This window comes from Salvelinus fontinalis, unplaced genomic scaffold (genome assembly GCF_029448725.1).
Source record: "Salvelinus fontinalis isolate EN_2023a unplaced genomic scaffold, ASM2944872v1 scaffold_0481, whole genome shotgun sequence".
NCBI lineage: Eukaryota > Metazoa > Chordata > Actinopteri > Salmoniformes > Salmonidae > Salvelinus > Salvelinus fontinalis.
The window spans coordinates 55,220-127,308 of NW_026600690.1; the positions used below are offsets into that span (position 1 = coordinate 55,220).

The following is a 72,089-nucleotide window of genomic DNA, read 5'->3' on the forward strand; positions in this document are numbered from 1 at the left end:
GGGTATTGCTGTCATCACCACAGCAGCTAGATAACTGTGTTCTACATCCTGGGTATTGCTGTCATCACCACAGCATATAGATAACTGTGTTTTACATCCTGGGTATTGCTGTCATCACCACAGCAGCTAGATAACTGTGTTCTACATCCTGGGTAATGCTGTCATCACCACAGCAGCTAGACAACTGTGTTCTACATCCTGGGGTTTACCCAGCACCTCCTCCAGTATTACTGTCATCACCACAGCAGCTAGATAACTGTGTTCTACATCCTGGGGTTTACCCAGCACCTCCTCCAGTATTACTGTCATCACCACAGCAGATAGATAACTGTGTTCTACATCCTGGGGTTTACCCAGCACCTCCTCCAGTATTACTGTCATCACCAAAGCAGCTAGATAACTGTGTTCTACATCCTGGGTATTACTGTCATCACCACAGCAGCTAGATAACTGTGTTCTACATCCTGGGTATTACTGTCATCACCACAGCAGATAGATAACTGTGTTCTACATCCTGGGGTTTACCCAGCATCTCCTCCAGTATTACTTTCATCACCACAGTAGATAGATAACTGTGTTCTACATCCTGGGGTTTACCCAGCGCCTCCTCCAGTATTACTGTCATCACCACAGCAGATAGATAACTGTGTTCTACATCCTGGGGTTTACCCAGCACCACCTCCAGTATTACTGTCATCACCACAGCAGATAGATAACTGTGTTCTACATCCTGGGTATTACTGTCATCACCTCAGCAGATAGATAACTGTGTTCTACATCCTGGGGTTTACCCAGCACCTCCTCCAGTATTACTGTCATCACCACAGCAGCTAGATAACTGTGTTCTACATCCTGGGGTTTACCCAGCACCTCCTCCAGTATTACTGTCATCACCACAGCAGATAGATAACTGTGTTCTACATCCTGGGGTTTAACCAGCACCACCTCCAGTATTACTGTCATCACCACAGCAGATAGATAACTGTGTTCTACATCCTGGGGTTTACCCAGCACCTCCTCCAGTATTACTGTCATCACCACAGCAGCTAGATAAATGTGTTCTACATCCTGGGTATTACTGTCATCACCACAGCAGCTAGATAACTGTGTTCTACATCCTGGGGTTTACCCAGCACCTCCTCCAGTATTGCTGTAATCACCACAGCAGCTAGATAACTGTGTTCTACATCCTGGAGTTTACCCAGCACCTCCTCCAGTATTACTGTCATCACCACAGCAGCTAGATAACTGTGTTCTACATCCTGGGGTTTACCCAGCACCTCCTCCAGTATTACTGTCATCATCACAGCAGATAGATAACTGTGTTCTACATCCTGGGGTTTACCCAGCACCTCCTCCAGTATTACTGTCATCACCACAGCAGATAGATAACTGTGTTCTACATCCTGGGTATCACTGTCATCACCTCAGCAGATAGATAACTGTGTTCTACATCCTGGGGTTTACCCAGCACCTCCTCCAGTATTACTGTCATCACCACAGCAGATAGATAACTGTGTTCTACATCCTGGGGTTTACCCAGTACCTCCTCCAGTATTACTGTCATCACCTCAGCAGATAGATAACTGTGTTCTACATCCTGGGTATTACTGTCATCACCACAGCAGATAGATAACTGTGTTCTACATCCTGGGTATTGCTGTCATCACCACAGCAGCTAGATAACTGTGTTCTACATCCTGGGGTTTACCCAGCACCTCCTCCAGTATTACTGTCATCACCACAGCAGCTAGATAACTGTGTTCTACATCCTGGGGTTTACCCAGCACCTCCTCCAGTATTACTGTCATCACCTCAGCAGATAGATAACTGTGTTCTACATCCTGGGTATTGCTGTCATCACCACAGCAGCTAGATAACTGTGTTCTACATCCTGGGGTTTACCCAGCACCTCGTCCAGTATTACTGTCATCACCACAGCAGATAGATAACTGTGTTCTACATCCTGGGGTTTAACCAGCACCACCTCCAGTATTACTGTCATCACCACAGCAGATAGATAACTGTGTTCTACATCCTGGGGTTTACCCAGCACCTCCTCCAGTATTACTGTCATCACCACAGCAGCTAGATAAATGTGTTCTACATCCTGGGTATTACTGTCATCACCACAGCAGCTAGATAACTGTGTTCTACATCCTGGGGTTTACCCAGCACCTCCTCCAGTATTGCTGTAATCACCACAGCAGCTAGATAACTGTGTTCTACATCCTGGAGTTTACCCAGCACCTCCTCCAGTATTACTGTCATCACCACAGCAGCTAGATAACTGTGTTCTACATCCTGGGGTTTACCCAGCACCTCCTCCAGTATTACTGTCATCATCACAGCAGATAGATAACTGTGTTCTACATCCTGGGGTTTACCCAGCACCTCCTCCAGTATTACTGTCATCACCACAGCAGATAGATAACTGTGTTCTACATCCTGGGTATCACTGTCATCACCTCAGCAGATAGATAACTGTGTTCTACATCCTGGGGTTTACCCAGCACCTCCTCCAGTATTACTGTCATCACCACAGCAGATAGATAACTGTGTTCTACATCCTGGGGTTTACCCAGTACCTCCTCCAGTATTACTGTCATCACCTCAGCAGATAGATAACTGTGTTCTACATCCTGGGTATTACTGTCATCACCACAGCAGATAGATAACTGTGTTCTACATCCTGGGTATTGCTGTCATCACCACAGCAGCTAGATAACTGTGTTCTACATCCTGGGGTTTACCCAGCACCTCCTCCAGTATTACTGTCATCACCACAGCAGCTAGATAACTGTGTTCTACATCCTGGGGTTTACCCAGCACCTCCTCCAGTATTACTGTCATCACCTCAGCAGATAGATAACTGTGTTCTACATCCTGGGTATTACTGTCATCACCACAGCAGATAGATAACTGTGTTTTACATCCTGGGTATTGCTGTCATCACCACAGCAGCTAGATAACTGTGTTCTACATCCTGGGGTTTACCCAGCACCTCCTCCAGTATTGCTGACATCACCACAGCAGCTAGATAACTGTGTTCTATATCCTGGGTATTGCTGGCATCACCACAGCAGCTAGATAACTGTGTTCTACATCCTGGGTATTGCTGTCATCACCTTAGCAGCTAGATAACTGTGTTCTACATCCTGGGTAATGCTGTCATCACCACAGCAGCTAGACAACTGTGTTCTACATCCTGGGGTTTACCCAGCACCTCCTCCAGTATTACTGTCATCACCACAGCAGCTAGATAACTGTGTTCTACATCCTGGGTATTGCTGTCATCACCACAGCACCTAGACAACTGTGTTCTACTTCCTGGGGTTTACCCTGCACCTCCTCCAGTATTACTGTCATCACCACAGCAGCTAGATAACTGTGTTCTACATCCTGGGGATTGCTGTCATCACCACAGCAGTTAGATAACTGTGTTCTACATCCTGGGGTTTACCCAGCACCTCCTCCAGTATTACTGTCATCACTACAGTAGATAGATCACTGTGTTCTACATCCTTGGGTTTACCCAGCACCTCCTCCAGTATTACTGTCATCACCACAGCAGATAGATAACTGTGTTCTACATCCTGGGGTTTACCCAGCACCTCCTCCAGTATTACTGTCATCACCACAGCAGATAGATAACTGTGTTCTACATCCCGGGGTTTACCCAGCACCTCCTCCAGTGTTACTGTCATCACCACAGCAGCTAGATAACTGTGTTCTACATCCTGGGGTTTACCCAGCACCTCCTCCAGTATTACTGTCATCACCACAGCAGCTAGATAAATGTGTTCTACATCCTGGGTATTACTGTCATCACCACAGCAGATAGATAACTGTGTTCTAAATCCTGGGGATTACCCAGCATCTCCTCCAGTATTACTGTCATCACCACAGCAGATAGATAACTGTATTCTACATCCTGGGGTTTACCCAGCACCTCCTCTAGTATTACTGTCATCACCACAGCAGATAGATAACTGTGTTCTACATCCTGGGTTTTACCCAGCACTTCCTCCAGTATTACTGTCATCACCACAGCAGATAGATAACTGTGTTCTACATCCTGGGGTTTACCCAGCACCTCCTCCAGTATTACTGTCATCACCACAGCAGATAGATAACTGTGTTCTACATCCTGGGGTTTACCCAGCACCTCCTCCAGTATTACTGTCATCACCACAGCAGCTAGATAACTGTGTTCTACATCCTGGGTATTACTGTCATCACCACAGCAGCTAGATAACTGTGTTCTACATCCTGGGTATTACCCAGGACCTCCTCCAGTATTACTGTCATCACCACAGCAGCTAGATAACTGTGTTCTACATCCTGGGTATTACTGTCATCACCACAGCAGCTAGATAACTGTGTTCTACATCCTGGGTATTACTGTCATCACCACAGCAGCTAGATAACTGTGTTCTACATCCTGGGTATTACTGTCATTACCACAGCAGATAGATAACTGTGTTCTACATCCTGGGGTTTACCCAGCATCTCCTCCAGTATTACTGTCATCACCACAGCAGATAGATAACTGTATTCTACATCCTGGGGTTTACCCAGCACCTCCTCCAGTATTACTGTCATCACCTCAGCAGCTAGATAACTGTGTTCTACATCCTGGGGTTTACCCAGCACCTCCTTCAGTATTACTGTCATCACCACAGCAGCTAGATAACTGTGTTCTACATCCTGGGTATTACTGTCATCACCACAGCAGCTAGATAACTGTGTTCTACGTCCTGGGTTTTACCCAGGACCTCCTCCAGTATTACTGTCATCACCACAGCAGCTAGATAACTGTGTTCTACATCCTGGGGTTTACCCAGCACCTCTTCCAGTATTACTGTCATCACCACAGCAGATAGATAACTGTGTTCTACATCCTTGGGATTACCCAGCACCTCCTCCAGTATTACTGTCATCACCACAGCAGCTAGATAACTGTGTTCTACATCCTGGGTATTACTGTCATTACCACAGCAGATAGATAACTGTGTTCTACATCCTGGGGATTACCCAGCATCTCCTCCAGTATTACTGTCATCACCACAGCAGATAGATAACTGTGTTCTACATCCTGGGGTTTACCCAGCACCTCCTCCAGTATTACTGTCATCACCACAGCAGATAGATAACTGTGTTCTACATCCTGGGGTTTACCCAGCACCTCCTCCAATATTACTGTCATCACCTCAGCAGCTAGATAACTGTGTTCTACATCCTGGGGTTTACCCAGCACCTCCTCCAGTATTACTGTCATCACCAAAGCAGCTAGATAACTGTGTTCTACATCCTGGGTATTACTGTCATCACCACAGCAGCTAGATAACTGTGTTCTACATCCTGGGTATTACCCAGGACCTCCTCCAGTATTACTGTCATCACCACAGCAGCTAGATAACTGTGTTCTACATCCTGGGTATTACTGTCATCACCACAGCAGCTAGATAACTGTGTTCTACATCCTGGGTATTACTGTCATCACCACAGCAGCTTGATAACTGTGTTCTACATCCTGGGTTTTACCCAGGACCTCCTCCAGTATTACTGTCATTACCACAGCAGCTAGATAACTGTGTTCTACATCCTGGGGTTTACCCAGCACCTCCTCCAGTATTACTGTCATCACCACAGCAGATAGATAACTGTGTTCTACATCCCGGGGTTTACCCAGCACCTCCTCCAGTGTTACTGTCATCACCACAGCAGCTAGATAACTGTGTTCTACTTCCTGGGTATTACTGTCATCACCACAGCAGCTAGATAACTGTGTTCTACATCCTGGGGTTTACTCAGCACCTCCTCCAGTATTACTGTCATCACCACAGCAGCTAGATAACTGTATTCTACATCCTGGTTATTACTGTCATCACCTTAGCAGATAAATAACTGTGTTCTACATCCTGGGTATTACTGTCATCACCACAGCAGATAGATAACTGTGTTCGACATCTTGTGGTTTACCCAGCATCTCCTCCAGTATTACTGTCATCACCACAGCAGATAGATAACTGTGTTCTACATTCTGGGTATTACTGTCATCACCACAGCAGATAGATAACTGTGTTCTACATCCTGGGGTTTACCCAGCACATCCTCCAGTATTACTGTCATCACCACAGCAGCTAGATAACTGTGTTCTACATCCTGGGGTTTACCCAGCACCTCCTCCAGTATTACTGTCATCACCACAGCAGCTAGATAACTGTGTTCACATCCTGGGGTTTACCCAGCACCTCCTCCAGTATTACTGTCATCACCACAGCAGATAGATAACTGTGTTCTACATCCTGGGGTTTACCCAGCACCTCCTCCAGTATTACTGTCATCACCACAGCAGATAGATAACTGTGTTCTACATCCTGGGGTTTACCCAGCACCTCCTCCAGTATTACTGGCATCACCTCAGCAGCTAGATAACTGTGTTCTACATCCTGGGGTTTACCCAGCACCTCCTTCAGTATTACTGTCATCACCACAGCAGCTAGATAACTGTGTTCTACATCCTGGGTATTACTGTCATCACCACAGCAGCTAGATAACTGTGTTCTACATCCTGGGTAATGCTGTCATCACCACAGCAGCTAGATAACTGTGTTCTACATCCTGGGTTTACCCAGCACCTCCTCCAGTATTACTGTCATCACCACAGCAGATAGATAACTGTGTTCTACATCCTGGGGTTTACCCAGCACCTCCTCCAGTATTACTGTCATCACCACAGCAGATAGATAACTGTGTTCTACATCCTGGGGTTTACCCAGCACCTCCTCCAGTATTACTGGCATCACCTCAGCAGCTAGATAACTGTGTTCTACATCCTGGGGTTTACCCAGCACCTCCTTCAGTATTACTGTCATCACCACAGCAGCTAGATAACTGTGTTCTACATCCTGGGTATTACTGTCATCACCACAGCAGCTAGATAACTGTGTTCTACATCCTGGGTAATGCTGTCATCACCACAGCAGCTAGATAACTGTGTTCTACATCCTGGGTTTACCCAGCACCTCCTCCAGTATTACTGTCATCACCTCAGCAGATAGATAACTGTGTTCTACATCCTGGGTATTACTGTCATCACCACAGCATATAGATAACTGTGTTTTACATCCTGGGTATTGCTGTCATCACCACAGCAGCTAGATAACTGTGTTCTACATCCTGGGTATTGCTGTCATCACCACAGCATATAGATAACTGTGTTTTACATCCTGGGTATTGCTGTCATCACCACAGCAGCTAGATAACTGTGTTCTACATCCTGGGTAATGCTGTCATCACCACAGCAGCTAGACAACTGTGTTCTACATCCTGGGGTTTACCCAGCACCTCCTCCAGTATTACTGTCATCACCACAGCAGCTAGATAACTGTGTTCTACATCCTGGGGTTTACCCAGCACCTCCTCCAGTATTACTGTCATCACCACAGCAGATAGATAACTGTGTTCTACATCCTGGGGTTTACCCAGCACCTCCTCCAGTATTACTGTCATCACCAAAGCAGCTAGATAACTGTGTTCTACATCCTGGGTATTACTGTCATCACCACAGCAGCTAGATAACTGTGTTCTACATCCTGGGTATTACTGTCATCACCACAGCAGCTAGATAACTGTGTTCTACATCCTGGGGTTTACCCAGCACCTCCTCCAGTATTACTGTCATCACCACAGCAGATAGATAACTGTGTTCTACATCCTGGGGTTTACCCAGCACCTCCTCCAGTATTACTGTCATCACCAAAGCAGCTAGATAACTGTGTTCTACATCCTGGGTATTACTGTCATCACCACAGCAGCTAGATAACTGTGTTCTACATCCTGGGTATTACTGTCATCACCACAGCAGATAGATAACTGTGTTCTATATCCTGGGGTTTACCCAGCATCTCCTCCAGTATTACTTTCATCACCACAGTAGATAGATAACTGTGTTCTACATCCTGGGGTTTACCCAGCGCCTCCTCCAGTATTACTGTCATCACCACAGCAGATAGATAACTGTGTTCTACATCCTGGGGTTTACCCAGCACCACCTCCAGTATTACTGTCATCACCACAGCAGATAGATAACTGTGTTCTACATCCTGGGTATTACTGTCATCACCTCAGCAGATAGATAACTGTGTTCTACATCCTTGGGTTTACCCAGCACCTCCTCCAGTATTACTGTCATCACCACAGCAGCTAGATAACTGTGTTCTACATCCTGGGGTTTACCCAGCACCTCCTCCAGTATTACTGTCATCACCACAGCAGATAGATAACTGTGTTCTACATCCTGGGGTTTAACCAGCACCACCTCCAGTATTACTGTCATCACCACAGCAGATAGATAACTGTGTTCTACATCCTGGGGTTTACCCAGCACCTCCTCCAGTATTACTGTCATCACCACAGCAGCTAGATAAATGTGTTCTACATCCTGGGTATTACTGTCATCACCACAGCAGCTAGATAACTGTGTTCTACATCCTGGGGTTTACCCAGCACCTCCTCCAGTATTACTGTAATCACCACAGCAGCTAGATAACTGTGTTCTACATCCTGGAGTTTACCCAGCACCTCCTCCAGTATTACTGTCATCACCACAGCAGCTAGATAACTGTGTTCTACATCCTGGGGTTTACCCAGCACCTCCTCCAGTATTACTGTCATCATCACAGCAGATAGATAACTGTGTTCTACATCCTGGGGTTTACCCAGCACCTCCTCCAATATTACTGTCATCACCACAGCAGATAGATAACTGTGTTCTACATCCTGGGTATCACTGTCATCACCTCAGCAGATAGATAACTGTGTTCTACATCCTGGGGTTTACCCAGCACCTCCTCCAGTATTACTGTCATCACCACAGCAGATAGATAACTGTGTTCTACATCCTGGGGTTTACCCAGTACCTCCTCCAGTATTACTGTCATCACCTCAGCAGATAGATAACTGTGTTCTACATCCTGGGTATTACTGTCATCACCACAGCAGATAGATAACTGTGTTCTACATCCTGGGTAATGCTGTCATCACCACAGCAGCTAGATAACTGTGTTCTACATCCTGGGTTTACCCAGCACCTCCTCCAGTATTACTGTCATCACCTCAGCAGATAGATAACTGTGTTCTACATCCTGGGTATTACTGTCATCACCACAGCATATAGATAACTGTGTTTTACATCCTGGGTATTGCTGTCATCACCACAGCAGCTAGATAACTGTGTTCTACATCCTGGGTATTGCTGTCATCACCACAGCATATAGATAACTGTGTTTTACATCCTGGGTTTTGCTGTCATCACCACAGCAGCTAGATAACTGTGTTCTACATCCTGGGTAATGCTGTCATCACCACAGCAGCTAGACAACTGTGTTCTACATCCTGGGGTTTACCCAGCACCTCCTCCAGTATTACTGTCATCACCACAGCAGCTAGATAACTGTGTTCTACATCCTGGGGTTTACCCAGCACCTCCTCCAGTATTACTGTCATCACCACAGCAGATAGATAACTGTGTTCTACATCCTGGGGTTTACCCAGCACCTCCTCCAGTATTACTGTCATCACCAAAGCAGCTAGATAACTGTGTTCTACATCCTGGGTATTACTGTCATCACCACAGCAGCTAGATAACTGTGTTATACATCCTGGGTATTACTGTCATCACCACAGCAGATAGATAACTGTGTTCTACATCCTGGGGTTTACCCAGCATCTCCTCCAGTATTACTTTCATCACCACAGTAGATAGATAACTGTGTTCTACATCCTGGGGTTTACCCAGCGCCTCCTCCAGTATTACTGTCATCACCACAGCAGATAGATAACTGTGTTCTACATCCTGGGGTTTACCCAGCACCACCTCCAGTATTACTGTCATCACCACAGCAGATAGATAACTGTGTTCTACATCCTGGGTATTACTGTCATCACCTCAGCAGATAGATAACTGTGTTCTACATCCTGGGGTTTACCCAGCACCTCCTCCAGTATTACTGTCATCACCACAGCAGCTAGATAACTGTGTTCTACATCCTGGGGTTTACCCAGCACCTCCTCCAGTATTACTGTCATCACCACAGCAGATAGATAACTGTGTTCTACATCCTGGGGTTTAACCAGCACCACCTCCAGTATTACTGTCATCACCACAGCAGATAGATAACTGTGTTCTACATCCTGGGGTTTACCCAGCACCTCCTCCAGTATTACTGTCATCACCACAGCAGCTAGATAAATGTGTTCTACATCCTGGGTATTACTGTCATCACCACAGCAGCTAGATAACTGTGTTCTACATCCTGGGGTTTACCCAGCACCTCCTCCAGTATTACTGTAATCACCACAGCAGCTAGATAACTGTGTTCTACATCCTGGAGTTTACCCAGCACCTCCTCCAGTATTACTGTCATCACCACAGCAGCTAGATAACTGTGTTCTACATCCTGGGGTTTACCCAGCACCTCCTCCAGTATTACTGTCATCATCACAGCAGATAGATAACTGTGTTCTACATCCTGGGGTTTACCCAGCACCTCCTCCAGTATTACTGTCATCACCACAGCAGATAGATAACTGTGTTCTACATCCTGGGTATCACTGTCATCACCTCAGCAGATAGATAACTGTGTTCTACATCCTGGGGTTTACCCAGCACCTCCTCCAGTATTACTGTCATCACCACAGCAGATAGATAACTGTGTTCTACATCCTGGGGTTTACCCAGTACCTCCTCCAGTATTACTGTCATCACCTCAGCAGATAGATAACTGTGTTCTACATCCTGGGTATTACTGTCATCACCACAGCAGATAGATAACTGTGTTCTACATCCTGGGTATTGCTGTCATCACCACAGCAGCTAGATAACTGTGTTCTACATCCTGGGGTTTACCCAGCACCTCCTCCAGTATTACTGTCATCACCACAGCAGCTAGATAACTGTGTTCTACATCCTGGGGTTTACCCAGCACCTCCTCCAGTATTACTGTCATCACCTCAGCAGATAGATAACTGTGTTCTACATCCTGGGTATTACTGTCATCACCACAGCAGATAGATAACTGTGTTTTACATCCTGGGTATTGCTGTCATCACCACAGCAGCTAGATAACTGTGTTCTACATCCTGGGGTTTACCCAGCACCTCCTCCAGTATTGCTGACATCACCACAGCAGCTAGATAACTGTGTTCTATATCCTGGGTATTGCTGGCATCACCACAGCAGCTAGATAACTGTGTTCTACATCCTGGGTATTGCTGTCATCACCTTAGCAGCTAGATAACTGTGTTCTACATCCTGGGTAATGCTGTCATCACCACAGCAGCTAGACAACTGTGTTCTACATCCTGGGGTTTACCCAGCACCTCCTCCAGTATTACTGTCATCACCACAGCAGCTAGATAACTGTGTTCTACATCCTGGGTATTGCTGTCATCACCACAGCACCTAGACAACTGTGTTCTACTTCCTGGGGTTTACCCTGCACCTCCTCCAGTATTACTGTCATCACCACAGCAGCTAGATAACTGTGTTCTACATCCTGGGGATTGCTGTCATCACCACAGCAGTTAGATAACTGTGTTCTACATCCTGGGGTTTACCCAGCACCTCCTCCAGTATTACTGTCATCACTACAGTAGATAGATCACTGTGTTCTACATCCTTGGGTTTACCCAGCACCTCCTCCAGTATTACTGTCATCACCACAGCAGATAGATAACTGTGTTCTACATCCTGGGGTTTACCCAGCACCTCCTCCAGTATTACTGTCATCACCACAGCAGATAGATAACTGTGTTCTACATCCCGGGGTTTACCCAGCACCTCCTCCAGTGTTACTGTCATCACCACAGCAGCTAGATAACTGTGTTCTACATCCTGGGGTTTACCCAGCACCTCCTCCAGTATTACTGTCATCACCACAGCAGCTAGATAAATGTGTTCTACATCCTGGGTATTACTGTCATCACCACAGCAGATAGATAACTGTGTTCTAAATCCTGGGGATTACCCAGCATCTCCTCCAGTATTACTGTCATCACCACAGCAGATAGATAACTGTATTCTACATCCTGGGGTTTACCCAGCACCTCCTCTAGTATTACTGTCATCACCACAGCAGATAGATAACTGTGTTCTACATCCTGGGTTTTACCCAGCACTTCCTCCAGTATTACTGTCATCACCACAGCAGATAGATAACTGTGTTCTACATCCTGGGGTTTACCCAGCACCTCCTCCAGTATTACTGTCATCACCACAGCAGATAGATAACTGTGTTCTACATCCTGGGGTTTACCCAGCACCTCCTCCAGTATTACTGTCATCACCACAGCAGCTAGATAACTGTGTTCTACATCCTGGGTATTACTGTCATCACCACAGCAGCTAGATAACTGTGTTCTACATCCTGGGTATTACCCAGGACCTCCTCCAGTATTACTGTCATCACCACAGCAGCTAGATAACTGTGTTCTACATCCTGGGTATTACTGTCATCACCACAGCAGCTAGATAACTGTGTTCTACATCCTGGGTATTACTGTCATCACCACAGCAGCTAGATAACTGTGTTCTACATCCTGGGTATTACTGTCATTACCACAGCAGATAGATAACTGTGTTCTACATCCTGGGGTTTACCCAGCATCTCCTCCAGTATTACTGTCATCACCACAGCAGATAGATAACTGTATTCTACATCCTGGGGTTTACCCAGCACCTCCTCCAGTATTACTGTCATCACCTCAGCAGCTAGATAACTGTGTTCTACATCCTGGGGTTTACCCAGCACCTCCTTCAGTATTACTGTCATCACCACAGCAGCTAGATAACTGTGTTCTACATCCTGGGTATTACTGTCATCACCACAGCAGCTAGATAACTGTGTTCTACGTCCTGGGTTTTACCCAGGACCTCCTCCAGTATTACTGTCATCACCACAGCAGCTAGATAACTGTGTTCTACATCCTGGGGTTTACCCAGCACCTCTTCCAGTATTACTGTCATCACCACAGCAGATAGATAACTGTGTTCTACATCCTTGGGATTACCCAGCACCTCCTCCAGTATTACTGTCATCACCACAGCAGCTAGATAACTGTGTTCTACATCCTGGGTATTACTGTCATTACCACAGCAGATAGATAACTGTGTTCTACATCCTGGGGATTACCCAGCATCTCCTCCAGTATTACTGTCATCACCACAGCAGATAGATAACTGTGTTCTACATCCTGGGGTTTACCCAGCACCTCCTCCAGTATTACTGTCATCACCACAGCAGATAGATAACTGTGTTCTACATCCTGGGGTTTACCCAGCACCTCCTCCAATATTACTGTCATCACCTCAGCAGCTAGATAACTGTGTTCTACATCCTGGGGTTTACCCAGCACCTCCTCCAGTATTACTGTCATCACCACAGCAGCTAGATAACTGTGTTCTACATCCTGGGTATTACTGTCATCACCACAGCAGCTAGATAACTGTGTTCTACATCCTGGGTATTACCCAGGACCTCCTCCAGTATTACTGTCATCACCACAGCAGCTAGATAACTGTGTTCTACATCCTGGGTATTACTGTCATCACCACAGCAGCTAGATAACTGTGTTCTACATCCTGGGTATTACTGTCATCACCACAGCAGCTAGATAACTGTGTTCTACATCCTGGGTTTTACCCAGGACCTCCTCCAGTATTACTGTCATTACCACAGCAGCTAGATAACTGTGTTCTACATCCTGGGGTTTACCCAGCACCTCCTCCAGTATTACTGTCATCACCACAGCAGATAGATAACTGTGTTCTACATCCCGGGGTTTACCCAGCACCTCCTCCAGTGTTACTGTCATCACCACAGCAGCTAGATAACTGTGTTCTACTTCCTGGGTATTACTGTCATCACCACAGCAGCTAGATAACTGTGTTCTACATCCTGTTGTTTACTCAGCACCTCCTCCAGTATTACTGTCATCACCACAGCAGCTAGATAACTGTATTCTACATCCTGGTTATTACTGTCATCACCTTAGCAGATAAATAACTGTGTTCTACATCCTGGGTATTACTGTCATCACCACAGCAGATAGATAACTGTGTTCGACATCTTGTGGTTTACCCAGCATCTCCTCCAGTATTACTGTCATCACCACAGCAGATAGATAACTGTGTTCTACATCCTGGGTATTACTGTCATCACCACAGCAGATAGATAACTGTGTTCTACATCCTGGGGTTTACCCAGCACATCCTCCAGTATTACTGTCATCACCACAGCAGCTAGATAACTGTGTTCTACATCCTGGGGTTTACCCAGCACCTCCTCCAGTATTACTGTCATCACCACAGCAGCTAGATAACTGTGTTCACATCCTGGGGTTTACCCAGCACCTCCTCCAGTATTACTGTCATCACCACAGCAGATAGATAACTGTGTTCTACATCCTGGGGTTTACCCAGCACCTCCTCCAGTATTACTGTCATCACCACAGCAGATAGATAACTGTGTTCTACATCCTGGGGTTTACCCAGCACCTCCTCCAGTATTACTGGCATCACCTCAGCAGCTAGATAACTGTGTTCTACATCCTGGGGTTTACCCAGCACCTCCTTCAGTATTACTGTCATCACCACAGCAGCTAGATAACTGTGTTCTACATCCTGGGTATTACTGTCATCACCACAGCAGCTAGATAACTGTGTTCTACATCCTGGGGTTTACCCAGCACCTCCTTCAGTATTACTGTCATCACCACAGCAGCTAGATAACTGTGTTCTACATCCTGGGTATTACTGTCATCACCACAGCAGCTAGATAACTGTGTTCTACTTCCTGGGTATTACTGTCATCACCACAGCAGCTAGATAACTGTGTTCTACATCCTGGGGTTTACCCAGCACCTCTTCTAGTATTACTGTCATCACCACAGCAGATAGATAACTGTGTTCTACATCCTGGGTTTTACCCAGCACTTCCTCCAGTGTTACTGTCATCACCACAGCAGCTAGATAACTGTGTTCTACATCCTGGGTATTACTGTCATCACCACAGCAGCTAGATAACTGTGTTCTACATCCTGGGTATTACTGTCATCACCACAGCAGCTAGATAACTGTGTTCTACATCCTGGGTATTACTGTCATCACCACAGCAGCTAGATAACTGTGTTCTACATCCTGGGGTTTACCCAGCACCTCCTCCAGTATTACTGTCATCACCACAGCAGCTAGATAACTGTGTTCTACATCCTGGGGTATACCCAGCACCTCCTCCAGTATTACTGTCATCACCTCAGCAGATAGATAACTGTGTTCTACATCCTGGGGTTTACCCAGCACCTCCTCCAGTATTACTGTCATCACCACAGCAGATAGATAACTTTGTTCTACATCCTGGGGTATACCCAGCACCTCCTCCAGTATTACTGTCATCACCACAGCAGATAGATAACTGTGTTCTACATCCTGGGGTTTACCCAGCACCTCCTCCAGTATTACTGTCATCACCTCAGCAGCTAGATAACTGTGTTCTACATCCTGGGGTTTACCCAGCACCACCTCCAGTATTACTGTCATCACCACAGCAGATAGATAACTGTGTTCTACATCCTGGGGTTTACCCAGCACCTCCTCCAGTATTACTGTCATCACCACAGCAGCTAGATAACTGTGTTCTACATCCTGGGTATTACTGTCATCACCACAGCAGCTAGATAACTGTGTTCTACATCCTGGGTATTACTGTCATCACCACAGCAGCTAGATAACTCTGTTCTACATCCTGGGTTTTACCCAGGACCTCCTCCAGTATTACTGTCATTACCACAGCAGCTAGATAACTGTGTTCTACATCCTGGGGTTTACCCAGCACCTCCTCCAGTATTACTGTCATCACCACAGCAGCTAGATAACTGTGTTCTACATCCTGGGTATTACTGTCATCACCACAGCAGATAGATAACTGTGTTCTACATCTTGTGGTTTACCCAGCATCTCCTCTAGTATTACTGTCATCACCACAGCAGATAGATAACTGTGTTCTACATCCTGGGTAATGCTGTCATCACCACAGCAGCTAGATAACTGTGTTCTACATCCTGGGTAATGCTGTCATCACCACAGCAGCTAGATAACTGTGTTCTACATCCTGGGTTTTACCCAGCACCTCCTCCAGTATTACTGTCATCACCACAGCAGCTAGATAACTGTGTTCTACATCCTGGGGTTTACCCAGCACCTCCTCCAGTATTACTGTCATCACCACAGCAGCTAGATAACTGTGTTCTACATCCTGGGTATTACTGTCATCACCACAGCAGATAGATAACTGTGTTCTACATCCTGTGGTTTACCCAGCATCTCCTCCAGTATTACTGTCATCACCACAGCAGATAGATAACTGTGTTCTACATCCTGGGGTTTCCCCAGCACCTCCTCTAGTATTACTGTCATCACCACAGCAGCTAGATAACTTTGTTCTACATCCTGGGTTTTACCCAGCACCTCCTCCAGTATTACTGTCATCACCACAGCAGATAGATAACTCTGTTCTACATCCTGGGGTCTACCCAGCACCTCCTCCAGTATTACTGTCATCACCACAGAAGATAGATAACTGTGTTCTACATCCTGGGGTTTACCCAGCACCTCCTCCAGTATTACTGTCATCACCACAGCAGCTAGATAACTGTATTCTACATCCTGGGTATTACTGTCATCACCACAGCAGCTAGATAACTGTGTTCTACATCCTGGGTTTTACCCAGCGCCTCCTCCAGTGTTACTGTCATCACCACAGCAGCTAGATAACTGTGTTCTACATCCTGGGGTTTACCCAGCACCTCCTCCAGTATTACTGTCATCACCACAGCAGATAGATAACTGTGTTCTACATCCTGGGGTTTACCCAGCGCCTCCTCCAGTATTACTGTCATCACTACAGCAGCTAGATAACTGTGTTCTACATCCTGGGGTTTACCCAGCACCTCCTCCAGTATTACTGTAATCAACACAGCAGATAGATAACTGTGTTCTACATCCTGGGTATTACTGTCATCACCACAGCAGCTAGATAACTGTGTTCTACATCCTGGGGTTTACCCAGCACCTCCTCCAGTATTACTGTCATCACCACAGCAGATAGATAACTGTGTTCTACATCCTGGGGTTTACCCAGCACCTCCTCCAGTATTACTGTCATCACCACAGCAGATAGATAACTGTGTTCTACATCCTGGGGTTTACCCACCACCTCCTCCAGTGTCACTGTCATCACCACAGCAGCTAGATAACTGTGTTCTACATCCTGGGGTTTACCCAGCACCTCCTCCAGTATTACTGTCATCACCACAGCAGATAGATAACTGTGTTCTACATCCTGGGGTTTACCCAGCGCCTCCTCCAGTATTACTGTCATCACTACAGCAGCTAGATAACTGTGTTCTACATCCTGGGGTTTACCCAGCACCTCCTCCAGTATTACTGTAATCAACACAGCAGATAGATAACTGTGTTCTACATCCTGGGTATTACTGTCATCACCACAGCAGCTAGATAACTGTGTTCTACATCCTGGGGTTTACCCAGCACCTCCTCCAGTATTACTGTCATCACCACAGCAGATAGATAACTGTGTTCTACATCCTGGGGTTTACCCAGCACCTCCTCCAGTATTACTGTCATCACCACAGCAGATAGATAACTGTGTTCTACATCCTGGGGTTTACCCACCACCTCCTCCAGTATTACTGTCATCACCACAGCAGATAGATAACTGCCTATGCAAGACTCCAAGCCAAACATGTTGAATTGCAGGTTTATTCATAGGGTCCCAGTCATCATGCGACTCCCTAATGGATTCCAATGAAAACATTGTAACTGATATAGGAGACTTTTATCCAAAGGTGAATGTCTTTAAACTGCATTGTTCTCATGATGTATAGCATTTGTCAAAGAAGTTGAAAATCAACCAGCCTCAGAATTTCCACTTCCTGTTTGGAAGTTTGCCTGCCATATGAGTTCTGTTATACTCACAGACCAGTTCAAAAAGGTCAAGATGTTAGTAGTTTGATAATAATAATAATAATAATTCAGTGTGGTTTTTTATTTAATTAAAGCTGTATAGCTAATGTTATTTTTTTGTGTACAAACACTTTTTCATATCTATATGGTAAATACACTTGATTGTAAAAGTTGTGTATAATTTGGTTTGGTCCATGGTGGGTTATCTGTATTCCCCTTATTGTTCTCTCTTGCCTGACCTTCATCTAGCAAAGTATGTTGTCCTTGGCTCCGCAACTTTTCAATATAAACTCGTGGTAATGTTACACAATGTGCTGTTATGCAACCATAAATTTGTTACAATGTGGACAAGATACAGATGTATGTTAACAAGTTTCACCAAGCTCGCTAACTGTGCCGGAGCACATGGAAACTCACTCAAACACTGGCCCCAGTACCCACAAGCTACAATAGGTACATGGAAACTCACTCAAACACTGGCCAAAGTACCCACAAGCTACAATAGGTACATGGAAACTCACTCAAACACTGGCCCAAGTACCCACAAGCTACAATAGGTACATGGAAACTCACTCAAACACTGGCCCAAGTCCCCACAAGCTACAATAGGTGCCCTAGTTAGGAAGACCACAGCTAAGATCTCTCTTGTTCTCTTTCTCTCTTTCTCTTCCCTCCATCGTTCCAGTGCTTTACCCTGCAACAGACTCTCTATTTTCCTAATGCACTTCCCATTGAAGTTCATTAGAGCTGGACTATTATTGCCCTGCCAGGAGTATTTGGGTGGACATTTTAGTTAAAAAGGAGGTTGTTTGCAAACTGTGTATTGTTATTTGAACTGTATTGAGGTGGGGTGTACTAAGGACATGTAGCCCAGAAGATTGTGGACATTTTTAAGGCCTTTGTTGTGTCTATGAACCCCCCCCCACATTCATACCCTCTGCACTCCTCCACTGGAAGGTAATACAGATTACCACATTCATACCCTCTACACTCCTCCACTGGAAGAGAATACAGATTACCATTCATACCCTCTGCACTCCTCCACTGGAAGGTAATACAGATTACCACATTCATACCCTCTGCACTCCTCCACTGGAAGAGAATACAGATTACCACATTCATACCCTCTGCACTCCTCCACTGGAAGAGAATACAGATTACCATTCATACCCTCTGCACTCCTCCACTGGAAGGTAATACAGATTACCACATTCATACCCTCTGCACTCCTCCACTGGAAGAGAATACAGATTACCACATTCATACCCTCTGCACTCCTCCACTGGAAGAGAATACAGATTACCACATTCATACCCTCTACACTCCTCCACTGGAAGAGAATACAGATTACCATTCATACCCTCTGCACTCCTCCACTGGAAGAGAATACAGATTACCACATTCATACCCTCTGCACTCCTCCACTGGAAGAGAATACAGATTACCACATTCATACCCTCTGCACTCCTCCACTGGAAGAGAATACAGATTACCATTCATACCCTCTGCACTCCTCCACTGGAAGAGAATACAGATTACCACATTCATACCCTCTGCACTCCTCCACTGGAAGAGAATACAGATTACCATTCATACCCTCTGCACTCCTCCACTGGAAGAGAATACAGATTACCACATTCATACCCTCTGCACTCCTCCACTGGAAGAGAATACAGATTACCACATTCATACCCTCTGCACTCCTCCACTGGAAGAGAATACAGATTACCACATTCATACCCTCTGCACTCCTCCACTGGAAGACAATACAGATTACCACATTCATACCCTCTGCACTCCTCCACTGGAAGAGAATACAGATTACCACATTCATACCCTCTGCACTCCTCCACTGGAAGAGAATACAGATTACCTCATTCATACCCTCTGCACTCCTCCACTGGAAGAGAATACAGATTACCACATTCATACCCTCTGCACTCCTCCACTGGAAGAGAATACAGATTACCACATTCATACCCTCTGCACTCCTCCACTGGAAGAGAATACAGATTACCTCATTCATACCCTCTACACTCCTCCACTGGAAGAGAATACAGATTACCACATTCATACCCTCTGTAATCCTCCACTGGAAGAGAATACAGATTATCACATTCAAACCCTCTGTAATCCTCCACTGGAAGAGAATACAGATTACTACAAATCCTCTGTTGATGACTGGGTTCTTTCTGGTATGAAGTTGCTGTTCACTTGTTCTGATATTATTATTGTATGAGGTATTCTGGGTGGGGTTTCCCCTGTGATGTGGGTTTTATAGGGTTTGTGTTCTCTTTTATCTCCACTGGCTATCTGGTAAACAGGCTACACTCTAGGCAGTCTCTTCTGCTGATGTGTGTGGGTCTGGTAGTGGTACTCTCTCTATTCTACTATTTTCCTTTCGGCAGGGTTAATACCTGCCTGGCACCCCAACAAAATCTGTATCTTTACCCCTCTCTAATAAATACCACTTCATATGTATATACTGTATTCTAGTCCTGGTTCATCCTATTTAACTACTACTGTCCACTTCATATGTATATACTGTATTCTAGTCAAGGCCTGTCCTATTTAACTACTACTGTCCACTTCATATGTATATACTGTATTGTAGTCAAGGCCTATCCTATTTAACTACTACTGTCCACGTCATATGTATATACTGTATTCTAGTCAAGGCCTATCCTATTTAACTACTACTGTCCACTTCATATGTATATACTGTATTGTAGTCAAGGCCTATCCTATTTAACTACTACTGTCCACGTCATATGTATATACTGTATTGTAGTCAAGGCCTGTCCTATTTAACTACTACTGTCCACTTCATATGTATATACTGTATTGTAGTAAAGGCCTATCCTATTTAACTACTACTGTCCACGTCATATGTATATACTGTATTCTAGTCAAGGCCTGTCCTATTTAACTACTACTGTCCACTTCATATGTATATACTGTATTGTAGTCAAGGCCTATCCTATTTAACTACTACTGTCCACTTCATATGTATATACTGTATTCTAGTCCTGTAATTATACTATTCTTCAGATATACTACAGGTGTACTCCAAATTGTCTCTGCATCACATCACAGTATACAGTATATTTATATATCATGATATATTATATATATATTACATTATATTATATATCATCATATCTATCAATGTTTGTCCTAATATTTTCTTTTACTTTTTAGATTTGCCCTTTGTGAGCTAGAAACTCAAGCTTTGTTAGATATATAATATCTATATACAATGTTAGATATTACTGCACTGTTGGAGCCAGGAACACAAGCATTTAGTTAGATATTACTGCACTGTTGGAGCCAGGAACACAAGCAATGTTAGATATTACTGCACTGTTGGAGCCAGGAACACAAGCAATGTTAGATATTACTGCACTGTTGGAGCCAGGAACACAAGCAATGTTAGATATTACTGCACTGTTGGAGCCAGGAACACAAGCATTGTTACATATTACTACACTGCTGGAGCCAGGAATACAAGCAATGTTAGATATTACTGCACTGTTGGAGCCAGGAACACAAGCATTGTTACATATTACTACACTGCTGGAGCCAGGAATACAAGCAATGTTACATATTACAACGGAAGCAATGTTACACATTACAACGGAACGACTTGACTTGTGTAGTGTTAGCTAGCTACATAGTTTTCTTTGCTATCTTTTTATCTAAGATAATTGTGTAGCTTTGAGTAATTATCGGTTAGCTAGCCAGCTATTTTTCGCCTGCCGCGCTGCCGTCCTCCTACCTAGCCAACACTGCTAGCTAGCCAACTTCTACCGAATAGCAGCACTGTAGAAACTTACATTACAACGGAACGACTTGATTAGCGTAGTGTTAGCTAGTTGTCTCTCCTGTCCTTGTATCCATGATAATTGTGTAGTTTAGAGAAATTTAGTGAAATTGTCGAGGTTACCTAGCCAGCTTCACTTTCAACAACGTAGCCACTGCTAGCCAGGCTACTTCACCAGCCAGCAGTACTAGATCATTTTAGTCAATAAGATCTTGTATTTTATTCTTATTTTTTGCAACGTAAGCTTAACTTTCTGAACATTCGAGACGTGTAGCCCACTTGTCATTCTAATCTCCTTTACATTAGCGTAGCCTCTTCTGTAGCCTGTCAACCATGTGTCTGTCTATCCCTGTTCTCTCCTCTCTGCACAGACCATACAAACGCTTCACACCGCGTGGCCGCGCCCACCCTAACCTGGTGGTCCCAGCCCGCACGACCCACGTGGAGTTCCAGGTCTCCGGTAGCCTCTGGAACTGCCGATCTGCGGCCAACAAGGCAGAGCTCATCTCAGCCTATGCGTCCCTCCAGTCCCTCGACTTCCTGGCACTGACGGAAACATGGCTCACCACAGATAACACTGCTACTCCTACTGCTCTCTCTTCGTCTGCCCACGTGTTCTCGCACACCCCGAGACCTTCTGGTCAGCGGGGTGGTGGCACCGGGATCCTCATCTCTCCCAAGTGGTCATTCTCTCTTTCTCCCCTTACCCATCTGTCTATCGCCTCCTTTGAATTCCATGCTGTCACAGTTACCAGCCCTTTCAAGCTTAACATCCTTATCATTTATCGCCCTCCAGGTTCCCTTGGAGAGTTCATCAATGAGCTTGATGCCTTGATAAGCTCCTTTCCTGAGGACGGCTCACCTCTCACAGTTCTGGGTGACTTTAACCTCCCCATGTCTACCTTTGACTCATTCCTCTCTGCCTCCTTCTTTCCACTCCTCTCCTCTTTTGACCTCACCCTCTCACCTTCCCCCCCTACTCACAAGGCAGGCAATACGCTTGACCTCATCTTTACTAGATGCTGTTCTTCCACTAACCTCATTGCAACTCCCCTCCAAGTCTCCGACCACTACCTTGTATCCTTCTCCCTCTCGCTCTCATCCAACACTTCCCACACTGCCCCTACTCGGATGGTATCGCGCCGTCCCAACCTCCGCTCTCTCTCCCCCGCTACTCTCTCCTCTTCCATCCTATCATCTCTTCCCTCTGCCCAAACCTTCTCCAACCTATCTCCTGATTCTGCCTCCTCAACCCTCCTCTCCTCCCTTTCTGCATCCTTTGACTCTCTATGTCCCCTATCCTCCAGGCCGGCTCGGTCCTCCCCTCCCGCTCCGTGGCTCGACGACTCATTGCGAGCTCACAGAACAGGGCTCCGGGCAGCCGAGCGGAAATGGAGGAAAACTCGCCTCCCTGCGGACCTGGCATCCTTTCACTCCCTCCTCTCTACATTTTCCTCTTCTGTCTCTGCTGCTAAAGCCACTTTCTACCACTCTAAATTCCAAGCATCTGCCTCTAACCCTAGGAAGCTCTTTGCCACCTTCTCCTCCCTCCTGAATCCTCCTCCCCCTCCCCCCCCCCTCCTCCCTCTCTGCAGACGACTTCGTCAACCATTTTGAAAAGAAGGTCGACGACATCCGATCCTCGTTCGCTAAGTCAAACGACACCGCTGGTTCTGCTCACACTGCCCAACCCTGTGCTTTGACCTCTTTCTCCCCTCTCTCTCCAGATGAAATCTCGCGTCTTGTGACGGCCGGCCGCCCAACAACCTGCCCGCTTGACCCTATCCCCTCCTCTCTTCTCCAGACCATTTCCGGAGACCTTCTACCTTACCTCACCTCGCTCATCAACTCATCCTTGACCGCTGGCTACGTCCCTTCCGTCTTCAAGAGAGCGAGAGTTGCACCCCTTCTGAAAAAACCTACACTCGATCCCTCCGATGTCAACAACTACAGACCAGTATCCCTTCTTTCTTTTCTCTCCAAAACTCTTGAACGTGCCGTCCTTGGCCAGCTCTCCTGCTATCTCTCTCAGAATGACCTTCTTGATCCAAATCAGTCAGGTTTCAAGACTAGTCACTCAACTGAGACTGCTCTTCTCTGTATCACGGAGGCGCTCCGCACTGCTAAAGCTAACTCTCTCTCCTCTGCTCTCATCCTTCTAGACCTATCGGCTGCCTTCGATACTGTGAACCATCAGATCCTCCTCTCCACCCTCTCCGAGTTGGGCATCTCCGGCGCGGCCCACGCTTGGATTGCGTCCTACCTGACAGGTCGCTCCTACCAGGTGGCGTGGCGAGAATCTGTCTCCTCACCACGCGCTCTCACCACTGGTGTCCCCCAGGGCTCTGTTCTAGGCCCTCTCCTATTCTCGCTATACACCAAGTCACTTGGCTCTGTCATAACCTCACATGGTCTCTCCTATCATTGCTATGCAGACGACACACAATTAATCTTCTCCTTTCCCCCTTCTGATGACCAGGTGGCGAATCGCATCTCTGCATGTCTGGCAGACATATCAGTGTGGATGACGGATCACCACCTCAAGCTGAACCTCGGCAAGACGGAGCTGCTCTTCCTCCCGGGGAAGGACTGTCCGTTCCATGATCTCGCCATCACGGTTGACAACTCCATTGTGTCCTCCTCCCAGAGCGCTAAGAACCTTGGCGTGATCCTGGACAACACCCTGTCGTTCTCCACCAACATCAAGGCGGTGGCCCGTTCCTGTAGGTTCATGCTCTACAACATCCGCAGAGTACGACCCTGCCTCACACAGGAAGCGGCGCAGGTCCTAATCCAGGCACTTGTCATCTCCCGTCTGGATTACTGCAACTCGCTGCTGGCTGGGCTCCCTGCCTGTGCCATTAAACCCCTACAACTCATCCAGAACGCCGCAGCCCGTCTGGTGTTCAACCTTCCCAAGTTCTCTCACGTCACCCCGCTCCTCCGCTCTCTCCACTGGCTTCCAGTTGAAGCTCGCATCCGCTACAAGACCATGGTGCTTGCCTACGGAGCTGTGAGGGGAACGGCACCTCAGCACCTTCAGGCTCTGATCAGGCCCTACACCCAAACAAGGGCACTGCGTTCATCCACCTCTGGCCTGCTCGCCTCCCTACCACTGAGGAAGTACAGTTCCCGCTCAGCCCAGTCAAAACTGTTCGCTGCTCTGGCCCCCCAATGGTGGAACAAACTCCCTCACGACGCCAGGACAGCGGAGTCAATCACCACCTTCCGGAGACACCTGAAACCCCACCTCTTCAAGGAATACCTAGGATAAAGCAATCCTTCTGCCCCCCCCCCCCTTAAAAGATCTGATGCACTATTGTAAAGTGGCTGTTCCACTGGATGTCATAAGGTGAATGCACCAATTTGTAAGTCGCTCTGGATAAGAGCGTCTGCTAAATGACTTAAATGTAAATGTAAATATTACTACACTGCTGGAGCCAGGAATACAAGCAATGTTAGATATTACTGCACTGTTGGAGCCAGGAACACAAGCATTTCACTACACCCACAATAACATCTGATAAATATGTGTATGCGACCAATAAAATAACATTTGATTGTATTTTTGAAAGTGGTAGATAATTCTCAATCCACGGTGTGTCTTGTCTAAGAACAGTCCTTATCCGTGGTACTGTATATTAACCATATACCACATCTCCTCAGTCCTTATCCATGGTGCTGTATATTAACCATATACCACACCTCCTCAGTCCTTGTCCGTGGTGCTGTATATTAACCATATACCACACCTCCTCAGGCCTTATCCGTGGTGCTGTATATTAACCATATACCACACCTCCTCAGTCCTTATCCGTGGTACTGTATATTAACCATATACCACACCTCCTCAGTCCTTATCCGTGGTGCTGTATATTAACCATATACCACACCTCCTCAGTCCTTATCCGTGGTGCTGTATATTAACCATATACCACACCTCCTCGGGCCTTATCCGTGGTACTGTATATTAACCATATACCACACCTCCTCAGTCCTTATCCGTGGTGTTGTATATTAACCATATACCACACCTCCTCAGTCCTTATCCGTGGTACTGTATATTAACCATATACCACACCTCCTCAGTCCTTATCCGTGGTACTGTATATTAACCATATACCACACCTCCTCAGTCCTTATCCGTGGTGCTGTATATTAACCATATACCACACCTCCTCAGGCCTTATCCGTGGTACTGTATATTAACCATATACCACACCTCCTCAGCCCTTATCCGTGGTACTGTATATTAACCATATACCACACCTCCTCAGTCCTTATCCGTGGTACTGTATATTAACCATATACCACACCTCCTCAGTCCTTATCCGTGGTACTGTATATTAACCATATACCACACCTCCTCAGTCCTTATCCGTGGTGTTGTATATTAACCATATACCACACCTCCTCAGTCCTTATCCGTGGTACTGTATATTAACCATATACCACACCTCCTCAGTCCTTATCCGTGGTACTGTATATTAACCATATACCACACCTCCTCAGTCCTTATCCGTGGTACTGTATATTAACCATATACCACACCTCCTCAGGCCTTATCCGTGGTACTGTATATTAACCATATACCACACCTCCTCAGTCCTTATCCGTGGTGTTGTATATTAACCATATACCACACCTCCTCAGTCCTTATCCGTGGTGCTGTATCTTAACCATATACCACACCTCCTCAGGCCTTATCCGTGGTACTGTATATTAACCATATACCACACCTCCTCAGTCCTTATCTGTGGTGCTGTATATTAACCATATACCACACCTCCTCAGTCCTTATCCGTGGTACTGTATATTAACCATATACCACACCTCCTCAGTCCTTATCCGTGGTACTGTATATTAACCATATACCACACCTCCTCAGTCCTTATCTGTGGTGCTGTATATTAACCATATACCACACCTCCTCAGTCCTTATCCGTGGTACTGTATATTAACCATATACCACACCTCCTCAGTCCTTATCCATGATACTGTATATTAACCATATACCACACATCCTCAGTCCTTATCCGTGGTGCTGTATATTAACCATATACCACACCTCCTCAGGCCTTATTGATTAATTACAACACATAGGTGTATTATAAGGCATTATAAAGGTCATTAAATTAATGATACAGACATACTTCATAGAAACTGTTACCCTTCAGATATTCCAACAACTCACATTTTAAGATTCATTATGTCATTTGTTGCATGTTAAGGGCTCTAACCTTGGAACAAAACTATTTGTCTCCCTCTTGCTGTTGCATGCAGTTCCTCTCTCTCTTCCTCCATTCCTCTAACCCCTCCCTCCTTCTAACCCCTCCCCTCTGGCAGAACAAGGAAGTCCCTCCCCCTCCCACAAACTCTCTTCTTAGGAAACGAAACTGATCTGATTCTCTGTGTCGTCTGTCTGTGTGAGAGTGAACAACCGTTCAAATGGCTCAGCAGGGAGTTCTGCCTGACCAGGACCAGTTCTGTTGTTCTGTCTGTCTGGATCTACTGAAGGAGCCGGTCACTACTGCCTGTGGACACAATTACTGTAGAATCTGTATTGAGGGCTGCTGGGATCAGGATGTTCTGAAAGGGGTCTATAGCTGTCCTCAATGCAGAGAGACCTTCACTCTAAGGCCTAATCTGAGGAAAAATAACATGTTGGCTGAGCTGGTGGAGAAACTGAGGAAGACAGGACTCCAGGCTGCTCCCCTTCCTGCTCTGTGCTATGCTGGACCTGGAGATGTGGCGTGTGATTTCTGCACTGGGACCAGAAAGCAGAAAGCCCTCATGTCCTGTCTGGCGTGTCTGGCCTCTTACTGTGAGACTCACCTCCAACCTCACTATGAATTTCCTGGTTTCAAGAAGCACAAGCTGGTCAAAGCCACCGCACAACTACAGGAGAAGATCTGCTCTCATCATGACAAACTGCTGGAGGTTTACTGTCGTACCGATCAGCAGTGTATCTGTTATCTGTGTACAATGGATGAACATAAAGGCCATGATACAGTGTCAGCTGCAGCAGAGAGGACTGAGAAACAGGTAAGACCAGAACAACTTGTTGGTGACTGTCTGATAAACAAAGAATTAAAGATACAGTAGGAACTAGATCTGTTTGAATATGAGATCATTCAAATGAAATGGATCCACAAATATGAACACAAACCTTGAGTATATAGATATGTTAACCCAGATTCTCCAAATGTATCACCATTTTCTAAAGTCAAACACTATTATCATTCTGAATGGCCTTTTATGAGTCCAAAGTTCAGTCTCAACCCCTTGATACATGTAGGCCTAGCATAAAAACTATAATCATTCACATAGCAACATAATATAATATTGTAAAGGGACTTCCTCAGGATTGTAGACCTTCCTCTCTATGGGTCCTATGTCACATTACTATACTATTGATCTACTGGACTAATAAAGCGTGATAGCTCATTGAAGAGTGATTCCCCACAGAGGCAGCTGGGGATGAGTCAGCAGAAGGTCCAGCAGAGATTCCAGGAGAGAGAGAAGGAGCTGAAGAATCTCCAAAAAGCTGTGAAGTCTCTCAAGGTGAGTATTATTGACCGGAGAAGACACACCATTTCACCTGTCTCCTCCAATCAGAGAGAGAGGGGACCTTCTCCAATCCCACTGTGTCCCATCAGACTGTTTAATGTAACTGACGGGATATGAACCCAGGTCTACCGTGGGAGAAACCAACATCTTGACCGTTACACCAAGAGGACATTCCCTATTGGACAGACACTGATTTAGAAGTAGCAGGCGGGGCTACCTCATCACATAACCATGAGTAACCATGACTGACTCATGTCCCCTATACATTAACATGGAGCTCTCTCTCTATTCAATTCAAAGATCTTTATTGGCATGGGAAACATAGCTTTACTATGCCAAAGCAAGTGAAATAGATAATAAACAATCATGAATGAACAGTAAACATTAAACATTTATTTTCAAAAGAATAGAGACATTTCAAATGTTATAATTCAAGTGCAAACAGAGTGAGTCGTGTGCCAGACTGAGTTCTGGAGGTGAAATGGAAACGAATGAGGGAGAGTTAAGTGAGGTAGAAGGTGGGGTGAAGAGTTCAGAACCAGAGAAGTATTTGGTCATACGAGATTTGACTTCAGAAGAGTTCCAGGGTGTGTTGAGTGGTGGTGTCCCGTCCTCCCAGGTCGTTGGCATGGTGCAGGAGCAGATAGGGTCAAAGTAGTGGAATGGGGTAGTGGGTTTTTAATGAGTGTAGGGTTAGTTGGAAGGGTGTTTTATTAGTATTATCATAAAGAGGGAAAGATTGAAGTGTAGGGTCATTGAGGTTGGACGGGGTTGGGGGGGTTTGGAAGGGATTTGGGGGATGGGGGAGGGTCTATTAGAAGTTAGTAGGACTCTTTTTTATTTTCTCAGAAGTTCTGAGTTAGGTAGGAGGATTTAGAAATGTCGTAAACCGTGATTGGACACACTCCAGCACAGTAGGTGGCGCCATGCACCTTTAACGTTGGTTTGTGGACCGCCAGTATATCATAGAAGAAGAAGTTGGTCTGTGAGGGTTTTGTGGTTCCTGAGGAGGGCTACTATTCTTTTTTCTTTTAGTTTTCAAGTATTTTCTGAATTTATTAAAGCCAAAGCTAAAGCTACCCTAAACAATTCAATATATCAGTCAATATATTTTCTCTGTGATTTGTTGTTTCCCGTCAACCGTTCCATCGCATCTTAACCGTGTTACCGGGCGGGCACTAGGACCCGGGGGAGGCTGCTGCTGCAGAGGCTGCTGCACCGCTAGTGACCTCAGTCCTACTTGTAGCTCATTGTGGTCAACGTCAGCTGTGGCTCGAGACTGCTAGCTAACGGTTAACGGAGAGGAAAAGATTCTGACAGGACACATTCATGTATTTAGGTTTTAGTGGTCAAATAAAAAGGGAGACATTTTTTTTTACCTGCCTGTCCAGGAGGGAGGAGAGTAGAGCAGGACCAAGAGGTGTTCTGTACCTGTCTGTCCGGAGGGAGGAGAGTAGAGCAGGACCAAGAGGTGTTCTGTACCTGTCTGTCCAGGAGGGAGGAGAGTAGAGCAGGACCAAGAGGTGTTCTGTACCTGCCTGTCCAGGAGGGAGGAGAGTAGAGCAGGACCAAGAGGTGTTCTGTACCTGTCTGTCCAGGAGGGAGGAGAGTAGAGCAGGACCAAGAGGTGTTCTGTACCTGTCTGTCCAGGAGGGAGGAGAGTAGAGCAGGACCAAGAGGTGTTCTGTACCTGCCTGTCCAGGAGGGAGGAGAGTATAGCAGGACCAAGAGGTGTTCTGTACCTGCCTGTCCAGGAGGGATTAGAGTAGAGCAGGACCAAGAGGTGTTCTGTACCTGTCTGTCCAGGAGGGAGGAGAGTAGAGCAGGGCCAAGAGGTGTTCTGTACCTGTCTGTCCACGAGGGAGGAGAGTAGAGCAGGGCCAAGAGGTGTTCTGTACCTGTCTGTCCAGGAGGGAGGAGAGTAGAGCAGGGCCAAGAGGTGTTCTGTACCTGTCTGTCCAGGAGGGAGGAGAGTAGAGCAGGACCAAGAAGTGTTCTGTACCTGTCTGTCCAGGAGGGGGGACAAGGCCTGGTGGACCTGGAGAGCAGGGTGGCAGAGTTCTGACTCAATGAGGTGCAGAGAGGCTATTGTACCTACTGTCTCTCTCTCTCTCTGTCTCTCTGTCTCTCTGTCTCTCTCTGTCTCTCTGTCTCTCTCTCTCTCTCTCTCTCTCTCTGTCTCTCTCTCCCTCTCTCTCTCTCTCTCTCTCTCCCCAGTGCTCTGCACAGGCAGCAGTGGAGGACAGTGATCAGATCTTTACTGAGCTGATCCGCTCCATTGAGAGAAGGAGCTCTGAGGTGAAGGAGCTGATCAGAGCCCAAGAGAAGGCTCAAGTGAGTCAAGCTGAAGGACTCCTGGAGCAACTGAAGCAGGAGATAGCTGAGCTGAGGAAGAGAAGCACTGAGCTGGAGCAGCTCTCACACACAGAGGATCACATCCATTTCCTCCAGGTAACTAAACTTGTTACATGTCATATGAAATTTACTTCATGTGAAACTATTCATCTACATCATTATGTTGTCCTGTCTCTCTGTCCGTCCCTCACTCTCCCTCTCTCTCTCTCTCTCGCTATGTCCCTCCCTCTCTCTGTCCCTCTCTCTCTCTCTGTCCGTCCCTGTCTCTCTCTCTGTCCGTCCCTCTCTTTCTCTCTGTCCGTCCCTCTCTCTCTGTCCGTCCTTCTCTCTCTGTCCGTCCCTCTCTCTCTCTGTCTGTCCCTCTCTCTCTCTGTCTGTCCCTCTCTCTCTCTCTGTCCGTCCCTCTCTCTCTCTCTCTGTCCGTCCCTCTCTCTCTCTGTCCGTCCTTCTCTCTCTGTCCGTCCCTCTCTCTCTCTGTCTGTCCCTCTCTCTCTCTGTCTGTCCCTCTCTCTCTCTCTGTTCGTCCCTCTCTCTCTCTGTCTGTCCCTCGCTTTCTCTCTGTTGTCCCTCTTTCTCTCTGTTGGTCCCTCTGTCGGTCCATCTGGCTCTGTCCCTCTGTCTCTTTATCTCTGTCTCTCTCTTTCTCTACCTCTGTCTGTCTCTGTCCATCTCTGTCCCTCCCCCTCTTTGTCCTTCTCTGTCCCTCTCTCTCTCTGTCCCTCTCTGTCCCTCTCTCTCTCTCTCTGTCCCTCTCTCTCTCTGTCTCTCGCTTCCTCTCTCTCTCCCTCTCTCTCGCTTCCTCTCTCTCTCCCTCTCTCTCCATCCCTCTCTCTTTCTCTCTGTCCCTATCTCTCTCTGTCCCTCTCTCTCTGTCTCTCGCTTCCTCTCTCCGTCTCTCTCTCCGTCTCTCTCTCTCTCTCTCTCTCTCTCTCTCTCCAGAGTTATCAGTCTCTCTCCAGTATCAGTGTATCTTCAGACTTACCCAGCATCGTTGTCCGTCCTCTTCAGTACTTTGGAGATGTGAGTAAGACTGTGTCTGAACTGAGAGAGAAAATAGAAGACTTCCTTAAAGGAGAATGGACCAAGATCTCCACTACAGGTGTGTTGAAAACAATAAGAACATCAACTTTAGACCATTGAAAGTTCCCTACTAGTCATATACATGTGGAATATGGTCTGATGATAACATTCCCTCTCTCTGTCAATGTGTTTGTGTGTCTGTAGTGAATATAGTGGATGTTGTACTGCCTCCAGAGCCCAAGACCAGAGAACAGTTGTTACAATGTGAGTCTCTTTATTGTGAAGTAACTAACAGTCTCTTTTTACTGACACTCCTAACAATCCCTCTAGAAATATATAGCAATAGTAGATCTAATCAAAGACTGGGTATCTATCTGACTCATATTTCTGTGATTTGATCTCTGCTGTGCTCTAATCAAAGACAGGGTAGATACAGTATCTGACTTAACTTATTGTTCTGACTCCCCTCATTGGTCTCTGCTCTGCTCTTCTCCCAGATTCCTGTCAGCTCACACTGGACCCAAACACAGCAGGCACACTCCTCTCTCTGTCTGAAGGGAACAGAAAGGTGACATATACACGCCAAGTCCAACCATATCCTGACCATCCAGACAGATTCACCAACTGGTGTCAGGTTCTGTGTAGAGAGGGTCTGTCTGGACGCTGTTACTGGGAGGTGGAGTGGACTGGTAATGTTGTTACAGCAGTCTCATATAAAGACATCAGCAGAACAGAGGAAGATGGTGGATTTGGATACAATAACAAGTCCTGGAGTTTACATTACTATAGAGGTGGTTATTGTTTCATACACAATAATGTTGTGACTAAAGTATCAGGCCCTCAGTCCTCCAGAGTAGGAGTGTACCTGGATCACAAGGCAGGTACTCTGTCCTTCTACAGTGTCTCTGACACAATGACCCTCCTTCACAGAGTCCAGACCACATTCACTCAGCCCCTCTATCCTGGGTTTAGGATTGGATATTTTCACCTTTTCTCTGGTTCTGCTGAGCTGGTAAACTGATTTGTTATGAATTAAAATTCAATGTTTTCATATTTTAGTAATTGCAATGTTTTACTCTTGTACATTTCCATGAATCATGATGTCTGGTGTTGATGTATATTGGTTGTCATTCAGAACCATTGATAGGTTTTCTCAGTTGGTTCTCTGTCTCTATGTAATTCTCCTCAGTATCATTGATCAGCTTGTTGGTCCTAATTGATGTGTTCTCTGTCACCTGGAGCTGCATGGAAAATGGTCCAGGAACTAAAGGACAATTCAGGACTAGTCAGCCCACTACAAGCTGGTATCACTTACTTTCTACTAAACTATATGGACTGGTTTCCTAGACACAGATTAATCCTAGTCCTGGACTAAAAAGTATGTTCAATGTAGATGTCCAGGAAACCGTCCCTAAATGTGTCATCTTTCATCCTCCCATACTGCTCAGTCCAGCAACATTAAACCTGTCCAGCAGGTGGTGCTATTGACCAAACAATAAAACCAGCAGATATCTTGACTTGCCACTCAGTATATCAGTAATGTTCAGAATAGTACTTTAATATCATTGGAGATTGATGGTCTTTTTAATCCACTATCCAGAGTCAGGAACAGATGAAGTTAGGTCTGCTACTGTTCAGTGATTAAATATGATTTATGGTGATGGGAAATAATAAAAAACACTAAACTTCATCTAGTAATAGTTTTCCTTTGTTATTTATTCCAAGGTGTGTCTTTAACTTGTAAATGTATTGTGTGGAGGTGAGCTAATGGTGTGGCTGATAGAATAGAATGAAAAGGGAGGAGGGGAGGAAGAGGGGAGGAGTGAAGGGCTGTTCAAGAAACCAGATGAGGAAGAGGAAGATGTTCAGGGGAATTACTGTCTCTGTTCCAAATGGTTCCCTTTTCCCTACGTAGTGCACTACGGTGCCTCTGACCAGGTCTAAAGTAGTGTTCTACGTAGGGAATAGGGTGTAGATTTATTACAATATCATGCTTTAGTGTTTGGCACAACAATATATTATATCTCCACCCCCCCACTTCCTGTCTGTCATCCCCTAGTTCTGTTAAGACTTCCTCTCATTGAACTGGGCCTCATTCTAAATGGTCACTTTGTATTGATAGTCCATACTGGTCTTTACTATGGTTCTACATACAGTACCTGTATTGATAGTCCATACTGGGCTTTACTATGGTTCTACATACAGTACCTGTATTGATAGTCCATACTGGGCTTTACTATGGTTCTACATACAGTACCTGTATTGATAGTCCATACTGGTCTTTACTATGGTTCTACATACAGTACCTGTATTGATAGTCCATACTGGTCTTTACTATGGTTCTACATACAGTACCTGTATTGATAGTCCATACTGGTCTTTACTATGGTTCTACATACAGTACCTGTATTGATAGTCCATACTGGGCTTTACTATGGTTCTACATACAGTACCTGTATTGATAGTCCATACTGGGCTTTACTATGGTTCTACATACAGTACCTGTATTGATAGTCCATACTGGTCTTTACTATGGTTCTACATACAGTACCTGTATTGATAGTCCATTCTGGTCTTTACTATGGTTCTACATACAGTACCTGTATTGATGAGGGCCTCATCATCCGGCTGCACAAAGAAAGCCAGGGACTGCAGTGTGCTCCAGTCTCCAGCAGGGGGCAGTAAAACCCTATGGACCTGAAAGGGACTGTAGTGTGCTCCAGTCTCCAGCAGGGGGCAGTAAAACCCTATGGACCTGAAAGGGACTGCAGTGTGCTCCAGTCTCCAGCAGGGGGCAGTAAAACCCTATGGACCTGAAAGGGACTGCAGTGTGCTCCAGTCTCCAGCAGGGGGCAGTAAAACCCTATGGACCTGGAAGGGAAAGTGAGGAGTAAAAATCAAAGTTGAATTTACATTGATGTTTCCACGGAGACTTGAATCATATTCACGAGGCACCAAACTGAAGAAAATCAACTGAAACAGGGAGGGACTAACTGAACTAAAATAATTATGTTGCTAAATGTTTTGCTACAGTGTTCTCTAACGAATACGACCCTAGGGTTTGTTTGTACCTTTAGGACTTTTCTATTGTTTCCATTACAACAAACTCAATCAAACACTGCTTATTAAACATTCAACATTATTTTAAGGCAGGTCTGTTTCCACGTGCAATAAGCCTGTAACGTCTTGTATGATCTCATCAGGTAAAGGTGTGTCAAATGGAAGGGCAAGTCTCACCACTGAGAGGAAAACATCACTGGTCCACCTCTGCATCAGGTCAGCTATGTTGATCAGTACTGTCCCAGGGATGCTGGGAGCAGAGATGAACTCCCCTGACCTGGTACCACCTATGGAGTTGTCATTTTAATATCAGTTTAACCCCATTACTGCTATAACACATAAACCATGTTAATAGAATGAAATGGATCCAGGTTCCATTTATTCTACAATAGATTTACTGCCTGTGGAACACTTCTCCAAAGTGTCTGAAATCAAGATGACTGCAGGTCTGAATCCCAAACTAATGGGGGGAAATGGCTCCATCTAATAAGATGGTATTTAGAGATATGAACCTTTCTATTGGGGGGAACCATCCCCTTAACATACAGGACCAGTCAAAAGTCTGGACACATCTACACATTCAAGGGTTTTTCTTTATTTTTACTATTTTCTACATTGTAGAATAATAGTGAAGACATCAAAACTATGAAATAACACATATGGAATCATGTAGTAACCAACAACGTGTTAAACAAATCAAGTGGAGGCCAGGTCATCTGATGCAGCACTCCATCACTCTCCTTCTTGGTCAAATAGCCCTTACACAGCCTGGAGGTGTGTTGGGTCATTGTCCTGCTGAAAAAGAAATGATAGTCCCACTAAGCGCAAACCAGATGGGATGGTGTATCGCTGCAGAATGCTGTGGTAACCATGCTGGTTAAGTCTACCTTGAATTCTAAATGAATTACTGACAGTGTCACCAGTAAAGCACCATCACACCTCCTCCTCCATGCTTCACGGTGGAAAATACACATTCAGAGATCATCTGTTCACCTACTCTGCTTCTCACAAAGACACGGCGGTTGGAACCAGAAGTCTTACATTTGGACTCATCAGACCAAAGGACAGATTTCCACCGGTCTAATGTCCATTGCTCGTGTTTCTTGGCCCAAGCAAGTCTCTTCTTCTTATTGGTGTCCTTTAGTAGTGGTTTCTTTGCAGCAATTGATAGTCATTCACATTTCACTTGATAGGAGGAGGTGTGATGGTGTGGGGGTGCTTTGCTGGTGACACTGTCTATGATGTATTTAGAATTCAAGGCGCACTTAACCAGCATGTCTACCACATCATTCTGCAGCGATACGCCATCCCATCTGGTTTGAGCTCAGTGGGACTGTCATGTTCTCACCTGATTGTCTATGTCAGGTGTGTCCCATCGAGCTCAGTGGGACTGTCATGTTCTCACCTGATTGTCTATGTCAGGTGTGTCCCAGTGAGCTCAGTGGGACTATCATGTGTTCTCACCTGATTGTCTATGTCAGGTGTGTCCCAGCTTTTGATTGGTCCTGTAGTTTGTGTAGAGCAGAAAGTGTGATGCTGTCCTAGTTGTGCTCTGTGTTCCTGCTTCAAGGAAAGACTCATCTCTGGACACTCTCACATCCCCTGTGTCATGACGTTGGCCTGTGGGTAGGTGACAGTCATAAATACCTCTTTCCCCCTTTTTCTCTCTCCCTACTATAACTGATGTGACATAAGAAAACCCATTGGTTAACATAGAGATTCTGAGAACATCAGAAGTTGGGGGGGAAATGAACTATATTCTGGTAAATCCGACCAACTGAACATATGCGGTGGTACTTAAGGTATATTATGTCATTTCGGTTGCCCTCTGACACATTCTCATCAATGATAGAATGACATAAACTCTACTGTGGAAAGTCTACACGTCAGAGGTATCGGATTCACATGGAATTGTTGTTTAACTTTTCACGCCTCTCAACCCCGGATCCGGGATCACCCCCCACCCCCCCCCCCCCACACTGATTAGCATCGCTAGCATAGCGTCACAATTAAATAGTAGCATCTAAATATCATTAAATCACAAGTCCAAGACACCAAATGAAAGATACAGATCTTGTGAATAAAGCCACCATTTCAGATTTTTAAAATGTTTTACAGGGAAGACAAAATATGTAAATCTATTAGCTAACCACGTTAGCAAAAGACACCATTTTTCTTTGTCCACCATTTTTTCTCTCCACCAGTAGCTATCACCAATTCGGCCAAATAAAGATATTGATAGCCACTAACCAAGAAAAAACCTCATCAGATGACAGTCTGATAACATATTTATTGTATAGGATAGGTTTTGTTAGAAAAATGTGCATATTTCAGGTAGAAATCATAGTTTACAATTGCACCCACCATCACAACTCGACTAGAATAAATACAGAGAGCAACGTGTATTACCTAATTACTAATCATAAAACATTTCTTAAAAATACACAGCTCACAGCAATGGAAAGACACAGATCTTGTGAATTCAGACAATATTTCAGATGTTCTAAGTGTTTTACAGCGAAAACACAATAAATCGTTATATTAGCATACCACATATGCAAACGTTACCCGAGCATTGATTCAAGCCAAAGAGAGCGATATCGTTATCATCGCCAAAATATATAAATTTTTTCACTAACCTTCTCAGAATTCTTCCGATGACACTCCTGTAACATCATATTACCACCTATCAGTGTTTGTATCCTCATAGCATTTACAGGGACTTTAAAACTGATCTGGGACCAGAGGCCAAGATTTCTGAAATCTCACTCCCTGTCAGGAAAAGTGCTGTAGAATGAGTTCTGTTCCACTCAGAGACATAATTCAAACGGCTATAGAAACTAGAGAGTGTTTTCTATCCAATAATAACAATAATATGCATATTGTACGAGCAAGAATTGAGTACTAGGCAGTTTAATCTGTAGACCAAATTATGCTAATGCGAAACAGCACCCCCTATAGTGGCAAGAAGTTAATTCAAATGTTTGAATATGAAATTATTTGTGAAGAGATGAAATTTAATTTTAGCTTCCAAATGAGAGATTTGTGTTTTCATAAGCTTGGCTTCTGCTCAACCAGGGGCCCGCCCCTGTGAAGAGACATGGGTTATAAACTTTTCAGACACACCCCTCTCCCTCCACTATATAAGCATTGACAAAAATATAACTTTCTGTTCCGGGTACATTACGATGACGATCCGATGTCAGAATGGTTCAGATAATAACTACAGAACTAAGCCAACATCAGCATGGACTTTGGTTGCAAATGGTATGAACTTTGAACTCGTATTCACTACAGAAGTGATAACTCCTAGCCGTTGAGTTAGCAACAGCCGCTACAAACGCAGGTTAGGAAGGACAGTCAGAGTATCCCGTCCAACTTATCCAGTGACCACCAGAGACATTCTTCAAAGGACAGAGGACTCGGTTTGGCAAGACGGTCTTCCATCTACCACCAACCTACTGAAGCGCAGCTCAGAGTAAATATTTATTGCATTTTCCTTTTCAAATGGGCGGTAATATAGAATGCATAAGATTCTGTATTTACGATAGCACAGCTCACCTAGGTTCCAGTCTCCCGCTCTTTCACTAAAATCCCGCTCCTTTTCTTCGTGTAACAAGCTGTCATATCTATTCCGCCCGCTAGGGACGTTTTCCTTTATGACGGCAATTTCTGATCAAGTTATGATTTAATTGTGTATGTGTAATTCTGTGTGATTAGTTAGGTATTTAGTAAATAAATAATTAAACCCAATTTTGAATTGCTGATTCAACTTGTTAGCCAGGATTCTTGCAGATAACCAAGGATTTACCACTTTCAGATGAGACTGAATAAAATTACGATTAATGTGACTGCTATGGATGTAAAATATTACTAGGTCTTTCAGAGTTTATTCGGAAGATAACAGCTCTATAAATATTATTTCGTGGTGTCCCTCTCTAGTTAATTATATTTACCTGATTAGTTCAATCAGGTAATATTAAATACGGAGAAATTATTTTATAGCCAACATCAGCTATGTTGCTATCAGCTATGTTGCTATCAGCTATCAGCTATCAGCTATCAGCTATCAGCTAACATCAGCGTGTCATAGCAATTAATCTGGCATAGCCAAAGACACGACACCTGTTACTGGGGGAAATGCTCCCCGCCTGCCCTGGTCTGTCTCTCCCAGTCTGGTACAGGTGTCCTCTCCTGCTCTGGTCTGTCTCTCCCAGTCTGGTACAGGTGTCCTCTCCTGCTCTGGTCTGTCTCTCCCAGTCTGGTACAGGTGTCCTCTCCTGCTCTGGTCTGTCTCTCCCAGTCTGGTACAGGTGTCCTCTCCTGCTCTGGTCTGTCTCTCCCAGTCTGGTACAGGTGTCCTCTCCTGCTCTGGTCTGTCTCTCCCAGTCTGGTACAGGTGTTCTCTCCTGCTCTGGTCTGTCTCTCCCAGTAAGGTAAGGTGTCCTCTCCTGCTCTGGTCTGTCTCTCCCAGTCTGGTACAGGTGTCCTCTCCTGCTCTGGTCTGTCTCTCCCAGTCTGGTACAGGTGTCCTCTCCTGCTCTGGTCTGTCTCTCCCAGTCTGGTACAGGTGTGTGAGGTTTTAGCTCATTTAATGAGGGTTCAGCATTGTGTTGGCTACATGTCTTAGATTGATGCTGTGTTTCTCTCAGGTCAAAGATGAGGCCATAGAGGAACATGTTGCTGTTGTTCAAAGGTGTGGGAGAAACCACACGCCTGCTCTGTGAATGAGGAAATATATACTGTTTCTCCCTCGAGTTTAGGGAGAAACTACACGCCTGCTCTGTGAAAGAGGAAATATATACTGTTTCTCCCTCGAGTTTTGGGAGAAACTACACGCCTGCTCTGTGAAAGAGGAAATATATACTGTTTCTCCCTCGAGTTTTGGGAGAAACCACACGCCTGCTCTGTGAATGAGGAAATATATACTGTTTCTCCCTCGAGTTTTGGGAGAAACTACATGCCTGCTCTGTGAATGAGGAAATATATACTGTTTCTCCCTCGAGTTTTGGGAGAAACTACACGCCTGCTCTGTGAATGAGGAAATATATACTGTTTCTCCCTCGAGTTTTGGGAGAAACCACACGCCTGCTCTGTGAAAGAGGAAAAATATACTGTTTCTCCCTCGAGTTTTGGGAGAAACCACACGCCTGCTCTGTGAATGAGGAAAACTATACTGTTTCTCCCTCGAGTTTTGGGAGAAACCACACGCCTGCTCTGTGAATGAGGAAACATATACTGTTTCTCCCTCGAGTTTTGGGAGAAACCACACGCCTGCTCTGTGAATGAGGGAATATATATTGTTTCTCCCTCGAGTTTTGGGAGAAACCACACGCTTGCTCTGTGAATGAAGAAATATATGACTGTTTCTCCCTCGAGTTTTGGGAGAAACCACACACCTGCTCTGTGAATGCCTGTGAGATCTATGCACATACATCCCAAACAACATGGGAGAAATGGGACTCTTGCTCTGACATGTCAGGACTGTTTTCTTGGTACTTAACCATGTCTCTGGACTTTACACATCTCCTGAATGTTGTGGCGTTAAAGATTCTGGTGACTATGGATTGTCCTTCAAGTGCTGTCTATAAATCCAAATGTTGTAACCCCCGATCTAGACTGGCCATTATCTTGCTGCTTCTACTGTCTGGAAATGTGCAATCTGACCCAGGTCCTGACATTCTTCCCCCTGCCCAATTAAGTAGTCAGAGCGGAAGTTTCTGCGTATGAATGTAATACGTCTGCTGCTGAAGCTTCATGTTGTGGATATATGGATAAAACTGACCACTCTGATGTATTTATGCTTTCTGAAACCTGCCTCCAAAAATATATTGCAGACTAACATATTGGCATAAATGGTTACAATGTTTTAGGTGCAGATGTTAAATCTAAGGGTGGTGATGTTGCTGTTTACGTAAAACACAAGTTCTCAGCCGTCTGACTTCTACTAAACCTCAGCAAGTTGAATATCTGTGTTTGAACCTTAACCTTGGCTCCTGTTTAAATATTGTTGTATCTTGTTGTTATTGACCATCTGCTCCTGTTTAAATATTGTTGTATCTTGTTGTTATTGACCATCTGCTCCTGTTTATATATTGTTGTATCTTGTTGTTATTGACCATCTGCTCCTGTTTAAATATTGTTGTTATAGACCATCTGCTCTGTTTAAATATTGTTGTATCTGGTTGTTATAGACCATCTGCTCTGTTTAAATATTGTTGTTATTGACCATCTGCTCTGTTTAAATATTGTTGTATCTGGTTGTTATAGACCATCTGCTCTGTTTAAATATTGTTGTTATTGACCATCTGCTCTGTTTAAATATTGTTGTATCTGGTTGTTATAGACCATCTGCTCCTGTTTAAATATTGTTGTATCTGGTTGTTATAGACCATCTGCTCTGTTTAAATATTGTTGTTATTGACCATCTGCTCCTGTTTAAATATTGTTGTGTCTTGTTGTTATTGACCATCTGCTCCTGGTTAAATATTGTTGTATCTTGTTGTTATAGACCATCTGCTCCTGTTTAAATATTGTTGTATCTTGTTGTTATTGACCATCTGCTCCTGTTTAAATATTGTTGTATCTTATGTTATTGACCATCTGCTCTGTTTAAATATTGTTGTTATAGACCATCTGCTCTGTTTAAATATTGTTGTTATTGACCATCTGCTCCTGGTTAAATATTGTTGTGTCTTGTTGTTATTGACCATCTGCTCCTGTTTAAATATTGTTGTATCTTGTTGTTACAGACCATCTGCTCCTGTTTAAATATTGTTGTTATTGACCATCTGCTCCTGTTTAAATATTGTTGTTATTGACCATCTGCTCCTGTTTATATATTGTTGTATCTTGTTGTTATAGACCATCTGCTCCTGGTTAAATATTGTTGTGTCTTGTTGTTATTGACCATCTGCTCCTGTTTAAATATTGTTGTATCTTGTTGTTATTGACCATCTGCTCCTGTTTAAATATTGTTGTATCTTGTTGTTATAGACCATCTGCTCCTGTTTACATATTGTTGTATCTTGTTATTGACCATCTGCTCCTGTTTATATATTGTTGTATCTTGTTGTTATTGACCATCTGCTCCTGTTTATATATTGTTGTATATTGTTGTTATTGACCATCTGCTCCTGTTTAAATATTGTTGTGTCTTGTTGTTATAGACCATCTGCTCCTGTTTAAATATTGTTGTATCTTGTTGTTATTGACCATCTGCTCCTGTTTAAATATTGTTGTATCTTGTTGTTACAGACCATCTGCTCCTGTTTAAATATTGTTGTATCTTGTTGTTACAGACCATCTGCTCCTGTTTATATATTGTTGTATCTTGTTGTTATTGACCATCTGCTCTGTTTAAATATTGTTGTATCTTGTTGTTATTGACCATCTGCTCCTGTTTAAATATTGTTGCATCTTGTTGTTATTGACCATCTGCTCCTGTTTAAATATTGTTGTATCTTGTTGTTATAGACCATCTGCTCCTGTTTAAATATTGTTGTATCTTGTTGTTATTGACCATCTGCTCCTGGTTAAATATTGTTGTGTCTTGTTGTTATAGACCATCTGCTCCTGTTTAAATATTGTTGTGTCTTGTTGTTATAGACCATCTGCTCCTGTTTAAATATTGTTGTATCTTGTTGTTATTGACCATCTGCTCCTGTTTAAATATTGTTGTATCTTGTTGTTATTGACCATCTGCTCCTGCTGTCTCTCTGGATTGTATTTCCAGATTATCACAGCATGTCAACTCTGAGTGTGTCCTGATGGGTGATCTGAATCAGGATGGTTAACATCTAGCTCTGATCATCTCTAAATTCTATACAAAACCTATAATCTCACTCAGATTGTCAACACGAGGTTGAATATAAAGGATCCTCTGAAATCCTCTTTGATTTGATCTTAACCGATACTCATCGTTTTAATGCTTCTGGTATTTCTGCAAATGACATAAGTGATCAATGTGCTCTTGCTTGTGTGAGAGATGGTCCAATTCCTGAGCATTCTCCACGTGTCATTACGAAAAGACACCGGAAGCTGTTTGATACTCCAGGTGTTTTACATGATGTAACCAGCATGGAATGGAATAGAATTAATCCCTGATGTTGAATTAGCCTTTTCTTACTTCCACAATGCATTCCAGGATGTATGCAATAGGCCCCTTTAAATACATTCAGGATTAAGGGCAGAGAGAAGCCCTGGTTTACTGAGGAACTTACTAAAATCATAAGGGAACTAAATGCTATGTGGGTTAAAGCAAGAGGGTCTGGCTCAGCGGATGATTGGATGGCTTTTAAACGTCTTCGAAATATGGGTGTGGCTATGATCTGAAAAGTGAAAGCAGACCACTCCCTGAAATCTACTACAGATCATTATGATCTGAAAAGCGAAAGCAGACCACTCCCTGAAATCTACTACAGATCATTATGATCTGAAAAGTGAAAGCAGACCACTCCCTAAAATCTACTACAGATCATTATGATCTGAAAAGTGAAAGCAGACCACTCCCTGAAATCTACTACAGATCATTATGATCTGAAAAGCGAAAGCAGACCACTCCCTGAAATCTACTACAGATCATTATGATCTGAAAAGCGAAAGCAGACCACTACCTGAAAGCTACTACAGATCATTATTATCTGAAAAGTGAAAGCAGACCACTCCCTGAAATCTACCTCAGATCATTATGATCTGAAAAGTGAAAGCAGACCACTCCCTGAAATCTACTACTGATCATTATGATCTGAAAAGTGAAAGCAGACCACTCCCTGAAATCTACTACAGATCATTATGATCTGAAAAGTGAAAGCAGACCACTCCCTGAAATCTACTACAGATCATTATGATCTGAAAAGTGAAAGCAGACCACTCCCTGAAATCTACTACAGATCATTATGATCTGAAAAGTGAAAGCAGACCACTCCCTGAAATCTACTACAGATCATTATGATCTGAAAAGTGAAAGCAGACCACTCCCTGAAATCTACTACAGATCATTATGATCTGAAAAGTGAAAGCAGACCACTACCTGAAATCTACTTCAGATCATTTAAATAATCCCTCCACATTTTGACAAGTAGTGAAAGGTTTGGAGTGAACAGAAGATTCACAGCTTCCCAAACTATTGTTGGTCGACACTCAGGTTGTAACTGAGAGAAGCTCCATTCTGAAAGCCTTGAATCAGCATTTTATAGATGCAGGCAGTTTATTTAAAAATGTTAAACCCCGCCTGTGAATTTACCTGAGACCCCTGTACACTCCTTCACCAGGTTCTCCTTCTCCTCCCTGACACCCCTGTACACTCCTTCACCAGGTTCTCCTTCTCCTCCCTGACACCCCTGTACACTCCTTCACCAGGTTCTCCTTCTCATCCCTGACACCCCTGTGCACTCCTTCACCAGGTTCTCCTTCTCATCCCTGACACCCCTGTACACTCCTTCACCAGGTTCTCCTTCTCATCCCCGAGACCCCTGTGCCCTCCTTCACCAGGTTCTCCTTCTCATCCCTGACACCCCTGTGCACTCCTTCACCAGGTTCTCCTTCTCATCCCTGACACCCCTGTACACTCCTTCACCAGGTTCTCCTTCTCATCCCCGAGACCCCTGTGCCCTCCTTCACCAGGTTCTCCTTCTCATCCCTGACACCCCTGTACACTCCTTCACCAGGTTCTCCTTCTCATCCCTGACACCCCTGTACACTCCTTCACCAGGTTCTCCTTCTCATCCCTGACACCCCTGTGCCCTCATTCACCAGGTTCTCCTTCTCATCCCTGACACCCCTGTACACTCCTTCACCAGGTTCTCCTTCTCATCCCTGACACCCCTGTACACTCATTCACCAGGTTCTCCTTCTCATCCCTGACACCCCTGTACACTCCTTCACCAGGTTCTCCTTCTCATCCCTGACACCCCTGTGCACTCATTCACCAGGTTCTCCTTCTCATCCCTGACACCCCTGTGGACTCCTTCACCAGGTTCTCCTTCTCATCACTGACACCCCTGTGGACTCCACCAGGTTCTCCTTCTCATCCCTGACACCCCTTCACCAGGTTCTCCTTCTCATCCCTGACACCCCTGTACACTCCTTCACCAGGTTCTCCTTCTCATCCCTGACACCCCTTCACCAGGTTCTCCTTCTCATCCCTGACACCCCTGTGCCCTCCTTCAACAGGTTCTCCTTCTCATCCCTGACACCCCTGTACACTCCTTCACCAGGTTCTCCTTCTCATCCTTCTCTGTTTCAGAAGTGTGTAAAGCCCTGAAATAAATTGATAGAACAAAATCCCCTGTCCCTGATGAACTAGACCCCCGCTTCCTACACCTGGCTGCTGACATCATTGCTCTCCGCTATATTTCTAACCTCACGCTTGACGTGAAGGAAATCCCCAAGTTATGTAAATCTGCTTTTGTACAGCCTCTCCTGAAAGGTGGAGATCCTTCGCTACTTGACAACTATCGACCCATATCAACATCGTCTGTACTGTCTCTCCTGAAAGGTGGAGATCCTTCGTTACATGACAACTATCGACCCATATCAACATCGTCTGTACTGTCAAAGGTACTGGAGTCCTTAGTTAGTAGGGAGCTGAAGGCCTCCAAGAAAACAACTTCTTTAATGGAATGCAGTCAGGCTTTAGGTCTGGCCACAGCACTGTTTCAGCAACATTGAAGGTTTTAAATGACATCCACTGTGCTCTTGACAACAAGTGTGTCTGTCTTTATTGATTTGTCGAAAGCTTTTGACACCGTGGACCATGCTGTGTTAGTGCAAAGGTTAAAATGTTGTGGAATTACAGGTCATGATCTAGACTGGTTTATAAATTACCTATCAAATCATACACAATGTGTAATGGTGGATGGTTGTAAATCTGAGTCCATAGAGTTGTGCTCAGGTGTTCCGCAAGGTTCTATTTTGGGCCCACTGTTGTTCCTTTTGTAAATCAACAACATTGGGGATCTTAATGAAACAGCGGATGTTCATTTTGTATATCAACAACATTGGGGATCTTAATGAAACAGAGGATGTTCATTTTAATGCAGATGATACTGTTCTTTATTCAAGTGGTAGTAGTTTATCTTTAGCTTTTGAAAATTCCCAAAGAGCATTTAACATCATACAACAGAATCTGTATGATTTGAAGCTGGTTCTGAATTTCATATACCAGGCATGTTACTAATCATGCCATTGCTACATTGTCTGGACATACTATAGAGCAAGTTAAAGTGTACCTATATTTGGGTGTGTGGGTTGATGACAAGCTGAGCTTCACTGTTCATGTAGAGAACTTGATAAGGAAGCTCAAGCTGAAAATAGGTTTTTATTACCGGCATAAGGCTTGTTTTTCTCTGGAGGCCAGGAAGGAGCTGGTACGATGTACATTACTGGCGGTTTTAGATTTTAGTGATGTTATATATATGCAGGCCTCAGCCACTACCCTGAGAGCACTTGATTCAGTGTATCATGCAGCCCTCAGCCACTACCCTGAGAGCACTTGATTCAGTGTATCATGCAGCCCTCAGCCACTACCCTGAGAGCACTTGATTCAGTGTATCATGCAGCCCTCAGCCACTACCCTGAGAGCACTTGATTCAGTGTATCATGCAGCCCTCAGCCACTACCCTGAGAGCACTTGATTCAGTGTATCATGCAGCCCTCAGCCACTACCCTGAGAGCACTTGATTCAGTGTATCATGCAGCCCTCAACCACTACCCTGAGAGCATTTGATTCAGTGTATCATGCAGCCCTCAGGTTCATTACCAATCAGAAACGTCTAACACATCATTGTGATCTCTACAGCGTTGTTGGAGGGTCGTCATTGACCTTGAGTAGTCTTAAACACTGGTAGACACTGATTTATAAGGCCATGTTGGGTAAAATTACATTTTATCTCTGTTCTTTTTCAGTCAGGTCAGTAAATAAATATCAATTACGGTCCCATTCTGATTTGCTTCTCACAGAAGCAAACATTAGAACAGGTCATGGTAGAAATAGTTTTAGTTACTCAGCTCCGTGGTCCTGGAATTCTCTGCTGAACATTTTAAAATGTGATGATCTAGTTTCCTTGGAGTTTAAAAACTTGATCGATGTATATATCATAGAAGATTGTAATTTATTTTAGGCCAGCTGTTTTTAGTCAAGATGTTTGTGTTTTTAATATAATATGTAATTGTTGTACTGGATGTGTGTTTATAGTGTTGTTTAATGTGTTAAATAAAGGTAAAATAAAAACTATAATAAAAATTCAATACAGGTACTGTATGTAGAACCATAGTAAAGACCAGTATGGACTATCAATACAGGTACTGTATGTAGAACCATAGTAAAGCCCAGTATGGACTATCAATACAGATACTGTATGTAGAACCATAGTAAAGACCAGTATGGACTATCAATACAGATACTGTATGTAGAACCATAGTAAAGACCAGTATGGACTATCAATACAGGTACTGTATGTAGAACCATAGTAAAGCCCAGTATGGACTATCAATACAGGTACTGTATGTAGAACCATAGTAAAGACCAGTATGGACTATCAATACAGGTACTGTATGTAGAACCATAGTAAAGACCATTTTGGACTATCAATACAAAGTGACCATTTAGAATGAGGCCCAGTTCAATGAGAGGAAGTCTTAACAGAACTGGGGGATGACAGACAGGAAGTGGGGGGGTGGAGATCTAATATATTGTTGTGCCAAACACTAAAGCATGATATTGTAATAAATCTACACCCTATTCCCTACGTAGAACACTACTTTAGACCTGGTCAGAAGCACCGTAGTGCACTACATAGGGAATAGGGAACCATTTGGAACAGAGCCAGTAATTCCCCTGAACATCTTCCTCTTCCTCATCTGGTTTCTTGAACAGCCCTTCACTCCTCCCCTCTTCCTCCCCTCCTCCCTTTTCATTCTATTCTATCAGCCACACCACTAGCTCACCTCCACACAATACATTTACAAGTTAAAGACACACCTTGGAATAAATAACAAAGGAAAACTATTACTAGATGAAGTTTAGTGTTTTTTGTTATTTCCCATCACCATAAATCATATTTAATCACTGAACAGTAGCAGACCTAACTTCATCTGTTCCTGACTCTGGATAGTGGATTAAAAAGACCATCAATCTCCAATGATATTAAAGTACTATTCTGAACATTACTGATCTACTGAGTGGCAAGTCAAGATATCTGCTGGTTTTATTGTTTGGTCAATAGCACCACCTGCTGGACAGGTTTAATGTTGCTGGACTGAGCAGTATGGGAGGATGAAAGATGACACATTTAGGGCCGGTTTCCTGGACATCTACATTGAACATACTTTTTAGTCCAGGACTAGGATTAATCTGTGTCTGGGAAACCAGTCCATATAGTTTAGTAGAAAGTAAGTGATACCAGCTTGTAGTGGGCTGACTAGTCCTGAATTGTCCTTTAGTTCCTGGACCATTTTCCATGCAGCTCCAGGTGACAGAGAACACATCAATTAGGACCAACAAGCTGATCAATGATACTGAGGAGAATTACATAGAGACAGAGAACCAACTGAGAAAACATATCAATGGTTCTGAATGACAACCAATATACATCAACACCAGACATCATGATTCATGGAAATGTACAAGATTAAAACATTGCAATTACAAAAACTTGACATCTTCTGAAGACCAAATCAATTGATCATCAAATCATTGTAGATAAAACAGAGCAGAACGAATCATCACATTTGGGGACCATCACCACCAGCATGACTAGTATCTATGTGGACCCTACTACAGTTTAACCAGCTCAGCTATAGACTACACCAGCATGACTAGTATCTATGTGGACCCTACTACAGTTTAACCAGCTCAGCTATAGACTACACCAGCATGACTAGTATCTATGTGGACCCTACTACAGTTTAACCAGCTCAGCTATAGACTACACCAGCATGACTAGTATCTATGTGGACCCTACTACAGTTTAACCAGCTCAGCTATAGACTACACCAGCATGACTAGTATCTATGTGGACCCTACTACAGTTTAACCAGCTCAGCTATAGACTACACCAGCATGACTAGTATCTATGTGGACCCTACTACAGTTTAACCAGCTCAGCTATAGACTACACCAGCATGACTAGTATCTATGTGGACCCTACTACAGTTTAACCAGCTCAGCTATAGACTACACCAGCATGACTAGTATCTATGTGGACCCTACTACAGTTTAACCAGCTCAGCTATAGACTACACCAGCATGACTAGTATCTATGTGGACCCTACTACAGTTTAACCAGCTCAGCTATAGACTACACCAGCATGACTAGTATCTATGTGGACCCTACTACAGTTTAACCAGCTCAGCTATAGACTACACCAGCTTGACTAGTATCTATGTGGACCCTACTACAGTTTAACCAGCTCAGCTATAGACTACACCAGCATGACTAGTATCTATGTGGACTCTACTACAGTTTAACCAGCTCAGCTATAGACTACACCAGCATGACTGGTATCTATGTGGACCCTACTACAGTTTAACCAGCTCAGCAGTACCAGAGAGATAAAACCCAGGAAAGGGGGGCTGAGTGAATGTGGTCTGGACTCTGTGGAGGAGGGTCATTGTGTCAGAGACACTGTAGAAAGACAGAGTACCTGCCTTGTGATACAGGTACACTCCTACTCTGGAGGACTGAGGGCCTGATACTTTAGTCTGAACACTATTGTGTCTGAACCAATAACCACTACTATGGTACAGTAAACTCTAAGCACTTTAAACTGTAAACTCCAGGACTTGTTATTGTATCCAAATGCATTACCTTTCTCTGTTCTGCTGATGTCTTTATATGAGACTGCTGTAACAACATAACCAGTCCACTCCACCTCCCAGTAACAGCGTCCAGACAGACCCTTTCTACACAGAACCTGCCAGTAGTTGGTGAATCTCCCTGGATGATCAGGATATGGTTGGACTTTGCCTCTACGTTTCACCTTTCTGTTCCCTTCAGACAGAGAGAGGAGTGTGTGTGCTGTGTTTGGGTCCAGTGTGAGCTGACAGGAATCTGGGAGAAGAGCAGAGCAGAGACCAATGAGGGGAGTCAGAACAATAAGTTAAGTCAGATACTGTATCTACCCTGTCTTTGATTAGAGCACAGCAGAGATCAAATCACAGAAATATGAGCAGTCAGATAGATACCCAGTCTTTGATTAGATCTACTATTGCTATATATTTCTAGAGGGATTGTTAGGAGTGTCAGTAAAAAGAGACTGTTAGTTACTTCACAATAAAGAGACTCACATTGTAACAACTGTTCTCTGGTCTTGGGCTCTGGAGGCAGTACAACATCCACTATATTCACTACAGACACACAAACACATTGACAGAGAGAGGGAATGTTATCATCAGACCATATTCCACATGTATATGACTAGTAGGGAACTTTCAATGGTCTAAAGTTGATGTTCTTATTGTTTTCAACACACCTGTAGTGGAGATCTTGGTCCATTCTCCTTTTAGGAAGTCTTCTAGTTTCTCTCTCAGTTCAGACACAGTCTTACTCACATCTCCAAAGTACTGAAGAGGACAGACAACGATGCTGGGTAAGTCTGAATATACACTGATACTGGAGAGAGACTGATAACTCTGGAGAGAGAGAGACAGGGAGAGAGAGAGACAGAGAGAGAGAGAGAGAGAGACAGAGAGAGAGAGACAGAGAGACGGGGAGAGACAGGGACAGAGACAGAGAGAGGGAGAGACAGGGACAGAGACGGAGAGAGGGAGAGAGGGACAGGGAGAGAGGGACAGGTAGAGAGACGGAGAGAGGGACAGAGACAGGGACAGAGATGGAGAGAGGGAGAGAGACGGAGAGAGGGAGAGACAGGGACAGAGACGGAGAGACAGGGAAAGAGAGAGGGAGAGACAGAGACGGAGAGAGGGAGAGACAGGGACAGAGACGAAGAGAGGGAGAGACAGGGACAGAGACAGAGAGAGAGACAGAGACAGAGAGAGGGATAGACAGGGACAGAGAGAGGGATAGACAGGGACAGAGAGAGGGAGAGACAGGGACAGAGAGAGGTAGAGACAGGGACAGGGACAGAGAGAGGGAGAGACAGGGACATAGACAGGGACAGAGAGAGAGAGAGACAGGGATAGAGAGAGAGCGAGAGCGAGACACGGACAGAGAGAGAGACAGGGACAGAGATACAGACAGGACAACATAATGATTGAGATAAATAGTTTCACATGAAGTTAATTTCATATCACATGTAACAAGACAGTTTAGTTACCTGGAGGAAATGGATGTGATCCTCTGTGTGTGAGAGCTGCTCCAGCTCAGTGCTTCTCTTCCTCAGCTCAGCTATCTCCTGCTTCAGTTGCTCCAGGAGTCCTTCAGCTTGACTCACTTGAGCCTTCTCTTGGGCTCTGATCAGCTCCTTCACCTCAGAGCTCCTTCTCTCAATGGAGCGGATCAGCTCAGTAAAGATCTGATCACTGTCCTCCACTGCTGCCTGTGCAGAGCGCTGGAGAGAGAGAGACAGAGAGAGAGACAGAGAGAGAGACAGAGACAGAGAGAGACAGTAGGTACAGTAGCCTCTCTGCACCTCATTGAGTCAGAACTCTGCCACCCTGCTCTCCAGGTCCACCAGGCCTTGTCCCCCGCTCCTGGACAGACAGGTACAGAACACCTCTTGGTCCTGCTCTACTCTCCTCCCTCCTGGACAGCCAGGTACAGAACACCTCTTGGTCCTGCTCTACTCTCCTCCCTCCTGGACAGACAGGTACAGAACACCTCTTGGTCCTGCTCTACTCTCCTCCCTCCTGGACAGACAGGTACAGAACACCTCTTGGTCCTGCTCTATTCTCCTCCCTCCTGGACAGACAGGTACAGAACACCTCTTGGTCCTTCTCTACTCTCCTCCCTCCTGGACAGGCAGGTACAGAACACCTCTTGGTCCTGCTCTACTCTCCTCCCTCCTGCACAGACAGGTACAGAACACCTCTTGGTCCTGCTCTACTCTCCTCCCTCCTGGACAGACAGGTACAGAACACCTCTTGGTCCTGCTCTACTCTCCTCCCTCCTGGACAGACAGGTACAGAACACCTCTTGGTCCTGCTCTACTCTCCTCCCTCCTGGACAGCCAGGTACAGAACACCTCTTGGTCCTGCTCTACTCTCCTCCTTTTACCTGGACAGGCAGGTAAAAAAAAAAAGTCTCCCTTTTTATTTGACCACTAAAACCTGTTCTTGGACGGAACTGGAAAATAACGACTGGTCTCCCCTCCTGGACCGCTTGGTGTTAAGTAGCAGACTAGTTGAAAAATCTGTAAATCGCCTTTTTTAGGCAGATTTAGTCACTTAACCCTAGTGGCTCTGGATAAGAGTGTCTCCTAAATGACTCACATGGAAACTTAAATACAAAGTTAACTAGATATAATCTGTGTCATTTATAGCCTGGCACAGATAGTAAAACTACATTAAATACAACGTTATCTAGATATCATCGCCACATAACTTATGTCGAATTTAACTTCTTTGGGCTGCAGGGGCAGTATTGAGTAGCTTGGATGAAAGGTGCCCATTTCAAACGGCCTCGTACTCAATTTATTATTATTACTATTGGATAGAAAACACTCTCTAGTTTCTAAAACCGTTTGAATTATATCTGTGAGTAAAACAGAACTCATTTTGCAGCAAACTTCCTGACAGGAAGTGGAAAATCTGAAATCGATGCTCTGTTTTAGGGCATCCCTATTCATTTGCTTGATATCTATTAGTATACATGCACTTCATACGCCTTCCACTAGATGTCAATAGGCAGTGAGAGAAGAAAAGGAGTGTATAGCTTGATCTGAGGTCGAATAAGAGCTCTTGACATGAGGTGACACCAATTTCCTGTTTTCTGGAAGGCGCGAGAAGGAACCGGGGAATGCCTTCTGAAAAGCTGTCGTTATAGACGGCTACTATCTCCTGCTCTGATTTTATTTGATAAATGTGATATCATCGTAAAGTATGTTTTTTCAATATAGTTTTATTAGATTATTTAATTTTTTTCGGGAGGTTAGGCGTGTTGCGTTCTCTGCGTTTGTTCAGGAAGGAGAGCTTAGCGCCACTTGGCTAGTGTGCTTGCTAATTCAAGAGGGAAAAATGCCTGGAGAAGAGGACATTCTAAAACCAAACAATGATTGTTCCCGACAAAGGACCCCATGTACAACATTCTGATGGAAGATCATCAAAAGTAGGACCCCTTTATGATGTTATTTCATATATCTGTCGAACATGTTTACTATTAGTTTGCGCCCAGATTTTGGGCGCTCTCTCGCCATAACGTAAGCTGAATGTCGTAATGAAGTTATTTTTAGAATTCTAACACGGCGATTGCATTAAGAACTAGTGTATCTATCATTTCCTATACAACATGTATTTTTTAGTCAAGTTTATGAATAGTTATTTGGTCAGAATAGGTGAGTGTCAGAAATAGATCCGGACATTCTGGGAAAAAGTTGCTACATGTTTACAATGTATAACCACGGAATTCAGCTCTAAATATGCAAATTTTCGAGCAAACCATATATGAATTGTGTAATATGATGTTATAGGACTGTCATCTGATGGAGTTTGAGAAGGTTAGTGAAAGAATTAATATCTTTTGCTGGTTTATTCGCTATGCTAACGTGCCTAATGAATCAATGCTGTTGTGTGGTTGGCTATTGTAGTAAGCTAATATAATGCTATATTGTGTTTTCGCTGTAAAACACTTAAAGAATCGGAAATATTGGCTGGATTCACAAGATCTTTGTCTTTCATTTGCTGTACACCATGTATTTTTCATAAATGTTTTATGATGAGTAATTAGGTAGTTGACGTTGGTGTCTGTATTTACTCTGGCTACTCCCGTGCTATTTCTGACTGTAGCTATGATGGTAGCAGTAATGTAAAACTGATTTATAGCTCAAATATGCACATTTTTCGAACAAAACATAGATTTATTGTGTAACATGTTATAGGACTGTCATCTGAGGAAGTTGTTTCTAGGTTAGTTTGGTTGGTTCTAGGTTAGTTAGGTTGGCTTTGTGCATGCTACCTGCATGCTACCTGTGCTGTGAAAAATGTCTGTCCTCTTTTGTATTTGGTGGTGAACTAACATAAATATACGTGGTGTTTTCGCTGTAAAACATTTAAAAAATCGGACATGTTGGCTGGATTCACAAGATGTTTATCTTTCAAATGCTGTATTGGACTTGTTAATGTGTGAAAGTTAAATATTTTAAAAATATATATTTTGAATTTCGCGCCCTGCACTTGAGCTGGATGTTGTCATAAGTGTACCGGTGTCGGTCTTGCAGCCTAAACAGTTAATGAAACAGGTTTTAAGATGCGATGGAACGGTTGACGCGAAAAAAACAAATCACAGAGAAAATATATTGACTGATATATTGAATTGTTTAGGGTAGCTTTAGCTTTGGCTTTAATAAATTCTGAAAATACTTGAAAAATAAAATAAAAAAGAATAGTAGCCCTCCTCAGGAACCACAAAACCCTCACAGACCAACTTCTTCTTCTGTGATATAATGGCGGTCCACAAACCAACGTTAAAGGTGCATGGCTCCACCTACTGTGCTGGAGTGTGTCCAATCACGGTTTACAACATTTCTAAATCCTCCTACCTAACAGTACTTCTGAGAAAATATAAAAGAGTCCTAGTAACTTCTAATAGACCCTCCCCCATCCCCCAAATCCCTTCCAAACCCCCCCCAACCCCGTCCAACCTCAATGACCCTACACTTCAATCTTTCCCTCTCTTCAACATCCTTACAACAATATAACAACACATGCTCCACCGTTTCATTGACCATACCCTCCAGACACAAACCATTCACATGCTGCCAACCAGATGTAAGAACCAGTTCAATGTACAATGTCCTAAACACAATCAAGTAAACACCATCTCTTCCTTCCTAATCTGACCTTTGAATCTTGGTCCACCGACCTTTAGAGGACATATAAATGTCCCTTGTTCTCAGAGTCCCATCTCTTCTGCCACACATCTATCAAAATGTCTCTGATCTTACATTTGGCCTCACCTCTACCCAGTGGAACATTAATATCAATTATATCTTGTTTCAAAGCTCTTTTAGATAACTGGTCTGCAATTTAATTTCCTTCCACACCTGAATGGACTGGGACCCAGCAGAATCTCACTACTACACCCATTCTCTCATTTCTCCATAATAACATTGATACCTACAACTGTCCAACCAAAACCACTGCCTTGTCTACTAGTATATTCCCAACAGTCATCTAGAACAGTAGCAGTGGGATGCTCAACCTCACAGCCTTTCAACCCAATAAGCTAATGACAATTTATCACGCCGTATATCCAAAGGCATCTCACCTGCCTCCACTAGTAAGACACATACAGATGTTGATTTAAATGCACCAATACATATCCTTAAAGCTATATACTGGATTCTGTCCAGCTTCTGAAGACAAGTCTTTGCTGCTGTTCCATAAACTATACACCTGTAATCAATTGTTGTCCTGATCAGAGCTCTATAAATATCCATCAACGATTGTCTGTCAGCACCCCATTCATAACCAGAGACCCACACAACCAACTACCACAAAAGTGATGGAATGAGAGAGAGAGAGAGAGACATCGTTACAACACTGTACATAGACATAATATAACGTTTCTTCTTCTTTGGAGTTTAACGGTGGTTGGCATCCAATATGTTGCATTACCGCCCCCAACTGGACTATAATATAAATCTATTTTACTTTGTGATAATGGGGTTTGTGAAAATGGGAAAAGGGGAAATTATGATAATACTAAGTAACACCATTCCAACTAACCCTACACTCATCAAAAACCCACTACCCCATTCCACTACTTTGACCCTATCTGCTCCTGCACCATGCCAACTAACCCTACACTCATTAAAAACCTACTACCCCATTCCACTACTTTGATCCTATCTGCTCCTGCACCATGCCAACTAACCCTACACTCATTAAAAACCCACTACCCCATTCCACTACTTTGATCCTATCTGCTCCTGCACCATGCCAACTAACCCTACACTCATTAAAAACCCACTACCCCATTCCACTACTTTGATCCTATCTGCTCCTGCACCATGACAACTAACCCTACACTCATTAAAAACCCACTACCTCATTCCACTACTTTGACCCTATCTGCTCCTGCACCATGCCAACGACCTGGGAGGACGGGACACCACCACTCAACACACCCTGTAACTCTTCTGAAGTCAAATCTCGTATGACCAAATACTTCTCTGCAGCTGCCACCACAACATCTATTGTCTGTGATTTACATTCCATTTCTGTGGTACAGTTGATAACCATTGCTATGAACGCTAAGAAGCCAACCTTACTGAAGCATATATCACTCGTTGGTCTTTCCCTCTGTGCTGCACAGATCTACTACTCACAGGGATCCTCTCAGGATCCCTCACCCTTGACCCATCCTCCTCTACTTTCTTCACTGCCTCAGCATACGACACCTTCTGCACTACTCTGACTCTAACCACCTCAACCTGCCTCTCTCTCACCAGACACTTCTGATCCCCAGCAACATGGACGCCCCTACAGTCGACACACTCAACTTTATCCACTGAAACTACACAATCCTCTATCCCATGACCTCCTGCACACTTCCCACATCTTGGAGTCTCCCTCCTACAAACTGCTGCAACATGCCTGTAATATGAGTCGGTTTGAATTTAATTGAATAGAGAGAGAGCTCCATGTTAATGTATAGGGGACATGAGTCAGTCATGGTTACTCATGGTTATGTGATGAGGTAGCCCCGCCTGCTACTTATAAATCAGTGTCGGTCCAATAGGGAATGTCCTCTTGGTGTAACGGTCAAGATGTTGGTTTCTCCCACGGTAGACCTGGGTTCATATCCCGTCAGTTACATTAAACAGTCTATTCTCTGAAAGGGGTCCAGACAGCCTGTTCCCAACAGTGGGGTCAGTGTGATTGGTTAGGGGCCCCTCTCCCTCTCTCTGATTGGAGGAGAGAAGTGAAATGGTGTGTCTCCTCTGGTCAACAATACTCACCTTGAAAGACTCCACAGCCTGTTGGAGCTCCTTCAGCTCCTTCTCTCTCTCCTGGAATCTCTGCTGGACCTTCTGCTGACTCATCCCCAGCTGCCTCTGTGGAGAATCACTCTTCAATGAGCTATCAAGCTTTATTAGTCCAGTAGATCAATAGTATAGTAATGTGACATTGGGCCCAAAGAAGATAGGGATTCAAATGTTGAGATAGTGACTGTGTGAAATTATATTAGAATGTTTGTATGTGATTCTACTATATTTTAGTCAATGCCACTCCGACAGCTCTATCTAAAATTGAAATATTTCTTAATTCGAATCTTTTACCTTTAGATTTGTGTTTATTGCTTTGAATTGTTAGATATTTGCTGGAGCCAGGAACACAAGCATTTCGCTACACCCTCAATAACAACTGCTAAATATTTGTGACCAATAACATGAAATTTGATGTGAATTATTATAGTTTTAACAGAACACAAATCAGGGAGCTGATTTGGTGTTTGATAACAAATGATAATGTGTTTGACTTTAGAAAATGTGATACATTTGGAGAATCTGGGTTATCATTTCTCCCGAGTGGCACAGTGATCTAAGGCACTGCATCTCAGTGCTAGAAGCATCACTTCAGACCCTGGTTTGATTCCAGGCTGTATCACAACCGGCCGTGATTGGGCATTCCATAGGGTGGCGCACAATTGGCCCAGCATTGTCTGAGTTAGGGTTAGGCCGGTAGTAGGCCGTCATCGGTTTGGCAGGTAGCCTAGTGGTTAGAGCGTTGGGACAGTAACTGAAAGGTTGCTGGATCGAATCCCTGAGCTGACAAGGTTAATATCTGTTGTTCCTCCCCTGAACAAGACAGTTAACCTGCTGTTCCCTGGTAGGCTGTCATTGTAAATAAGAATGTGTTCTTAACCAACTTGCCTAGTTAAATAAAGGTATGTTAATCAGACAGTAACCAACAAGTTGTTCTGGTCTTACCTGTTTCTCAGTCCTCTCTGCTGCAGCTGACACTGTATCATGGCCTTTATGTTCATCCATTGTACACAGATAACAGATACACTGCTGATCGGTACGACAGTAAACCTCCAGCAGTTTGTCATGATGAGAGCAGATCTTCTCCTGTAGTTGTGCGGTGGCTTTGACCAGCTTGTGCTTCTTGAAAGCAGGAGATTCATAGTGAGGTTGGAGGTGAGTCTCACAGTAAGAGGCCAGACAGGACATGAGGGCTTTCTGCTTTCTGGTCCCAGTGCAGACATCACACGCCACATCTCCCGGTCCAGCATAGCGGATTTTCTCCACCGCTTCAGCCAGCACAGTGCTCCTGTTCAGAACAGGCCTTGGGATAAAGGTCTGTCTGCACTGTGGACAGCTGTAGAAACCTTTCAGATCATCCTGATCCCAGCATTCTTTAATACAGCCCATACAGTAACTGTGTCCACAGGCAGTAGTCACCGGATCCTTCAGTTGACCCAGACAGATAGAGCAACAGAACAGTTCCTGATTCTCTGCCATTTTGGTGCTCTCTCCCGTAGGTTAAGCAATGGCAGTGTGAAAGATGACTTTCTGTTTTATGGAACTCTACAGCAGAGGACAGGGAGTGGCTTCCTACTGGACTGGAGGTGTGGTTTCTTTGATATGAAAGTATGACAGTGTGTTGGGTAGTAGACAGAGCTGGTCAGTACTTATGTTAAATGTATTTGAAATATATATTTTAATTACTTCTGGGTATTTTGTCGTTTGAATTACACTGGGCTGAACTGCACTCCAATGTATTTTGTATTTAAAAAAAATCCTAAATACTTTTATTTTTAACCCTTTTTTCCTGGTTTCCAATTGGTCGTTACAATCTTGTCTCGTCGCTGCAACTCCTGTAAGGACTCTGGAGAGGCGAAGGTCGAGAGCCGTGCGTCCTCCGAAACACAACCCAACCAAGCCGCACTGCTTCTTGACACAATGCCCTCTTAACCCGGAAGCCAGCCGCACCAATGTGTCAGAGGAAACATCGTACACCTGGTGACCGTGTCAGCGTGCACTGCGCCAGGCCCGCCACAGGAGTCGCTCGTACGCATTGGCACAAGAACATCCCTGCCGGCCAAACCCTCCCCTAACCCGGACAACGCTGGGCAAATTGTGCACCGCCCCATGGGTCTCCCCATCGCTGCAGGCTGCGACAGAGCCTGGACTCAAACCCAGAATCTCTAGTAGCACAGCGATGCAGTGCCTTAGACCACACAGACACTAACTACTTTTCTTTACCATTTATTACAGCGGTTCACATCTTGTGGTCCCCCTTTCACCCTGCACTGGTATCAGCAGTCTGGTAGTACTATGATGTGATAAGACTGTCTGGTAAATGACAACACTGGTATCAGCAGTATGATAGTACTATGGTGTGACAAGACTGTCTGGTATATGACAACATTGGTATCAGCAGTATGATAGTACTATGGTGTGATAAGACTGTCTGCTAAATGACAACATTGGTATCAGCAGTATGATAGCACTATGGTGTGATAAGACTGTCTGCTAAATGACAACATTGGTATCAGCAGTCTGATAGTACTATGGTGTGATAAGACTGTCTGGTAAATGACAACATTGGTATCAGCAGTATGATAGTACTATGGTGTGATAAGACTGTCTGCTAAATGACAACATTGGTATCAGCAGTCTGATAGTACTATGGTGTGATAAGACTGTCTGCTAAATGAAAACATTGGTATCAGCAGTCTGAAGGCTCTATGGTGTGATAAGACTGTCTGCTAAATGACAACACTGGTATCAGCACTATGGTGTGATAAGAGCATCTGGTAAATGAACTAAATATAATTGTAGAAGTAAGAGCAGGACTATTGATGATGTTACAACCATCAAGTCTGACCAAGTGGTCTGATCAAAGAGCAGGACACCCTTTACAATGGATACAATGGATACAATAGATACAATAGATACAATGGATACAATAGATACAATAGATACAATGGATACAATAGATACAATAGATACAATAGATACAATAGATACAATGGAAAAAATAGATACAATGGATACAATAGATACAATAGATACAATAGATACAATGGATACAATGGATACAATGGATACAATAGATACAATAGATACAATAGATACAATAGATACAATAGATACAATAAATACAATAGATACAATAGATACAATGGATACAATGGATACAATAGATACAATAGATACAATAGATACAATAGATACAATAGATACAATAGATACAATGGATACAATGGATACAATGGATACAATGGATACAATAGATACAATAGATACAATAGATACAATAGATACAATAGATACAATGGATACAATGGATACAATGGATACAATAGATACAATAGATACAATGGATACAATAGATACAATAGATACAATAGATACAATAGATACAATAGATACAATAGATACAATAGATACAATAGATACAATAGATACAATAGATACAATGGATACAATGGATACAATGGATACAATGGATACAATGGATACACTAGATACACTAGATACACTGGATACAATGGATACAATGGATACAACGGATACAACGGATACAACAGATACAACAGATACAATAGATACAATGGATACAATAGATACAATAGATACAATAGATACAATAGATACAATGGATACAATGGATACAATAGATACAATAGATACAATAGATACAATAGATACAATAGATACAATGGATACAATAGATACAATAGATACAATAGATACAATAGATACAATGGATACAATGGATACAATGGATACAATGGATACAATGGATACAATAGATACAATAGATACAATAGATACAATAGATACAATAGATACAATGGATACAATAGATACAATAGATACAATAGATACAATGGATACAACGGATACAACGGATACAACGGATACAACGGATACAACGGATACAACGGATACAACGGATACAACGGATACAACGGATACAACGGATACAACGGATACAACGGATACAACGGATACAACGGATACAACGGATACAACGGATACAACGGATACAACGGATACAACGGATACAACGGATACAACGGATACAACGGATACAACGGATACAACGGATACAACGGATACAACGGATACAACGGATACAATAGATACAATAGATACAATGGATACAATGGATACAATGGATACAATGGATACAATGGATACAATGGATACAATGGATACAATGGATACAATGGATACAATGGATACAATGGATACAATGGATACAATGGATACAATGGATACAATGGATACAATGGATACAATGGATACAATGGATACAATAGATACAATGGATACAATGGATACAACAGATACAATAGATACAATAGATGGATATATAACAGATACATGCTCTCAGCCTTGATGCTGAAACTAATCAAACACAGAGACCATAGTAATCACATCATGGAGACACAGGAACATGTTACAACCCACCAAGACCCTCAGAGACCATAGTAATCACATCATGGAGACACAGGAACATGTTAGAACCCACCAAGACCCTCAGAGACCATAGTAATCACATCATGGAGACACAGGAACATGTTAGAACCCACCAAGACCCTCAGAGACCATAGTAATCACATCATGGAGACACAGGAACATGTTACAACCCACCAAGACCCTCAGAGACCATAGTAATCACATCATGGAGACACAGGAACATGTTAGAACCCACCAAGACCCTCAGAGACCATAGTAATCACATCATGGAGACACAGGAACATGTTACAACCCACCAAGACCCTCAGAGACCATAGTAATCACATCATGGAGACACAGTAACATGTTAGAACCCACCAAGACCCTCAGAGACCATAGTAATCACATCATGGAGACACAGGAACATGTTAGAACCCACCAAGACCCTCAGAGACCATAGTAATCACATCATGGAGACACAGTAACATGTTAGTACCCACCAAGACCCTCAGAGACCATAGTAATCACATCATGGAGACACAGTAACATGTTAGAACCCACCAAGACCCTCAGAGACCATAGTAATCACATCATGGAGACACAGTAACATGTTAGAACCCACCAAGACCCTCAGAGACCATAGTAATCACATCATGGAGACACAGTAACATGTTAGTACCCACCAAGACCCCTCATAAATCACCAGGTGGGATGTACCTTTTGACATCAACTAACTACCCTCCTGTCTCAGCCTCCAGTATTTATGCTGCAGTAGTTTATGTGTCGGGGGGCTAGGGTCAGTCTGTTATATCTCGAGTACTTCTCCTGTCTTATCCGGTGTCCTGTGTGAATTTAAGTATTCTCTCTCTAATTCTGTCTCTTTCTTTCTTTCTCTCTCTCTCGGAGGACCTGAGCCCTAGGACCATGCCTCAGGACTACCTGGCCTGATGACTCCTTGCTGTCCCCAGTCCACCTGGTCGTGCTGCTGCTCCAGTTTCAACTGTTCTGCTTGCGGCTATGGAACCCTGACCTGTTCACCAGACGTGCTACCTGTCCCAGACCTGCTGTTTTCAACTCTCTAGAGACAGCAGGAGCGGTAGAGATACTCTGAATGATTGGCTCTGAAAAGCCCACTGACATTTACACCTGAGGTGCTGACTTGCTACACCCTCAACAACCACTGTGATTATTATTATTTGACGCTGCTGGTCATCTATGAACATTTGAACATCTTGGCCATGTTCTGTTATAATCTCCACCCGGCACAGCCAGAAGAGGACTGGCCACCCCTCATAGCCTGGTTCCTCTCTAGGCTTCTTCCTAGGTTTCGGCCTTTCTAGGGAGTTTTTCCTAGCCACCGTGCTTCTACACCTGCATTGCTTGCTGTTTGGGGTTTTAGGCTGGGTTTCTGTACAGCACTTTGTGACATCAGCTGATGTAAGAAGGGCTTTATAAATACATTTGATTTGATTTGATTTAGATGTACTGTGTCACTGTGTGTAGACAGCCTGGTCTCATAGACTAGATCTACTGTGTGTAGTCAGCCTGGTCTCATAGACTAGATGTACTGTGTCATGTAGACAGCCTGGTCTCATAGACTAGATGTACTGTGTGTAGACAGCCTGGTCTCATAGACTAGATGTACTGTGTCACTGTGTGTAGACAGCCTGGTCTCATAGACTAGATGCACTGTGTCATGTAGACAGCCTGGTCTCATAGACTAGATGTACTGTGTGTAGACAGCCTGGTCTCATAGACTAGATGTACTGTGTCACTGTGTGTAGACAGCCTGGTCTCATAGACTAGATGTACTGTGTCACTGTGTATAGACAGCCTGGTCTCATAGACTAGATGTACTGTGTCACTGTGTGTAGACAGCCTGGTCTCATAGACTAGATGTACTGTGTCACTGTGTATAGACAGCCTGGTCTCATAGACTAGATGTACTGTGTCACTGTGTATAGACAGCCTGGTCTCATAGACTAGATGTACTGTGTCACTGTGTGTAGACAGCCTGGTCTCATAGACTAGATGTACTGTGTCATGTAGACAGCCTGGTCTCACAGACTAGATGTACTGTGTCACTGTGTGTAGACAGCCTGGTCTCATAGACTAGATGTACTGTGTCATGTAGACAGCCTGGTCTCATAGACTAGATGTACTGTGTGTAGACAGCCTGGTCTCATAGACTAGATGTACTGTGTCATGTAGACAGCCTGGTCTCCTAGACTAGATGTACTGTGTCATGTAGACAGCCTGGTCTCATAGACTATACGTACTGTGTCACTGTGTGTAGACAGCCTGGTCTCATAGACTAGATGTACTGTGTCATGTAGACAGCCTGGTCTCATAGACTAGATGCACTGTGTGTAGACAGCCTGGTCTCATAGACTAGATGTACTGTGTCACTGTGTGTAGACAGCCTGGTCTCATAGACTAGATGTACTGTGTCATGTAGACAGCCTGGTCTCATAGACTAGATGCACTGTGTCACTGTGTATAGACAGCCTGGTCTCATAGACTAGATGCACTGTGTGTAGACAGCCTGGTCTCATAGACTAGATGTACTGTGTCACTGTGTATAGACAGCCTGGTCTCATAGACTAGATGCACTGTGTGTAGACAGCCTGGTCTCCTAGACTAGATGTACTGTGTCACTGTGTATAGACAGCCTGGTCTCATAGTAAATGTAAATCCAGGACACTCAGATTAGTATGATATGTTATGTTTGTATGATTACATAAGACAGAAGGTTACTTAAAGGTGCAATATGCAGAAATTGCTCCTCCATTTGCTGGTTGATACAATTCTAATGGTTTGTGACAAAACAAACAGTAATTGTGTAGAGAATCATTATACCATATGAACCCGCTGTGAAATATATTTTATTAAAGCAAAAATATTGTATTTTCATCTGTTCGAAGCTCGTGTACAAAACCGAAAGTAAAAGATGCAGAAAGGAAACTTAAGAACGGGAAGCATAGAAAAAGTGCATATAGAACACATCAATGTTGGTCGGCCAACAAGTTACGTATTGCGGGGTAAGGGAAAAACATATTGTATGTTTCTAGGCTAAAATATATGAGGTGCTCCGTGTTCCTGCTGATAGCAGGCTTTAACCTGGATGCTGGGAAACGTCGTGCCTTGGAGTATGGTATCTATCTTGGAAATCAGATGACAAACCTGCATGGATTAGCAAGAGAAAACATGGTACGTGTTTCTAGACAATTGTAGTCAAGACGGCTACAGTTTACACCAGAGTATACATGTTCCAGTACTCTACTAACACTTCACATAACTAATTGTAGTCAAGACAGCTACAGTTTACACCAGAGTATACAGGTTCCAGTACTCTACTAACACTTCAGACAACTAATTGTAGTCAAGACAGCTACAGCTACAGTTTACACCAGAGTATACAGGTTCCAGTACTCTACTAACACTTCATACAACTAATTGTAGTCAAGACAGCTACAGTTTACACCAGAGTATACAGGTTCCAGTACTCTACTAACACTTCACACAACTAATTGTTGTCTAAATTGAAGACCACGATCATTTGAATGAGATTTTGGTGCTAGGCAGTAATACAAACATGCACACAGTCCAGTAAGTTTCCCAGAATCCCCAGTTTTCAAAAATCCTGGATGGAGGATTCCAGATTTCCTGCTTATTCCTTCCTGATTCCGGGAATCTCCCAACCGGGTTTTCAAAGAATGTTGGGGAAGTTACCAGATCTTTGCATCTACCTGGGACAGAACTCACCCACGTCTGTGTTATAGAACGAGCTCCCTAAGTAACAATGAGTCGACAACGGGGACCGACCGGCTCGATTCGGTCATATGTATCAATATTAGAAATTGTGTTTTTTACATTGGATATAAGTAGAGACTCAGAGCTAGAAAATGGGAAAGGAATTCTGCTTTGAAAGTTGATAAACTTGTAACACCACTTTTATAAAAATGGCCCTTGAATGTTTTGGTACACCTACCTGAGAGCTCTTTGTCTACCCTCATTCAGCATCGACCCCACCCATCTCTTTAAGGATTCACATGTGAGGCCATGTGCTAAACAGAGTGAGTACAGTACTGTGCTAAACAATCAGAGATGACAAGACTACGTTTATCAACATGTCTGTAGACAGTTGTCACATTGACATCATAAACATATTTTAGTCTGACATCCATTTTTTTGTTGTCGTTATGAAAAAGTATAAACACAAAAATGACACTGCATAATATTAGCAGCCTGGTGGTCCAAAATAGCATGACAGGTGTATATTTCAACACTATGATGTTGGAATGATACTGAGAAATTGGTGGTGGTCCAAAATAGTGTGACTGGTGTATATTTCCACACTATGAGGTTGGAATAATACTGAGAAATTGGTGGTGGTCCAAAATAGCGTGACAGGTGTATATTTCCACACTGTGAGGTTGGAATGATTCTGAGAAATTGTGAAAATGATGATACCCTCTTAAAGATCGGACCCTTTTTTTCAATTTTTGTCTAAAATGACATGTCCAAATCTAACTGTCTGTAGCTCAGGACCTGAAGCAGGGATATGCATTTTCTTGATACCATTTACAGCGACGCTTTGAGGTTTGTGGAAATGTGGAAATGTGAAATTAATGTCGGAGAATATAACACATTAGATCTGGTAAAAGATAATACAAGCCCCAAACGTTTTTCTTCCCATCTTTGAAATACAAGAGAAAGGTCATAATGTACTATTCCAGGTTAGGCACAATTTAGACTTTGGCCACTAGATGGCAGCAGCGTATGTGCAAAGTTTTAGACTGATCCAATGAACCATTCTGTTCCACATTTTATATCAAGACTGCCCAATTGTGCCTAATTGGTTTATTAATACATTTTCAAGTTTATAACTGTGCACTCTCCTCAAAAAATAGCATGGTATTCTTTCACTGTAACAGCTACTGTAAATTGGAGAGGGCAGTTAGATTAACAAGAATGTAAGCTTTCTGCCCATATTAGATATGTCTATGTCCTGGGAAATGTTCTTGTTACTTACAACCTCATGCTAATCACATTAGCCTACGTTAGCTCAACCGTCTCGTGGGGGGATACGGATCCTGTAGAGATAATGCCCTTTAAGTGTAACATCAGATCCCAAATGAGTAGATTTCACTAATGTAATCTGTTCACAATGACAGCTTCTCAAGTGTTTTTAATACTTCATTTGTGGAGGTGAAGATTCTTTCAAAACTCATTTTGAGCATTTATTATGAAAGTTAACTGAAGAGGAATAGTTTATGTTAACCTTTATTCTAATTCTAATAGTCTGTTTATCAAAACATCATGAACATCCTCTGTTGTCTGTCTAGAAACGGTGCTGTTACAGATACTGCTTCTGTTTGTCATCATGTGACTGGGAAGATTAGAACATGTCACCACCCTTTTCTTTATGTTTAATGTGAAAACAAGGTTCATTTAATTATAATTCTGAAGATGAATAAAAACATTTAGGAATTAAAGTAAATACATGGAAGCAAGGTGTTAAGTTGTAAACAGAGTATGAACTCAAACGAATGCAGAGAAAAGCTCAAACCAAGTAGATTCACCCCACTGGTTTCTGCATCTATATACCACAGCTTGTACAAAACCAAACAATAATTTATATGTCAAGACAAAGGTAGGGGTGTGACTTCTCAGAAATGTTCATCTGTTTCCCAGAACTGCCTGTTGGTCTGTTGTTGAGCGGCTGGTCTCACCCTCCCCCCCATTATCCCCCATGTTGTTCCACCTCCGCTTCTGGGAGGAACCAGGCGAGGCCACAGATCAGGTAAGTACAGATTCTTCTCCATTGACGTCAACGTGATACTACCTCTGTTACACTGAACACGTATCCTAGATCTAGAGGAACTTGATTTACAAATTGTCACGCCCTGACCTTCGTTATTTCTGTTTTCTTTATTATTTTGGGTAGGTCAGGGTGTGACTAGGGTGGGTATGTTAGTTTTGGCTTGTCTAGGGGTTTTGTATATCTAGGGGGTTTTGTAAGTCTAGGATTATTGTATGTCTATGGTGGCCTGAATTGGTTCTCAATCAGAGGCAGCTGTTTATCGTTGTCTCTGATGGGGGACCATATTTAGGTAGCCATATTCCCTTGGGTATTTTGTGGGTTCTTATTCTATGTTTAGTTGCCTGTCTGCACTATTCGTATTAGCTTCACGTTTCGTTTTGTTGTTTTGTTAGTTTGTTCAGTGTTGCATTTCTTTAATAAATTAAGAATGCACGCTTACCACGCTGTGCTTTGGTCTCCTCCATACAACGACCGTGACACACATAGCAGAATGTTCTGTAGGTGTGATGATTGGGGTGATGTGTGTTCCAGCTTCCACTGCCAACAAGGAACACAACTGCTCTACACATTGCATTGGATTCAACCATCCTTTAATTCAGTCTAATCCAGCTGAACCCAGTTATACCTGTTGTAAATGTTTGTTTTATCATAACAAACTGTGTCTAAAGTTTCCTGACATATATTTGAGACTTTAACAGGTAAATCAGTATTTCTGATGTTTTCTTGTTTTGTTTGTTCATCATGTTTTGACCTCCAGACTCCTCCATCTCATCCCACCAACTCTGTCAGTCCACCAGGTCCCACAATGCAGCCTCCACACCACTGCAGTAACAGCCACATCTTCCCATCACAAAGCCTCAGTACTATCTCAATGTGTTGTAAGTCCTGTACAGCACTTGGTATTCATCACTGTTGAGACAATGTTACAGCGGATGACCTTTCCAACCTAACCAACCCCCTCTGATTCTTCTCATTCAGGATGTACCATCCAGGATCCTGTGGCAACGTCAATGTGAAACAGCATTGAGCCCTGATCACCACCAACCAGGGCCCCACATGCAACGTTAATGTGAAACAGCATTGACCCCTGATCACCACCAACCAGGGCTCCACAGCGGTATCCTTCGATGCCCAGGCTTCGCTCAAGTTCAAGGAGATTTGGAAGAATCCCAGTGAGCAAAATTGACATATGTTATTGTATATTTGTTTTTTCAAGGTCTTTTGATCATAGAGATGGCCTCCCGAGAGAGCACACCAGGCAGCAAAGAGCACTTTGATGTGATTGGCTGTTCAGCAGGAAGTATTATCTGGCTAAACAGAAGGGATGATGGATCTGACAGAGAACCTTTTTTATGGAATGATGTCAGGTTAATATTGTAAATAAAACAGGTGAAATGTACAGAATGACTTGATCAATTAATAACACACCAAACTGTTGTTTTAATACATGGAAGAATTTGATTAGTCAAGGTACAATACACAAAAACATTTATGGAATGACTAGACACGTCAAAGTATATGGAATAACTTGAGCAGTAAATGCATGATACTGACTTGGACTTTCAACATGAGACAGTCATTAGTTTATCAGTCCTGCCTCTAGTAACACATTGGCCCCTTGTCAGTGGCACTAGGAGTGAAGGGCCCAACAGGCATACTGCAAATTATAATGTAATAACCAAAGATTACTGTAATAACTCATTATAGTGTAATAACTTAAGGTATTATGTAATTTCCCCCCATTTTAGTTAAGTATTCATTTCTTTCTAATTTATTAAGCATTTGCCCCAATTTCCAGTGCAGAATGTTTTAAGGCCCAGGTAAATGTGATTTTCCTGTGTTTTTATATATATTTTAACGCTATGATGTTGGAATAATACTGTGACATTGAGAAAATTATAATGTCCTTTTAGTGTAAGACCACTTGACATTTCAGCCTGTTTTGGTGGGATGGAGTTTTGACCTGCAAAATGTGTTAATATACCAGTAAGAAAGAGAGTCCCAGGTGAACACCAGATTCCAAATGGGTGCATTTCACACATTTAATTTGTTCACAAGTCTGTTTAATACTTCAAATTGTGAAGGTGGAGGACAAAATGGGGGTAAGATTCTTTTAAAACTAATTATTATTTTTTTTTTATGAAAGTGAACTAAAGAGGTGAAGATTATGTTAACCTATATTCTAATTACAAAAGTATGTTTATCAAACGATCATGAATATCATCTGTTGTCTGCCTTGAAACGGTGCTGTTAAAGATACTGCTTGTGTTTATCATATAAATGCATATAAAAGGTGAATTTACATTGCTGTTTCCACGGAGACCTGAATCATATTCACGAGGCACCAAACTGAACAAAAAGAACTGAAACACGGAGGGAATAACTGAACTAAAAGAATTCTGTTGCTAAATGTTTTGCTACAGTGTTCTCTAACGAATACGACCCTGGATTCAAATACTATTTGAAATCTTACAAATTCTTTGAGCATTTCCTTTAGTCCTCCAGGTGGGCGGGGTTTGTTTGTACTTTTAGGACGTTTCTATTGGTTCCATTACAACAAACTCAATCAAACACTGCGTATTAAATATTCAACATTATTTTAACGCAGGTCTGTTTCACGTGCAATAAGCTTGTAACGTCTTGTATGATCTCATCAGGTAAAGGTGTGTCAGATGGAAGGGCAAGTCTCACCACTGAGAGGAAAACATCACTGGTCCACCTCTGCATCAGGTCAGCTATGTTGATCAGTACTGTCCCAGGGATGCTGGGAGCAGAGATGAACTCCCCTGACCTGGTACCACCTATGGAGTTGTCATTTTAATATCAGTTTAACCCCATTACTGCTATAACACATAAACCATGTTAATAGAATGAAATGGATCCAGGTTCCATTTATTCTACAATAGATTTACTGCCTGTGGAACACTTCTCCAAAGTGTCTGAAATCAAGATGACTGCAGGTCTGAATCCCAAACTAATGGGGGGAAATGGCTCCATCTAATAAGATGGTATTTAGAGGTATAAACCTTTCTATTGGGGTGAACCATCCCCTTAACATACAGGACCAGTCAAAAGTCTGGACACATCTACTCATTCAAGGGTTTTTCTTTATTTTTACTATTTTCTACATTGTAGTGAAGACATAGTGACATCAAAACTATGAAATAACACATATGGAATTATGTAGTAACCAACACCATGTTAAACAAATCAAGTGGAGGCCAGGTCATCTGATGCAGCACTCCATCACTCTCCTTCTTGGTCAAATAGCCCTTACACAGCCTGGAGGTGTGTTGGGTCATTGTCCTGCTGAAAAAGAAATGATAGTCCCACTAAGCTCAAACCAGATGGGATGGCGTATCACTGCAGAATGCTGTGGTAGCCATGCTGGTTAAGTGTACCTTGAATTCTAAATAAATCACTGACAGTGTCACCAGTAAAGCACCATCACACCTCCTCCTCCATGCTTCACGGTGGAAAATACACATGCAGAGATCATCTGTTCACCTACTCTGCTTCTCACAAAGACACGGCGGTTGGAACCAGAAGTCTTACATTTGGACTCATCAGACCAAAGGACAGATTTCCACCGGTCTAATGTCCATTGCTCGTGTTTCTTGGCCCAAGCAAGTCTCTTCTTCTTATTGGTGTCCTTTAGTAGTGGTTTCTTTGCAGCAATTGATAGTCATTCACATTTCACTTGATAGGAGGAGGTGTGATGGTGTGGGGGTGCTTTGCTGGTGACACTGTCTATGATGTATTTAGAATTCAAGGCGCACTTAACCAGCATGTCTACCACATCATTCTGCAGCGATACGCCATCCCATCTGGTTTGAGCTCAGTGGGACTGTCATGTTCTCACCTGATTGTCTATGTCAGGTGTGTCCCATTGAGCTCAGTGTATCATGTGCTCAGTTGGACTATCTGTGTTCTCACCTGATTGTCTATGTCAGGTGTGTCCCAGTGAGCTCAGTGGGACTATCATGTGTTCTCACCTGGTTGTCTATGGCAGGTGTGTCCCAGTGACCTCAGTGGGACTATCATGTGTTCTCACCTGATTGTCTATGTCAGGTGTGTCCCAGCTTTTGATTTTGATTGCAGAAAGTGTGATGCTGTCCTAGTTGTGCTCTGTGTTCCTGCTCCAAGGAAAGACTCATCTCTGGACACTCTCACATCCCCTGTTACCTGGTGCACTGCTCCCCGCCTGCCCTGGTCTGTCTCTCCCAGTCTGGTACAGGTGTCCTCTCCTGCTCTGGTCTGTCTCTCCCAGTCTGGTTCAGGTGTCCTCTCCTGCTCTGGTCTGTCTCTCCCAGTCTGGTACAGGTGTCCTCTCCTGCTCTGGTTTGTCTCTCCCAGTCTGGTACAGGTGTCCTTTCCTGCTCTGGTTTGTCTCTCCCAATCTGGTACAGGTGTCCTCTCCTGCTCTGGTTTGTCTCTCCCAGTCTGGTACAGGAGTCCTCTCCTGCTCTGGTTTGTCTCTCCCAGTCTGGTACCGGTGTTCTCTCCTGCTCTGGTCTGTCTCTCCCAGTCTGGTACAGGTGTCCTCTCCTGCTCTGGTCTGTCTCTCCCAGTCTGGTACAGGTGTCCTCTCCTGCTCTGGTCTGTCTCTCCCAGTCTGGTACAGGTGTCCTCTCCTGCTCTGGTCTGTCTCTCCCAGTCTGGTACAGGTGTCCTCTCCTGCTCTGGTCTGTCTCTCCCAGTCTGGTACAGGTGTCCTCTCCTGCTCTGGTCTGTCTCTCCCAGTCTGGTACAGGTGTCCTCTCCTGCTCTGGTCTGTCTCTCCCAGTCTGGTACAGGTGTCCTCTCCTGCTCTGGTCTGTCTCTCCCAGTCTGGTACAGGTGTCCTC

General features: G+C 43.8%; 1 protein-coding gene and 1 pseudogene across 1 annotated transcript; one reads left to right on the top strand and one right to left on the bottom strand.

Moving 5' to 3' along the window:
- The first annotated feature begins 27,305 nt into the window (after positions 1-27,305).
- Positions 27,306-33,507, top strand: LOC129846216 (tripartite motif-containing protein 16-like). Its single transcript, XM_055914218.1, has 6 exons — positions 27,306-27,917; positions 28,341-28,436; positions 30,660-30,893; positions 31,737-31,896; positions 32,022-32,081; positions 32,315-33,507. Exons 1-6 carry the CDS (start codon positions 27,321-27,323, stop codon positions 32,836-32,838), a joined length of 1,671 nt encoding a protein of 556 aa, XP_055770193.1. The 5' UTR covers positions 27,306-27,320; the 3' UTR covers positions 32,839-33,507.
- A 14,387-nt stretch (positions 33,508-47,894) lies between these two features.
- On the bottom strand, positions 47,895-58,488 carry LOC129846217 (tripartite motif-containing protein 16-like; annotated as a pseudogene).
- Between the last annotated feature and the right edge of the window lie 13,601 nt (positions 58,489-72,089).

Bases quoted from the DNA above. Each gene is read 5' to 3' on its own strand.
- LOC129846216 (XM_055914218.1), top strand. From the start codon at position 27,321: ATGGCTCAGCAGGGAGTTCTGCCTGACCAGGACCAGTTCTGTTGTTCT. The intron at 28,437-30,659 runs GTGAGTATTATT...CTCTCTCCCCAG, and splicing joins AAGCTGTGAAGTCTCTCAAG to TGCTCTGCACAGGCAGCAGT. The intron at 31,897-32,021 runs GTGTGTTGAAAA...GTGTGTCTGTAG, and splicing joins GACCAAGATCTCCACTACAG to TGAATATAGTGGATGTTGTA.